The following is a 72,089-nucleotide window of genomic DNA, read 5'->3' on the forward strand; positions in this document are numbered from 1 at the left end:
ATTCTCTCTCCCCACTAAGACTGCCAAAGCGACTTGAAAGGTGGAAGCTTATTTTACATAAACTTTTTATCATTAACCAGCTGGCACATGCCTGTTGAAGGATTGATTGATCCAGGTTAGGTGACTTGAAATCCCTGAGGGCCATTCATTACCTTCCTGACATATAATTCCTTAATAATGTTTTTTTTTTTTGGAGGGGGGTCTTATTTGATGTGAAGGTCATTTTCTTGGGGGAGGGGAGGGTGCAAAGCACACAGCAGGTACTTAATATATTTGATAATTTGTTAAATATTTCTAAGATGGCTCAAAAGTCATCTCCAAGGACTCTATTGATCTTATCTAATTCTCCCTACCCCAATCAGCTCTCCACTGTCCCACCCATCATCTATCTTATCCATCCATCCATCCATCCATCTTTGTTCACAAAATTTCACTGAAATGAGACCTCAGAAGTGATTCTTCAGTCCACACCTGAAAATGAATTCCTCCCTATGAGTGACAAAGTGTTATTCAATCTTTGTTTAAAGACCTCCCAATGGTAGAGGGAATACATTATCTCCTCTGATAGGACATTCCATTTCTGGATAATTCTAACTGCTATTAGTGATTCTTTACATCAAATGTAAATTTTTGCTCTTTTGGAACTTCAACACATTGCTTCTAGTTTTGTCCTCTTAGGGTCAAGCAGATAAATAATCTCCTTTCAAATGCTTGTCCACAATGATCATAATCCCTCTTTTTTCCAGGCTAATTATCTGATTTCCAAATTATCCTCCTATGGTATCAACTCAAGGGATTTTAAAATTGTGTCTGCTATCCAACTTATCAATATCCTTTCTACAATATGGTACCTGGAACTGAATATAATATTCCAGGTGTGGTCTGGCCAGGTCCATAGAATGGTAGGACTATCACCTCCTTATTCTTGGAAGCTGTCTTTCAATGGAACTGAATATCCCATTAGGTTTTTATGGCTTCCTTAACCCAATTTGGGTTCATATTGGGTTTGCAGTCCACTTTAAATGCTCAGTCGTTTCTCACCCCCCAAGAGGACCTGATGTTGAACTCTGCCTCTCCAGTCTTATGAACGTGAAGTCACTTTCTTAAAACATAAAGTCTAGCTTTATTTCTATCATTAAACTATTAGATTAAACCCTAATGTTCTAATCTGTCAAGGATGTTTTAGAATTCTGTCATCCCATGTCATCTATCACCCACAACTTTATGTCTGCAAAATTCTTAAGCATGACAAACATACCTCTATCTCAATCATTAATAAAAATGTTAAATAGTGCGCAGACCCCAAGAGTACTCAGCTAGAAATCTTCCAAGTTAGTATCAAACCATTAATGACTATTTGGGTCTAATTACTTAACCAGTTCTGAATGCCTTGGTGAAATGGATTGTTTCTTCTGTCATAATAAATAACACATCAGCTCCTACTACTAGGTTGTCTACTCCTTGGGTGGGAGACAGGGATCTGATCATTCATTTTTATTTCCCTTACAGCATTTGGCACAGAGCCTTATGCCTAGCAGAAGCTACATATACACCTACATGTACATGTAGGTGTGTAGCCACGCATATAATTTTTGAGCCAGAAGAGACATTCCGGTAGATGCAGAGTAGAGAGAAGGGAAAAACTAGATGCAGGCGCTAGAAATGAAGGAAGACAAGCAAAGAGCCAGGTTTAATCATCATTATTATTAACAACTCATTGAATGCATGGATGCTTAACATTTAGTGACAGTCAGCAACAAAGCAGGCATTGTGCGATTTAACAGGAGAAATATCGATCAATAGTGCCACTGGGATGGCCTGAACAAGGTCTAGACTATGAATTTAATTAAAAGAATAGTTAATGCTTTAAAGGACTGAATTGTCGTTCATAGAATCATCATTTTATAGCTGTCAAGTCATTTCAGGCAGGTTGACCCCCTTAGTTGAGACCTGGAGAGGCTGTGATGTGCCTAGTTAACAAAGCAAATGAGTGATAGGACTAAAAGCCAAGTCTTCTGCAGGATCTTCTTTTTATTACACCAAATTCTATAAATGCAGTGTAACAAATCTAATCATAGACTCAAGTCTGAAGGCAATGTAGTCTAGTATCCTTTCCAGTACATCAATTAAGTGAATACACAGTGCAAAAAAATCTCATCACAGATTTTAAGTTTGAAGGCAATATAATCCAAACCCTTCACTTTTACAGATGTGGAAATTGAGGCCCAGAGACAAGTGACTTTAGTCACATAACTTTGAACTGTGGAGATTGTTAATAATAATGATCACAGCTCTTAGAGCCAGAGGAGACCTCATGTGATCATCTTGTCCATTCTCCTGCCCACGGGCAGGCAAGGAAAGCATTAACCCCACTTTCTGGATCCCAATAATTAATAAGTGGAGTTATCAAATCAATCTTTACAATAAATGACCACCTTTGATTGAATGCTGAGCAAACACGGAAACATGGTTATTTCATAAGTCTGTCAGTATGATAGCATTCTATTTTATTAAAGCACAAAACCACTGTACAGAAAGAGAGGTTTCTATTTGATTTCCATTAGAATACAAATCTCCATTTTCAGAAAAAAAATAGTTTACATCACAGTGACTGTCAAATCATCATCTGACCAAAGCTATCATGCAGGTTCCCACAGAGTGGATGAAAGGGAGGGAGAGCCCCACGGGGAGAAATTGATCGTTGTTATTGACTTCACCAAAGATGGAACACACTACACAGGAGATGATCTCTGGGACGATAACCCAACAAGTAACTACTATCTTAACCAATAAGCACCAAAGTATGGTCACTCACAGCAACAACAGACGGACAGAAAAGACACGAGCCATCCCAGCACACAGACGCTTAGCGTAAGGAGGGGGCCAAGAACCTTTTGGGGTAAGGAATTATAGAATCTCAGAGCAGAGACTTCTCGTGCCCCAAAACACGTGTCTCCTTGAATCTCTGGAATGCATAAAGCCAGTCTAAACCCCCCGTTCTAGAGCCAATTTGGCATGATTTTGTTGGAACAATGTTGGCAAAGATCTAAACTTATAGACTCAAGATGAGCAGTCTACACGGCGGGATGAAAGGTGGTATTTTTCTTTCGCTCTTTCACCTTAAATTGGACTTGGAGAAGAATCCTTTTTGGGGATGCAGTGCTGAGAAGTTCACTCCCTCTGAGGGCAGATTATTGCACTTTATTTGGAAAGTTCTAATGATTAAGAATTATTCCTTAGATCAAGCCAGAATCTGTCTCCTGTTCTCTTCATCCACTGAATCTTCTGCCTTGTCTAGAATGAAATGGAAAATGACCAGGAAGGGCACTCAAGAGATTTGGACAGCTTGTGCAAATCCAGGAGCTGCAATAGTTCTAAATTAGCTCTAGAACCCTTCATTTGACAGGTGCACCAGCTCCCATCACACAAGTCTACAAGGTCCCCCCCCTTTTCCTTGAACTTGACAACCTTCTCTGGCACAATGTTGGATGAAGGACCTGAATTAGACTTGGGTTTCCGAGCCAGAAGGACCCTACCAGAGTCTGAGTCTCCTTCACAGAATCTAGCATCTGTCCAAAGGAGATGAATAGCAGAGCTGGAGGTAAATCCACTTTTCCAGTGGTGTCTTTTGGCTCCAACAGCCCCAAGGCAACTGCTCTTTCCTTGGTTAATTAAGAGTTTTGTGAAGGAAGTCACCAGAGGAATGTGTATATCTGGGGGAGGGACAGATAATACCTAACAAGACCATACAGAACACACTGAGCAAGTGAGGCAGGATTTAAGACCCAGGGAGAAAGAGCTAGATAAGACAAGCAAGAGCAATCAGATGTGACAAGTCCATGACTGTAAGTTGTGGGGGGAGGGGGAGAGAGAGAGAGAGAGAGAGAGAGAGAGAGAGAGAGAAGGGGAAACTCACTATTGGGGAGGGATAAAATGGTCTGGGATGGAGGGAGGAATCATCTTGTCCCAATATAGGGGTAGCACCCAGGGGTGGGGAGGGGACTGTCCTGCCTCTCAAGTCCTAAAAGTGTCCCTTGAAAAATGGGAAGAACCACTGACCTTTTCGCCAGCCCCTCACAAGGATGCTGTGAGTGAGGGTGGTAGAATGGGCATTCTAACTTGCCATTTAGCAAAGGGAGGCTATGAGGCATCATGGAGAGTTTGGATTTAGTAGGAAGACCTTGGTTCAAGTCCTACCTTGGATATTTAACTAGTCCTTTGGCCCTGGGGGAATCACTTATGCTTAGCCTCAGTTTCCTCATCTGTAAAATGAGAAATGGTCTCAATGGCCCCAAAGATCTTTTCCGGTTCAAAATCTAGGAGCCATTTAGCAACTTGCCCAGTTGCCTGGCTAGATACACTAGGATTTACAACTAGATAGGAACTCCTACCTCAATTTCTTTTCTTTTACACAGCAGGAAGGGAAAAAAAAACAGAAATCCAGGGTTGCTGATATGTAATATGGCAGGTAATAGATTTCTTGAAAAGCTGTGATAAATTCCCTTTGCTGTGTTCTTATGCCTTAAAAAACAAACAAAAAACCTCCAGCCTGGCAATAGACCATGAACCTATTTTTAAAAATAAATCTGTATTAAGTCATAGATTCCTCTTCAAAACTTGACGAGAGCTTTGCCTTTTCACAAGATGGCAGGGCTGTGCCACACATACCACACGGGCACCTATCCTGGGTAGTGCTCTGCCAGGCTCTTAAGAGCAATTTACCTGCTAGGCAATACAGACCAGTGATCTAATTATCCAGCAAGGACAGGAGTGAAAGAAGCTGAATTAGCAGCAGAGGGAGCTCATTGCTCTCTGAGGAACAGGAAAGTGCTGAGGCTAGGGATGACCAAGGCTATTTTCAGGAATGTGAACCTCTTGTCCCCATGATATTGAAAACATTAAATAAAGACACAGCATTCCTTTCAGGCGTGTCCTTCAAAAAAGAAGGGTAGAGAGGCTTTCAAAGAGACAGAAATGCCTTTTTTCCTTCTGTATGTAGACACAAAATAAAATAAATGCAAAAAATATAATGGTTAAATAATCTCTCCTTTACACCTTAATGTTTTTCCTTAAAAATATAATGGGTGGGTGGGTGAGCTATGGGAGCCAGGCCTAAGAAGGTCCTGGGTTCAAATGAGGCCTCAGACATTTCCTAGCTGTGTGATCCTGGGCAAGTCAATTAATCCCCATTGCCAAAGACTTACTATTCTGCCTTGGAACCAATGGTTAGAAGATAAAGGTTTAAAAAAGAAAAGTCTCCTTCTCTCTCTTGTCTTGGGGCCAAGATATCCTGAGTCTAAGCCCAGCATCCTTTCTTTTATCAGACTCCAACTGCTCTAAAATATGGGGAGGATAAAAGATCATCTCTAAGTCTTTTTCAGCTCTCTCATTCTTATGTTCTATGACTCTAGGAGCCTCAATTTTCCCATTTTCAGAGTTTAAATTAAAGTATTACAAGAGACTATTTGGAAAAAGGGGATGGTGGTGAAGTGGGCAACAAGCAATTGAAATTTCTTGGTGATAAAAGTATAAATATCTTCCATTTCATAAGAAACTAGATTCTCTCCCTTCTCTTCCCTACTTCTTTTTTGGGTAGGGAGCAGGATGGGATGTTACTACAGGACAAATCTTTCTCTTAAAAGATCTGGGGGGCAGCTGTGTAGCTCAGTGGATTGAGAGCCAGGCCTAGAGACGGAAGGTCCTAGGTTCAAATCTAGCCTCAGACACTTCCCAGCTGTGTGACCCTGGGCAAGTCACTTGACCCCCATTGCCTAGCCCTTACCACTCTTCTGCCTTGGAGCCAATACACAGTATTGACTCCAAGACAGAAGGTAAGGGTTTAAAAACAAATCATCTGGTCCCATTCATTTAATAATGAGATGCCACCAAATTCAGCGGCTGAAAAAGATTCATTGCTCCAAATCCAGGTTCTGCCTTTTAACCATCTGGGACAGGGAACATGGAATAATGGAAAAGAATGAAGGGAGTTGGAAAAACCAGAGTCAAATACTCCCCTCTGATACTCATTAGCTATGACCCTGGAAGGCAATTCACTGAACTTTGTATTTTCATCTTTAAACAAGGATAGTAACTATTCCACCTAGTTGACAAGGGATTTGGGAAGGACCAACGAGATTAAAGTGCTACATAGTTAAAACCATTTTCTTTATAATAAAGTCATTGATTGGCCTTACAAAATGACAGCTACAAGGAACTTTAAGACATCTAGTTCAACCTCTCATTTTGCAGATGAGGGAATTGGGTCAACCAGCTCCTTAGTATCAGAGGCATGACTAGAACTCAAGTCTCCAGGGCTACTTCTGGTCCTTCAATCTGCAATATTCTTACTAGCAACATGTATGTTTTAAGAAAGTCCCAGGCCCATCCCTCCACTGTTGCCATGACATAAAGCTAACAACCCATGGTGCAGAAAAAGATTCATTTTCTCATTCATTCCAAAGATCCTGGTCTTAGCTCAAACTCTGTCCCACCAACTGCAGGAATTCATTCACATCTCACATAGTATTTCTTACATAATTAAAAAAATTTAAATAAAATCCCAAGTCATGGTGCTTTATACTTACTTTAATTTCTGCACTGAAAAGGAAAAAAAAAGGTGAAAATTACCATAGATTAGCTTACAGTGATTTCATCTTTGCCCTTAAAGAAAAAGGCAAAGAAAAGACATTGAAATGAGGACCAACACATTGCCCAGTCCAAAAGATAACAACAAAGGTTTCTAAAGGTCCAAAGATCATTAACAGGCAACCATTTCAGAAACAGGGGGAAAACCCATGTTTGCATCTTTAAAATGAAGCACAAAACCTGATATATTGAAATACATAAAACATTTATTAACGTAAATACATTTATTTACGTAGGTACCCCATCTGCGAAGGAGGGAGGAAATTTGAGGCAACGGTTAGGTGCAGACTACCTCAGCCGTAGTTAGCACCCTGGCCAAGTCTGGATCACAAATACTCACGAGGAGAGTTAGTACAGAAATGTTCTGTAAATCGGGGGCAGAAGTAGGAGGAGGCCTGCTCTCGTGGAGTCAGATGGCCAGCAGGTCTGCCTAGATGGGAAGTTAAAAAGCACTGGATAGGAGTGCTCCCCTTTTAAAAACTAGGCCTCACTAGGCGGTTTTGTTCCTTCTGGAATGTTCAGCACAATAAGGTTTGGGGTTTTTGTTTTTATTTTTCCCCCCAAGCTCCAGATATAATTTAAGTGCTTCTTCTTCTTTTTATTTTTTTTTAATGTGCAAACTGTTACTGGCTAAAGCTTTCGAAATACATTAACAGATATGAACACCCTGTAAAGATAGAAGGATAATGATTAATTCATATCACCCCTCCCCTTCCTCCTCTCCCACATTTAGGGAGAAATGAGAGGTGGAGGTGGGAGGGAGGGAGCGTTACAGAAATAAAGGACATGTCCCGCTGCAGTAATTCTAAGTCCCTGATTCGGTCCTTCCAAAGAGAGGGCTGGCTTGGCGAGTGGGGGTCCCTAGTAGGAGATTGTCCACTCTTTGACAGAGGCGTCGTGGGAGGTTGTGACCAGCGTGTGTTCGTCCAGCCAGGCCAAACTGCTGACGTGATGTAACCTATGGGCATCTAGGAAAAGGAGAACTTGTTTTAGGGAAGGAAGAGCAGATGAGGGCCAACGGCGGGCCAAGCCCGTCCCAATTTCTTTCAGGGATAAAGGTGGTTCTCATTTTTCTGGGTTTATATTCACATATCCTCAATTTTCTCATAGAAAACTTGGGAGGCCACAGGATCATTTATTACCCCTGAAAAATGGGGGTTTTAATAAATGAGGTGAAGGGTATTTGCGGTGAGAATTCAAATTATTTCTAAAGTGCCTTTGACAAACCTTACAGTACTAGCTATCTAGATGCCAGATTATTATGAAAGGATATCTCTTGGCTTTCACACATATTAAGTGAGATTGTAGTTAATATTTGAGAATCTGGGATTTCACTGGTCTTTTCCCCTGGGCACAGATTGCAACTCATCTCTTTGAGAATGGTCTTGGGTTAAATAACTTGATCATGGACTCATAGGGATCAGATGGAAGCTGAACCCAGATCTTACTGATTAGAGGTTCAGAACTCTTACTTACCAAGTTATACAGTATTATATCCTTATAATTTCTATGAAAAGAAATCTTGGTAATGGAACAAGATGTAGGAATCTTGGTCCCACTTACTAATTCTGTGGCTGAACTTACCTTACCTCTTTGTCTCAATTCTGTTCCTCTATAAAGCCAGCCTTCCTATAAATCACTGTTCTATCTTTACATCAAGAAGGCCTGGTACTTCTAATACCACTAGTTATTCAATCAAGGGAGAAAATCTTATCCTGATTTTCACCAGAAGGAATCAGATAGCTTCATCCTACATTTTGCCTACAGAGTGCTTTTTTAAAAATCTGTTTTCCCTACAACCCCCCATAACTCATAAGAAGTCTAGTAAGGACCTTTGGCTTGCTGAGAAGACGAAGACTCCTTTTATTGGTTACTGTTCCCCTTCAATAAACCAAACATGCTTGGAACTTTGTTGCCTCCATGTGTCTTAATTTTTTTTTTTCATGTATCTTAATTTTAAGCACTACAATTGGTAAACCAGCCAAGAGTCAAGAGGGGACATTGGCCCTGGGGTTGATCTCTCTAAGGAAATGTCTCCTCTATGGATTTCTTTGCAAGCAGCTGCCTTGAGGGCTGGACTCCTTCTTGGCCTTAAATCTACCCAAACCAAAGTGATCTCCTATGCTGTTGGAGAAGCCGCAGCTTTGTTTGTGTGAATACTCTATGTTTAATGTGACTATCTGGCTAAAATCAACAACCACACAACCTGGAATATATGCCTAAAAGATTATTAAATGTCCACTTCAGGGCAAGGAGGAGTTGAGGAAATGCATTCGCCTGGACAGATATCTAACTGATAATAAGTTTTATCTCATGTTTTAAATATATATTATGTGGGTCATTGTGCTTCTAAACTTTCTTACATTGTGACTTTACTGTTAAGAAAATAAATTCTCTCATTGGAAAATTTAACTCCCTTTGACATGGATTCTACAAAATTATTAAGTCATTAGATTCTTATTGTTCCGATGTTGAAAACCTGTGATGTATTTAATTGGGTATACTGTGAAAGGGAAGAATAAGAATTATTGTGTGGGAAAAAGTACAAAGGAAAAACCTTGCCAGATTCCTTAGGACCATCTACTTGGACAAAGCCATATAATCTTATCAGCCTTTTGAAAAGAACTTGCTAAATGTGAAATTCTAAAAACAATGAATTGTTTACTGAGAAAATGGGATCCCCTTTCTTCCTTCATAAACAACTTTTGCCAAGGGTATGAAGAACTTAGAAGTGATGTGATGATTATAAAAATTTAATTACCCTTGGGATACTAGATATTGAAATTATATCTTGAACCAACTTAATCTTAAACGGACTTGTCTTAAGATTTATCTTTGCTTTAAAGTGTTAATAGACAATATTAGTCAATCCCCCCCCCCCCCCATGCTTTAAAAGTGACTTATCTTTTTGCTATGTGGAACTACAAAATGTAATTACTTTTTAAATTTCTAATGATTTTTTCATACCAAAATTTTAACTCGAGAAGAAAAGGATATGGAATGATTTTTTTAAAGGCCTAGCAAACTTTTTTTTTGCCATTATTGCAATAACAGGAAAGAAATAATAAACTTTCTAGCCCTAAGTTACGATTAACGAAGCTTGCTATATCTAGGGTAAAAATTTCTTGGGACTATCATCTGATAACATTTTGAAACTGTGAATTCAGGTATGAATGTCTGAATTATCATTAAATCAGTAATCCTAGAGAAATGCCATGATATGCACAAAAGGAATGTGATCTGACACTGTTTCAGGTGCATTTCTGGGAAAGTTGAGATGATCTTGGCATGGCTGAAGGTAGGAGCCTCTTGACTTAGTTTCCCCGGCCTTTTTGAATAAGACTCTTTCCTAGCTAATTTTGAGTCTGACTATTACACTTTGTGAATAAGGTGGAACTCTGCCTTAAGACTGGCTGTCCCAAATAGCAACTACTCTTAGCAGAAATCAAACAAAAGTAAGATACTTTATCCTATTATACCTCAGTCGAGTCATTCCCTGCCTTTATGCTTAGGCCTAGAAGACAAATCTTGATGTTGTTCTAACCATGATGCTACTTTTTCCACTTATAGCAAATCTTCCTAATCTTGGCAGGTAAAGTTTTAATTTTAAAAATCTAATCAACCTCATTGTTGCAATATTCCAGCACATCTACATTTCTCTAATAGGATGAAAATATGAAAGATCCTACTGTTTGCAATCTAAATTGGTAGGCAATGTTGTATCTTAAGTAACTAAATAAATTAGTTCTTAGATTTTCCACTCCTTCACTATTAGTCATATGAGGACAATAAGAAATTAAGTCAAAGATGAACAAATTTTCTAATAAGACAAAGATCTAAAAGCTTTAAGAAAAAAATTAAAATGGAGTAATCAATTGAGAAAACTGTAAGACCAGACTGTTTTCTCTAAGAACTAGAATATAAAAATGCATTTAACTGTTTACCAAATGTTTCTAATGGGGTAATAAGTTTTTAAAAAATTGGATTAAGGATTCTGCATAAAAAAATGCACTGTTGATTGTGAAGAGGGTGAAATTATTTTCCTATTTGAAGTATCTGCTCGATAATTTTAAGTCAGAAGGGCCCATTTTATAAGGCCCTCAAAGATTCCTTTTACGATTCTTCTTTCAACCTATTGTTGGCAGTATCTACATCTGGTACCAGATTTAGGTAATGTGAGAAATTGCAAAGTTGTAAGGTAAACAACTAAAATTTGTTGAAACTTTCTTTAGGTGATTATGGGCTCTTAATCTAATCTTCTTATAACTCTCCTGTTAATAAAATCAGAACCATGACCTTTGAGCTGGGTTTCATCACGTAGTTATTAGAAAAGCGAATTAAGGAAATTGTATTTAATTATATTGAGTCTTGTTATTAGCAAATAGTTAATACTGATGATCATTATTGAATTACTTTGGCTTGTTTCATGGTGTTTCATGGCTTAGTTTCCCTGGTTACCGCGGGGACACATAAATCTTTCTCAAATTAGTCCTTAGTGAGACTTTCTAAGTAGTTTGAATCTGTTACTTGAAACTGAGAAGCTGGCTTAGGCCACAAGTGAGCTAGCTCATCTCCTCCCTCCAGAACGAGGTAGATTCTTGTTAACTCAAATGGCTTTGCAAAATAGCATGGTTTTAGATATTATGACTGTAACTCGGGGAAGGGCTTGTGCCATGATTAATCAGGTTTATTCTTAATATAACCAGTCAGGACAAATTATGATAAACCTACATAAGCTATAGCAGAAAAACAAACACTTCCCTCAGGGACACAGATGGAATCCTTTCTCCGTGGTTCACTTGGCCACAGGGAAATGGCCATTTGGTAAATGGGCTCTTACTGCCTATTGTGTTATTCTTTTTAGACTTTGCCTTCATTATTATGTTCTAGCCCCAGGAGAGCATATGTTAATATGCACTGGTGATAATGTCTATATTAAAAGTCTTATAACTGCTTAAGTCATATTTCTTTGTCTCTTGAGTTAAATTCAGAAGTTCAGTCTTCTCTTAAATCACTGTTCTAACCTTTATATCAAGGAGAGCTATTTTCTCTGTACCAACAATTCTCCTTGCAAGGATGAAAGTAGACACAACCAATTAGCTTTCCCTAGGGTCAAAAAAGAAAATCTCATCCCTTCCACTAATAGAAGCCAGATGAATGAATCCTATGTCCTGCCTAAATGCTGTTGTGATCAGTTTACATTAATTTCAATTGCTACATCACAAATGAGGTATTGAAGGGTGACTTCACAGTAACTGAACACTTCCTATAGAATAAGAGTCCATCTAGCTCATCACTCTCTAGATCACCTTATATAGCTTTTAGCTTAAGAATTACCAAACTCAAGGATGTTAGTAGAGTCGATTTGTTATTGATGTGAAATTTGATTATTAAAATTTTCAGTGTGAGCATTTATATCTCAGAACTAAGCAGTGCTCAACTTCAATATTTTGCTGACTATAATACAGATATAAGAAATAAGAAAAAAAGACTAAGAAAGTGATGAAGAAAATGTTAATAATGAAGAGTAAACTAAAAGTGTCATGTGTATTTTTTTTTCCTTTGGAGAGTTGATTGTTAAATATTTGTCAGCATAGCCCCACCCACACTACATTTGAAATTCCAATGTTGGGTATCTCCCTTGACTGTACACTAGTTACCTTGGATCTTGACTCTAGTTTCTGGGTCACTCAAGGTCCAAACATAGACCATCATGTCCATGCCGCCTGAAGCAAAATGTTCATTGTCTGGTGACCATGCGATGCAGACAATTTTTGCGTGATGTCCATAAAAAACGTTGTATTCCTATGCAAAACAAGAAAACATCATGTGTGTAGGTATCAAGAGTGTTTTTTCCCTGTTTTTCCCATAAGGGTCTTACACGTTTTAAACATATATAACACCTAAACACATAAGAAATTTATGTCCTTCTCTAAGTAGCCTCCAAAGAGAAATTGATATTTTAAAAAATATTTATTTCATTAAATATTTCTCAACAATACACAAAAATGTTAACTTTTTTTTTTTTTAATTCTGAGTTCCAAATTCTCCCCCACCTATTGAGAAGTCAAAGCGTGACAAATTTTAAGAAGCTTAGCAACTGCCAGACAGGCTGAAGGTGTCTCAAAGACAGTCTGGTCACTGCTGAGATAATAGCCTGTAGAAGGGACCATCAAGATCACGTATGTAGTTCAGGCTCCCTATTCTATAAAGTAGCCGCAACTCACAGAAAGTTAGTACCTGCCCACAAAAGCCAGGCTTCTTTAAATGATGTGACATTGTGTTTTGTACAGATAAAGTAGTGAAAAGATTCATGACAAGGGCTACCATCTCTTAGCAATAGGGGAAAGAACTCAGAAAGCCATGAACAATGGTTTGGTCAAGTCCTAGAATACCTCAAGACCCATAACTGAATGGAATTGGAATACACCACAGCTTGGATACAGGATCTTGGTAGCCATATCCATTTGGTTCAACCTTTGCCAAGGGTATGAAGGACTTAGAAGTGATTTGATAAATTATAAAAAATTAGTTACCCTTGGGATACTAGATATTGAGATTATATCTTGAACCAACTTAAGTCTTAAACAGACTTGCCTTAAGATTTATCTTTGCTTTAAAGTGTTAAGAGACAGTACCTTAAGGGATTGATATTTGTTGGATTGGGGATTTATAGTAATTAGTCACTGTTTTTTCCCCCCAACCTTTAAAAATTACTTATTTTGCTATATGGAACTCCAAAATGTAATTATTTTTTGAATTTCTAATGATGTTTTCATAGCAGAATTTTAACTTGAGAAGAAAAGGATGGGTGGAGTGATTTTTTCCAAAGGCCTAGCAAACTTATTCTTATTGTTATTATTACAATAGCAGGAAAGAAATGATAAACTGTTTCTAGCTCTAAGTTATGATTAATGAAATTTGCTATCTAAGGTAAAAATTTCTTGGGACTATCATCTAATAACATTTTCTTTTTTTAACCCTTACCTTCCTTTGAACCTAGGACTTCTAATCTCTAGGCCTGGCTCTCAATCCACTTAGCTACCCAGCTGCCCCCCTAATAACATTTTGAACTGTTAGGGTTTTGTTTTTTTTTTAGTTCCCAAAGAATTAAAAGTCAAAAAATCCTGTCATTTCAACCAAAACAGTTTGGGCATCAGCTACCATGGGGTAGCCAGAAAAATTGGATTTGGAGTGAAAACATTGCTCTGTCACAGATAGGACCAAGTGCAAGTAAGTTATCACCCCTTTGGGCCTAGTTTTACTTTATGTATAAAATAAGGGGGTTGAACTAGATGACCTCTAAAGATCTCTTCCAACTTTAACATTCTAAGAAGGATCTTGCCTATTATTCACCACTGATATCATTAGGATATCAAATACTATTGTTGTAGTGCTAGAATATAGAACTTGTTAAAAAGTTAAATCCCTCCTAAAATTAAATGTCCCCTTTTGGCATACAAAAGACATGCTGTCTAACTGTACAGCCTGACGCTAATCCTTCAGTGACCATCATGGACATTTGTAAGGGAGATGACCCTAGGAGGCCCTTTTTGTCTAAACCAAAATTCAGCAATGGCTTTTCCAACAAGTAATAAAGAATTTAAACAATCCTCTTGGAAAATCTAGTCGTGACCTCCCTTCATTTTGCAGACATGAAACTAAAGTTATACAGTATCAAAAACAAGGTTATGCTTTTTTCTAGTTTAGGACCTTTTCAAGTAATTCCCCTATTTTTATCCTGCCCCCCACTCCCATTTCTGTTTCACAAGTATAAATTTTATCTCTTTGTTCCTATTTCTGCAACACATTCATTTATTCAACCACCAGATAACGAAGAGTCTTCTACAAGCAAGGCACTAAGAGATAAATAAGAAACAGTTTCTAAAATCCAAGGGTGATTTAGTAGGAAGCGGGTACATTCACTCAAGTAGTTACTAAAGGCTTAATTTGTACAGAACATAGGGCAAGATGCTATGGGAAAGTGGAAGGCGAATAAAATATATTGGAGGCAAGTAGGTGGCACAGTAAATAAAGTGTTGGGCTTGGAATTGTAGTTAGCTTGGGTTCAAATGTGACTTGAGACACTAATTAGCTGTGTGACCTTGAGGCAAATCATTTTACCCTATGTCCTAGCTCTTGCCCCTTCTGTCTTGGAGTTAATAACAGAAAATAAGAGTTAAAAAAATAAAGATATATTCTCTATACTCTTAGAGCTTAAGATCTAGTGTGTGTGTCTGTGAGAATTTAATCATTTAAAAAACATTTGTTAAAGGTCTCCTCTGTGCAGGGAACTAGGCTTTGTAGGGGGAAACAAAACCTGATCAAGTGAGCTCCAGGGGGAGGTAAGCAATGTATATATGTCAATATAATGGCAATAAGGCATACAAAGTGCTAAGAATGGATTCAACAGAAAAGATGCTATGTAATTGCCAAATTCACTAGATTGTGGCAGGGGAACAGAGCAAAGCCTTCTGGCCAAAGGAGAACTAGACCCATTTCCCTGGCCTCATTCAAACTAACCCTTGGCTGGCAGAGGCATGAATCCATAACCTGAAGTTTCACTGCATTTGTGTGCCTGCACTGTAAGAGCAGCCAATGCCATCCATTCTCACTATTTGGGAAGAGAGAACTGAAAGGTCGTCCTCGTTCACTGGCTCTTACCGAGTAGCCGTCGGCCACGCTGAACACCGTGACCACTTTGCTGGCATCGCAGACAGCAAGGAAAGCACCATCGTGGGAGTAGGCCAGATCCGTCACTGGGCCCTTGGCTTCCAGGAGCTTCTCTTCATGTTTCAACGTCGTTCCTTGGATTGAGTACAGACGGACATTCCCATCCTAAAGATGAGTTAAAAGAAAGCAGGGTATGAGCAAAGCACGAAGAGAAAGTGATTGTCTATTCTGGATTCTGATGGCAGTGAGGGTGGAGGAAATGGGGCAAAGACAATAGAGGCAGGAAAAAAAAGAAGGGAGCAAAGGGTTGGCAAATCACAATCCGAAGTAGGTGATGAGCCCACTGGGTCAGCAAATAGTTCAAGAGGTTTTTAAGACCCCCCCCCCCAAAAAGTGAGGGAGCTGCTACAGGGTTCACTGGAGAGCCAGGTCTGCAGATACGAGGTTTGGGGTTCAAAGCTGACCCTGGGTGAGTCACTTAATCTCAAGTGCCTAGCCCCTACTGCTCTTCTGTCTTGAAACTGATTCTGAGAATCAATTCTAAGGGGGGGGAGGGAGAAGAGGGAAGGGAAGAATTTAAGACAGATAGGGTAAAGAGTAAATAAAAGGTCAGCCTCATAAGTTGCTGTGAAGTGAAAGTATAAAAAACCCACGAATTTGGGTTTAAGCCAATTCTCATTACTCCATAAACCAGAGGCTAATTTAGTTCTGCTGGGCACCATTGATGAGATAAGCAAGATGGCCAGGGGTGGGGGTGGGGGGAAGGAGGGGTGGTCTGACCAGTTTATAACTACTATACTTAAAAAAAAGAACTATTCTTTCTTTAAAGCATGAGCAGTTGGCCTGTTAGTATGAGTGCAAAGAATGCTTCTCTGTTCATTAATATTGACTTGAGCACAAGTCCCCAGCATCTCATTAGTATTTCATGCTGGAAATAAAATGGCAATTCTTTATTCAGTTTAAATTCCTCCAACCAATTTAATCGGATGGATGGTGGAATTATCCTGCCTTTCTCTAACATGAGCTGTCCCCACCCCAATTCTTCATTGTTGCTCTAGCAGGTCCTACATGAAGCTGGAGAGGCCCCAGAGAGAGAGATGCCCAAAGGCCTCCTTAAGTTGAGAGAGGCTGACCAAAGGATGGCTGGGCGGTGGATATGAGGTAAGGGAATTCTGGCCATGAACTGCCAAGGTTTGGGAGGTGTGAGATCTATATCCTTATCACACAAAGGAAATCACAGCTCCCTAAAGTACAGAGAACTTGGAGGTGAAGCTGGCCTCATTTTATTGGTGAGTGATGATGTGCCTGACTGAACAGGAGAATCTGGGGGGCTATGGGATGGGAGAGGAAGTAGGTAGGTACTCTGGCACAAAATAGCCTAGAAAATATAAAGGACAGATTCATGTAGTAGATTTGGTGGCAGAAGATGAAGGTTCAAATTCCACTAGATTTCTCTAGGGACTCTGTTTCATCTGTAAACTCAACACAGCAGATGAGATAAGGCAAAGGGCATGATGAACCACGAATAGTCTTGAAATAAAAATATGAGAGAAGGAGTTCCTCTGGCTCAAGTCTATCACCAAATGAAAAGAGGCCTCAGAGAGGGGCAGCTAGGAGGTACAAGGGACAGAGTGGAGTTAGGAGGACTCTAGTTCAAATATGGCCTCAAACACTTCCTAGCTCAGTGACCCTGGGAAGCCACTTCACTGTCTGCCTCAGTTTCCTAATCTGTAAAATGAGGGTAACAACGGAACCTACCTCCCACGGCTTGGCACATGGTAAATGTTATATGAGTTAGTATTACCTATTAGCATCTTTCTGAAATGCTGCCTCACCAGAGGTTAGTCAGACAGCTAACAAGTACTGACTAGGCATTTGTGATGTGCCAAGGCACCATGCTAAGGACAAAAGATGGTGAAAGGAAAAGACAGGCAAAGGGAAACAAAAGACACCTACTGCTCCTCCCACAGCTGCGGTTCCTCCTGATGGATGCACAGCGACGACTTCAGGTTCGTAGCCAGGATCATCGATAGTGAAGCACTTCTTCTGATTCTTCATTAAGACAATCTATAGGAAAACCAAATAATAATAAAATAGTAATCATTTTTAATTTAATTCAAAATTAAAATTTAAAACAATTAGTTCTGAGTTCTATGCAAGTTCCAACAAACCTTAGCCAGAAAACCTAAATCACCCTTACAAATTTATGTCAAGAAGGGCAAATAGGTAGCTCACCTCAGTACATGGAGAGCCAGGTCTAGAGGTGGGAGGTCCTAGGCTCACTCAGACACATGATCTTAGGTGAGTCACTTACCTCCAACTGCCTAGTCCTTACTACCTTTCTACCTTAGAACTAATTCTTCATTCAAATTTAGGACAGAAGGTAAGGATTTAAAAAAAAAAAACAATCCCAACACTTTTTGTTTTCCTAAAAGAGGGGATGTTCTAGAACCCAGGTGTCCTGATTCTAAAATCCAGTTATTCGGTTCCCCTCAACTGCCTTTTAAGTGAGAAGACTTATTCTTAATATTGTATTTTTATTTCTAAATAATACTCTGACTACATCTGATTTCTAATAGGGCTCAGTAAGCTTTTTCAAGCCTTCTTCCTCATTCTTTTGTCCTTACTATTTTAAGAATTACTCTCACATTTCCTATACTAGAGCAGATTCTAAAATTGTGATAAAATTGAGAATAAAAGCTCCATATTATCTAGTAAATAGAAACTAGTTATGCCAAGTATGAGTGGGGAGCAGCATGGCAATATCCCCGAGTCTCCCATTGGGATGGATGGGGAAAAGTCAATCCTAAACCAAGTATAATATGATTTCTTCATCTAGGTCAGCAAGATTACTGGAATCCATGATTTCCCCTATCTTCATTAGGCAATTACATTTTGCTTATACACACACACATTATGATATGTTCCATTCTGAAGGAAGCTAAAAGCAACCCTGGATTAAGACTCTCATGAGTATTTACCTGTCCAATACATACAACTACTGCATAGCCTCCAGGCCCAACGGCTACACATTTGGGTTGAATATCCAGTTTTATTACACTCTGTCCGCTGTGAAAAACAGGAAGGAGGAAACAGTTATGTGCTGCCATTTTAAAACCACTAGGCACTACCACTTAAATTTTATTAATTATTCTAGTTATTATATATTAAGTTATTCCAAGTCCATACTATGAAAATCTAAAGAAAAGATTACACCAAGTCTTCATTATTAAGTAAAAAATAGGGGAGAATTTTAGTTTAATTAGATTGACTAAAATTACTCTAAAAAGCAAAAGCATGAATGATAAAAGCAGGGAACACCAAGAGAAAATCATCACCAAGACTTAATTTTTCAGCAGAACTGTGCAGTGACAGTAATGTGCTTGGAAATTGCCTTGGGTCATTCTGTCAAGCAGAGGCAAGTCCTCACATAGGGAGGTAGCTAATTTGATGTGCTAGGGACTTAGAAGTGTTTTCTTTCCCTTCTGGCTCAAATTCCTATTTTTTAAAAAATCTAACTTGCCTTTAAGATAATTAGAGGTATTGACCCAAGCACAAATCAAAAGGACACAGAGTTAAAGAAACACACACACAAAAACCTGATTCCTTTTCATGAAGCTAAAATACAAAGAGCTATTCCAAAAATTCCTAGGGGCCTGGGTCATGAACTACCTTTTCTTATAAATATTCTTAAAAAAAAAAAACAACTACTCTGAACACTCATTTCTTTTTATCTCTGCCCATGCTATTTCCTTTACGTCAGGAAGATGTGGCCCTGCTTGTTGTGAAGGTCAGTCCTCCATGTGCCCAGTCCTAACAGCTTGTTCCATCTGTATTCCCCACTCCCATTTTCAAAGTATCTCTGCATGCCAGCTCCTTCTCTACTGACTCTAACCATGTTTGTGTTTTAGGGAGTTGAAAAAAGCTTAACACTCTTTTTTTTTAAAAGTGTAAACCTACTTTTAGCCATCCAATTGTTTTCCCTATAGAAAGGTTAAAATCTGTCTCTTTTCAAAGGAGTTTTTACATGATATTCTTTTTAAAAAATTGGAAGGTGGTTACGATGTCTCTTCCCCATAATCTTTTCTCTTGATTAAATAATCTACCTTTTCTTCATCAGCTCATCACATCATATGTTCACCAGCCCCTTTACTATCCTGCTTATCTTCCTTAAAATGCAGCACCCAATTTGATTTGGGGGTTTGACTTTTAAAAGATTACTCCATTACAAAAATGAATAGTATAGAAAGAGGTTTTGAATGATAATACACGTCTAACCCAATGGAACTGCTTATTAGCTTCAGGAGTGGGGAGGGGAGAGAACATGAATCATGGAACTTTGGAAAAAATATTTTAAAAAATTAACTGCACTCTACAATATAGTGGAATTACTTTGTCCCTCACTCAGGAGATAATACCTTTGTTTTTTTTTTCTGGATCTGTGATTTTTTAAAAATTAACTTTATTTATTTAATTTAGATATTTTTCCATGGTTACAAGATTCATATTCTTTGCCTCCCCTCCTCCCACCTCTCCTCCTGTAGCCAATGAGCAATTTTACTGGGTTTTACATGTGTCACTGATCAAGACCTTTTCCATATTATTAATATTTGCACTAGGGTGATCGTTTAGAGTCTATGTCACCATCAAATAGATTTGTGATCTTATTGACGTAGGGAGTTCCCATAGCAAGACTTCCTTTACCAATGCAGTTAAACATCATTTTTTGCAGTTTAGTTTGTGAGAACTGCCTGGTGTGCTTAGAAGTGAAGTGACTTGTCCTGGGTCACACAGCCAACATGGAGCAGATATATGGCTGCTTGTACTACCTCCAAGGCCAATTCTACCCTCTCAACTGCACATCTCATATTTATCTCCTACCATGTTCTCTTCTCCTATTGCTGGGTCAACAATCACAAGGGTCAGCAAATGATGGCCTGCAATTCTACCTGCTTTTGCATAAACTGCAAATGAACAATACCATTTTCAGATTTTTTTTTTGCCTTTTACAATAAAATTTTAATGTAAAAATTCTTAGCTCATTGGATATTAAAAAGTAGGCAGTAAGCTAGATTTGGCTCTCCGGTCATCGTTTGCTGATCCTTAAGTCAATGGGCATTGATCTATTTGTGATTACATCTGTTTTTCTCATCATTCAACCAATCATTACATAAATTACAGATATTATTAAACCTTTCTTTTGCTAATGTTCCAAACCTTTATTTTTTCTTGCATTACACATGTGTATCCTACTATAGGGATGTATCCATCTACACCTGTATATTTTTGTATGTATGTAAACATGTGTGTGTACATATACATGTGTGTTGTATCTTCCCCCAATAGAATAAAAATCCATCAGAGCAGGGGCCATTCTATTCTATCTTGACCCTCCCCTCCAGTTGGCAGAGACCCTTATACACAGTTCTAGATGCCAAAGAGACCCACACACCTGTAGTCCCTCTGGATAAGATTGGTATAACGCACTGTATCGTCCATGCTGCAGCTGACCAGTTGATCAGTCTCATCCACAGTCATCCTGGATACCTGATTGGTGTGTCCTTTCCCAGCAAAGGAATCGTTCTCCCCAGTCTCAGAATCCCAATAATGTGAAAAGTACGATTAAGGGGAAAAAGGTTAAACCATTGATTTGGGTGGGGAATGTCCAAAAATTCATTCCACTGACTTAATTTTGGGGCTCTTTCCTGGGCAGTGGCTGGTGAGCAGCATATTCCATCTTACAAGTGGATACCTGACCCAAAGATAATGGCAAGACATACAATCATGATAAATGTGAACCCTGCTACAGGTTATTCACTGAAACTATACTCCATAGGAGGTAAAGTATTAGTAATCAATCTACAAATCTATTCCCCCTTAACTACCAATTTCTAATGATGGTATTAACATGGAAGAAAACCTGAGAAGGGAAATTTCTGGCACACTAAGGGGGAGTGGGTAATTTTAGCTTTGCAACCCTCACCCCTGCTTTATAGAACAAACTGAGGAGAGAGGCAGGAAGGGGTTCAATGACTTCCAAGGTGATTCAACTATAACTGAAGCTGAAACCAAGCTCTGATTCCAGGTCTATAGCCTGTCTCATTATATCACATAACAACTGACTAGAAAACCTGGCAAGCTGCTGTCTCCTCATCACTCTGGGGAAACGAAATTCCTTTAATGCAGACAAAAGAGTAGGAGTGTTAGGGCTCAAGAAATTAGTTCATCTTTAAAAGGATATTAATGTGTCCATCGTGGCTCCCAGAATAGATGTATGATTTACCATCATTTTTATGAACCGTCAAACACTGGATTGATTTACTGTGGCCCTGTAGGGGAAAAAAATAGGAACAGAGAGCTGAGCTGTGAACATTGTTGGCTAGTCTCTCTCTCTCTCTCTCTCTTAATTATTTTTTGGCAGGGGGAGGAGGAGGGAATGGATATATCCCAGGTTAAGTAGTTTCTCCTGAACATGCTCCAAAAACCTCCTCCAAAAACTGCCTTACTCTCGGCATTTTATACACAAGTCTCTAATGTCAATGGCTTAAAGGCACCCTGAGAAGGCAATCCTACAATGGAGCCCTGTTAGATTACAAGAGACTACAAACTTGAGTGGTTATTTGGCCAGAGAATTGACCAGATGTGTCAATTCAGGTTTTTATCAGGTCTACTACTTTACTCAGACAAAACCATTAAGTCACTTAATTCCTATTTACATTACTGAGTCTGCTCAGTGTTAGAATTCAATTTACTTTTGTGTTGGTAATGGAGTTCTATGAAGATCTAAACTTTTTTGGGGGGTGGGGGTGGGAGGAGGAAGAAACTGTCATGTATATAGAAGTACCCTACATGCCTAGAATCAATCAACTTACAACAACACAAGAGTAAAAAACTGGGACATTAATTTCTAGTTTACTAAACTCTGACCTAGAAAAAAAAGGATACCAGTCATTCAACTTTTAGCCTTGAGCATTCTGGTCTAAGGCTCAATGAATAATAAACAAAATTGCATTCAGATCATCTGAGCCATTCTTTTTAAACTGAGCAGAAGCATGCTGTCTGGGAGACCCACTTGTCCTTAACATGATAGCAATTTTCCTGTGAGGCCACTCAATTGTATTAGTCTGGCAACATTGCCAGCAGAATGGTGTCCAACAGCCAGGGTCAGCAAACATCTGGCATATGGGGATTTCTTGAGGAGTTTCAGCCTTATTTGCAAATCACATGGCTTTTTAATTTTTTTTAAACCCTTACCTTCTGTCTTAGAATCAATACTGTGTATTAGTTCCAAGATAGAAAAGTGGTAGCGGTTAATCAATTTGGGGGGGGGGGGGGGAGGTCATATAGCTAGGAACTGTCTGAGGCCAGATTTTAGCCCAGGACCTCCCTTCTCTAGGTCTGGCTCTCAATCTACTGAACCACTTAGCTACCTCCAACATTTAATGCTTACTGAAATTGAATGAAAGATTGGCAGGCCCAGAATGATTCACAATAAAGTTTAGTCAGAAAAAAAAAAGGGGGGGGCACATCTAAAAAAGTCCCAGGACCCAGAAAGTTTTGGGCTCAAGAAGTCAAAAATGTATATGACTTCAATCCAGTGAAGAAAACTCTCAGCTCAAGATTAATTTTACTTGATTGCTTTTGGTGAGATCTTCCAATTTTTCCCAAAAGGTTTTGGCTAAAATGATGAGTCACTAAAGCAATGACTCATCTCTAGATTGTTCACTCAATTCTACTAAACCAATCATTGCCTTTCAAGAATCTAAAAGAACCAGTCAGCCAATAAACATTTTTTAAGTGCCTACTATGAGCCAGGCAGTGGGCTAAGCTCTGGGGATATAAAGAGGCAAAAGATATTCCATGCCCTCAAAGGACTATTTGGGTAGAAAATAAGGCAACAAACACATACAAACTATGAAGGATAAAAAGGAAATAATTAAAGAGAGGCAAATTGTAGAGCCTGAACTGATAGACAAGCTCCAATATTCTTAGCTCCGAGGCTACATGTATATGGAAGTCCAGGTTCTCTTGGGGGTGGAATGGGAGGACAAAGGAATTTCCCTCCATTTATGGATTTCACCTTCATCAGGCTGCTTCAAATGCTGCCCTCCCAAAGCATCTGCTTTACCTTGATAACTCGGAGTGGCTTATTAGGGTTGTTTTTGTCCAGGTAATTGATATATCCCGAGAGGGAAACACTTATCAAGTGGTCCTTCTGCCACAAGCATCCCAGCTGCTGATCCAACACATTTGGGCCCATGTTAAATGTATTAACCACAGAGTTAGCACCAACGTCCCAAACTTTAGCAGTTTTGTCTCCAGAAGCAGAAAGCAAATGGCTGCTGTCGGGGCTCCAGCTAATCTACAAAGTCAAGAAGGAACATCTTTATTGGTCTTAAAATATTTTTAATTTTTTTCAGTTGTAATTCTAAAAACCTAAAATGAGATGGAGGTCATTTTAGAAGCCATTTTGTTCAACTTGGGACCGAATAGTCTGAAGAACTCTTTCTAATATCCAAATGATTATCCAGCCTCTGCATGAGGATCACCCAATCCCAATTCCACTGTGCTTCCACCTACTCTAACACATCTTCACTCTGAACACATTTAAAAGTTAAGAATGATTCCTAACTAGCTTTTATTTTTGTGGGTCATATCTACTAATATTCAGCATATTAGAAATTAAAATGCTTTATTAGTATGAAATTAGATTTAACCTTGAGGACCCCTTGAATTTATTTACATTTTAAGAACAGCTAGAATAGACTGGCTTAGGAGAAAGAATTTGAAGCCGAAACCAGTGAATGATAAACTGAACTTGGTGTTCTTTAGGGTCATTTCAGACTCTTTGGACCCCCACCAGGCATTTTCTTGGCAAAGACACTGGAGTGGTTTGCCATTTCCTTCTCCAGCTTTTTACAAATGAGGAAACTGAGGCAAACAGTGTTAAGTGACTTTCCCAAGGTCACACAGTTAGTGTGAGGCCAAATTTGAAGTTAGGAAAAGGAGGCTTCCTGACTTCTCCGATGTACCCTCCTAGTTCCCAGTGAGATCCCAGATAATTAGGGGTAGAGCTGGGATTAGAATTCAGGCTTCCTAGTCCTCAGTTCAGCCATCTTTCCACACCAGTTAATTCTCCCAAAGTTGTAGTCTATTTTCAAAAATACAGATACTGGAGTCTTTTAAAATATAAAACTGAGAAAAGGAGATACTTACAGCATAAATTCCTCCATCATGAGCCTTGCTTCCTCCTAATGCACAAACTTTCTCTCCTGTTTTTCCATCATAGATATAAATCTTGGAAAAATCACATTAACAATTATTAGGGATCTAAAATGAGATTTATGCTACTCAAATCTCTTCCTGATCATTCAAGCTACAATAATGCTCTTGTGTTCCATGACCTTTGCCCTAAGAAGAACCAACTCCCCCAAATATGTGCATCACTTAAGAATCTGAATTCCACATGATGAAAAACACAACAAATATTTATGTCTTAAGTATCTTACTTTCACTGAGATGATAGCATCTCTTTTCAGTGTCATCTCCCAGCAGGCAAGAAAGAAATAAGTTTAAAAACAAAACTCTTGCCTTCTATCTTAAAATCAATATTGTATATTGGTTCCAGGGCAGAAGAACAGTGAGGGATAGGCAATGGAGGTTAAATGACTTGTCTAAGGTCCCACAGTCAGGAACTATCTATGGTCATATTTGAACCCAGGATCTCTCCCATCTCTGGGCCTGACTCTCAATCTTCTAAATCACCTACCTGACCCCAATACATTCATATTTAAATTCCTCCATCAAGGAGGACAATCAGAATTTTTTTCCCTTACCCTACACAGCTTCATGAAAGTAATTACCATTTTTAAAAAGCAAGCTATATTCCTTCAAAGTAAAAAAGCAAGGTAGCTAGTTACCTGGCCATCTGCACTTGCTGTGGCAAATTTATTCCCATCTGGAGAGAACCTCACACAGTTGACAAATCTGCTGTGATCCTGCAGAAAACATTCAAAGTTAGCCATCTTAAAAACAAGTTAAAACATAAAAAAGTTTTCAATTTGACAGCATTTCTGAAAAAAGTTATGGGGCCATCAAGTTTCAATCAGAAAAGTTTGGAGAGTTAATCGAATGATTGATGGTTAGAAAAGAACTTAATTAAATCATAAGAGTTTTACAAGGGTCCTCTAGACCCAAATAGAACTGAAGGGCCTCCAGGGAGAATCCAATCCAAGCCTCTTGTTACCTAGGTGAGAAAACTGAGATGTCAGAGATGATGCTAATGCACTGCCAGTATCACAGAGCAGGTCAGTAACAGAGATGGCCTATCTCTTGGCTCTAGATGCTGCTTTTCAACTAAGTCTCCAAAAACTGTTACCTCAAGAAGCATTTTCCCTAGTTAAGGAGCACAATTTGGTTATTGTTTTATCCTGTCCTTTAAGGTATCTTCTTGGTCATTTAATTGGTATAACATTAAAGTATAAATTAACAACAAAAAAGCACGTTTCCTAAGAGACCATTCCCCCAAGTCCATCTCACAGTTCACCTCTCAAGTTGGCAAAGTTCTGTTAATAACCAAAGGTTGGCTGATGCTGGGTGTTTTTTTGGCCCAAACTTTAGCAATCTTCCTCCTTCATATCTTTACCACCAAAAGTCAGTGGTTAAATGCAACTATAATTGGGGAAGAAAGAAGATGGAAGGCTTGTTTGAAGTGTTTGCGTGATTCCTTTTAAATATGTTTTAGAGAATACATTTCCCAACAGGTACTGAGTTACCAGTAGTTGGACAGTCCCAAGCTATTCCACAGAGATATTTAACTTTCCATCATTTACTACTGTGTATTGGTTTCAAGGCAGAAGAGTGGTAAGGGCTAGGTAATGGGGGTTAAGTGACTTGCCCAGGGTCACACAGCTGGGAAGTGTCTGAGACCATATTTGAACCCAGGACTTGGGTCTCTAGGCATGGCTAATTTACTGAGCCATCTAGTTATGTCCACAAAGAGATATTCTAGCAACAGTAGACTGGAACTACACACACACACACACACACACATAAAGTTATGATGGTGAAAAAGGTTTTTTGTGAACTAGCATGGGAATCAAATTACTAAGTGATGATTGTGGTAAAGTGTATACTCTGTGTTCCAGGGAACTGAAACAATTTTTTTTAAGATGAGAAAGTTGGAGGAACTAGACATGAATAAGATATTTATATAGAACTACAAAGAACTTTACCTATCACATTTGAATCTGGAAATGACCTTATAAGATAAAATGACCTTATAAGATAAACTGTAGGTTTTATTTATCATCATTAACAGGCTTAGAGTTCTGCCCATATTTCTACAAATTTAATTTTAATTTAACAAATTAAATATTAAATATTTCTACAAAATAAATGCTACAGGCAGCACTAGAATACATATATCTCCTAAGCCTAAGGCTTTTCTGACTACACTAAATGGTTTCACCAAGTACTTGTCAAGGCTAGAAGTGAGAGGGAAGACTTAGAAAACTTTTCCTTATATTATGCCTAACAATTAGAGCTATTTAAAAATTAAATGCACTTCACTTTAGCAAATGACAAGTTCTTTACTCATTGCCAGCAAGTCCCCTGTCCCTGGAGATCTTTGGATCACTTGTTGGGGATGCCAATAATGGATTCATGTTGTATGTTGAGCTGGGGTTTCTGCCATCTTGAAAATTCTATGACTTGCAAGAAAGCTTTCAATTTCTGTATCTCAGTCATTTCCCCAATGCAAATAAAACCTTGAACCCTTGTAATAAAGAAAAACTAGGCAAAATTAAGAATAACTTTGACAACTTCTGTACTGTTCTCTCCCAGTACTCCCCTACCTCTCTGTTGTAAGGGAGAAATCATTTATCTCTTCTTCAGCACCCTCCACTGGTTTTTCCCAATACTCAGGAATTCTAAGTTCAAATCTAGCCTCAAACAGGAACTAGTGATGTGGCCCTTGGGTATGTTCTTTTCCTTCACTAGATTATCAGTTTTGAAGGTATGGGGCACAAATACCACAACCATCTCAAATCCAAAAGTGGCCTTAGAGGTAAGGTGAGATACAGGTTGAACAGGTAATTCTGCTAAATTATAGATCTCTGTATAATTTTATCTCATACTTCCATGTTTTCCCACAGACATTTCTTCCCACTCTCAAAACACACAAACACACTTGGGATGTGCCTCTCATAGAATTCCTATCTTTCTTCAAATTATTTCTACAAAGAGTTTTCTCTCCCTGCCCTCCCCCCAACGAATGGGAACTTAAGTCTTCTTTTGACATTGAATTATTTAAATTTTTCTATTTTGTTATATTACTTGGGATATTTTATATTTTTTAAGTATTCATCTACTTCATTTTAAATGTCAGTTTTGAGGAGTGTATAATTAGGTGAAATTGCTCCTAATAATTCCCTTTATTTCACTCATTTGTTAGAAATTTTTTTATACTGGCATTTAATTTTCTTCTTTTTCTCATATCATTAGCTCATGGTTTTATCTGTTTTATTGTAGGGTTTTTTTCCTTAAAAGCTCCCAGTTTTATATCAGTTAAATGCCACCCCGTTCCATTTTTTCCCCTTGTTTCTGCCTTTCTTCAAAGCACAGATGGGGTGGCACTCACAAAAGAGGTTTTTCTTGACTGCCACCCCGCACCCTAGCAATATAAACTCCTTCCTGGCAAAGATTGGCTTGCTTTTGCTGCTGAATTGAACCATGTCTCTAATTGTGTCCCCATGCTTAGCACAGGCTGGAACCCAACTACAGTTGGGATTTGCTAAATGTTTGTTGATGATGCTGGACCCCTGAGAAGAATAGAAAAACACCTGGCTCCCCAAGTAGCCCCCAAAGACCCCAGATCAATTGTGAAGGAATGACAAATAGTAAAAAGGCATAGGATAGAAATACAGCCATGGTGGTAGAGATAGGAAGGAAAGGGGGAAGATTCTTTATTAAGCAATGCAATGGTAGATTATTTACTAACTGATAAAAAAAAAACCAAGCAATTTTTATAGCAAACTAATAAAGAAAATACACAAACTCTTGTATAAATGAAACTATAGCTAAAAAACTGTGAATTAAAAAAAAATACTTGCGTCCAAAAACAGAGATGAATCTGATATCCAAGAAAAGATTCTAAGTCGGAGATGTAGTTTTTACTATCCTATGTCATTTCATTTCTTGGTGACTTAGGCAACCCCTCAAAGACTAACTGCAAACCTGTCTTAACCTTCCCCAACAAGAATTAGACACAAATGTAATTGGAAATGTTGAATAAAACAAATCAGAATATAGCGCAATATAGGTAAATGTTAATTTGTGGTTTTCTAAGTCACTATGAATTCATATCTCACACAAATTATTTCATAGATTTACATCAGAAAGGAACAAAAAACTTTATAAGAAACCCAAGACCAGTAAGGAATTGACATATAGAAAATACTAAATAAAAAATACAAATAAAAAAGAATTTCTCCAATATAAAACTGTCAAAGGATGCCAAGTTTTTCAAAAGAAATGCTAACTATACAAATGACCATATAAAACCACCACACTCAAAATATCACAAATATTAGGAGAAATACAGGTTTTAGTAACTCTTGGATTTCATTTCACTCTATTTAAGTAGTCAAGTATAGTTTACTGTTGGTAAAGATGTGAACTGGACTAACCATTGTAGGTATCACTTTAGCTCTGGGATCCCATGATTGGGGTTGTATCCCAAGGAAGTCAAAGAAAGAAACAAAGGTCTATTATAACCCCAGATATTAATAGTAGCCCTATGTGGTGCCAAAGAATTAGATCCAAATCTAAAGTTGAAAGGAACTTTGATGGGTTTAATTTAAGCCAGCCCCTCTTATTTCACAGATGAACAATTCTCAAGATTGTCCAAGATTGTACAGATGGTATCAGAGGTGGGATTTAAATCCAGGTTCTGAGTCTAGAAGTACCATTCTTTCCACCATATACCTCACCTGCTTCCCCTATTTTTTGAGAACTAAAAAAAAAAAAAAAATAGTACATGAATGTGATATTCTCACCATAGGAACTTTGAGAAGGTAGAAAGACTGACATACATCGATTTAGAGAGAAACAGAAGCAGAAAATAGACCATAATGACCACAACAATGCAAATGAAAGGATCACAAATAGCAAATTCTGAGCCACTGGAAAAAAACAATAAAGGTACCAAAAGAAAAGAAACAAAATCTCCTGTCAATTCTGGGAGTAACAGGAAAAAGAATTGTCAGTTGAGATCACCAAATTAAGTGCTTATTCGTTTTTTTTCCTTTGTCATAAGGAGGGATTCTAAATGTAGAAAGGATAAGGGGTTTTTCCTCCCCACCAAAAAATGATGGATACAAAGATAAAAGACATCAATAAAACACTGTGCAAAAAAAGAAATGATTTGGCATCTCAAGAGTGCTTTAAAAGTCTACCCTACTGTATATTGAAAGTGCTGTGGATATTGGGGGAAATTTTTATTGCTGTGGTTAAAAGAGCTCCCTAGACATCTATTGGGGGTAAAAAAATATAGTGTAGAATGTAGAGGTAGGGAAGGGCCAGTTGTGTTCATCTCCTTCACCCATCCCTTATTTGACAAAGAATCTGTTTCCTTGTTATAAAATGAAGATGGCTCACTGTGCTTAATATCTAGGATTGTAATAAGGAATAAATGAAACAGAATTTCTGAAACCTGAAGCACTCAACAAAATTAAGGCAGCTGCATGAAGAGAAAAGGCATTTGTTATTCTTTTGGTGTAGAAAAGGCCAGACTTCAAATCAAAGGCCACGGTACTATACTGCAAAGATAAGTAAGGGAAATTGACACAAAAGGAGATTTTGTTAAAATATGAAAAGATAATCAAGAGCTAGAGAACTATCTGAAGGCTTTTTCCTTAAAAAGTTATGAATGCTGGGAGATTTAATCAGCTCAGAATGCTAGAAGTCAGATTCCTGATTGCCTAGGCCCCCAAAAAAGCCCCCTACTCTTTTCCAAGTTTCTGAGAAATCCCCTGATGCTTCCTGATGATCTTTTCTCTGCTCTAAATATCAATTCCTACAGCTAATAAATAATTCTGTTAACTGTCAGGTATGTTAGGAATGGGTCATTTAGTTCTAATTTTGAATTATCAGACCAGTCCAAGTCAGGTCTGGCCTACTACACACAAAGTTATAATAAACATCCACCAAAGTGAGGAAAGCCTAGGAATAATTAGGCTTACATGTCAGACACCAATAATCATCACCAAAGAAATGATTGCAGAATCCACCTAGATTAAGAACTGCTGTTGTCTGAATACAGATTTAAGCATATATTAAATTTTTTTTCCCCTTGGGGGTCTTGGGTCTGTTATGGATCTTGCATGACTACACATGTATAATCTAAATTGCTTGCCTGCTCAAGGAAGAAGGAGAAAGGGGAAGGAGAGAATTTGGAACTAAGAATTTTTAAAAACATTAAAATTGATTATTACACATAATAGGAAAAGAATGAAATATAAAAATTTTCAATAAAAAGAAGTTATAGATAACAGTAATAATAACAATGAAGATAATAACTAGCATTTATGTAGCCTTACATGTGGTCTCATTTGATCCTTGCAGTAGTAGTCTTATGTATATTATAATGATCCCCATTTTACTGATGAGGAAATTGAGGGTTGAGAGTTAAGAAACTTGCCCAGGATCATAAATAAGTGTTTAAAGGCAAGATTCAAACTCAGGACTCCCAAGTCTAGCATGTTCTCCACTATGCCATTTAGTTCTGATTTCTACTTATAGGGTACTTCATGATTACCAAATGCCCTCCATTCATTATCTGGTATCCTCATGGCTACCTCTGAGCTAGGCCAAGGATCACCTACCTCATTGTACACAAGGGAACCCATTCAGACAAGCTATCCAAGGTTATGCTGCAAATGGGCTACTGACTGATGGGCAGACCTCAAATAGCTTTCATAGAGAGCTTTCAGATTTACAAAGTTTTTCCAGGTGAAGAAGAAGAGGGTTTCATGTTCGTTTTACATTTTAAAATTACAAAGGTTTTTAACACTTCCATATTTGTCAGGGGCGTCCAGCTACATCTTTCTTTTAAATCAATGTAAGATTATTTTATTATATCATAGTATAGCATTATAATATATTAATTAATATAAGAATGCAAATAATTTAATTAATAAAATGAAAGTATCAAACAAATTAAAGTAAGTCCAAACTCTTAGATTTTTTAAAGCCCTTACTTTCTGTCTTAGAATCAATACTAAGTTAAGTATTGGTTCCAAGGCAGAACAGTAAGGTAGAGGGAACTGGGGTTGACTTGCCCAGGGTCAGATCACTAAGTGTCTGAGACCAAATTTGAACCCAGGACCTCCTGTCACTAGGCCTGGCTCTTAATCCACTGAGCCACTTAGCCGCCACCATGAGAAACTACTTTCCATTACATTAAACAACCATCTCATTTTACAGAAGTCCAGAAAAGCAAACTGCCCAGAAAAATGAGCCAAGAAGAATTTTAAAAAAGGAAGACCCAAGAAGCTAGTCTCTGATGGATTTCCTAATATAGTCCTTATTCCTGGTCATCTTAATCTGAGATGGAACAGTCAGCCCCATCCATCCCCAGAAGGCCCACATGGCAGCCATATAACTCTTGGGATTTGCATTATTTTTGACCTAGCTTTGAGGGAGAAGAAATCCATTTGCTTCACTTTCCCTTTAAGGCAAACTGGAAACTTGGACCACAATGGAGGGGCTTGCTCCAAAAAGGTACAAAAAAGGAGACCGAGCAACATTTTTTCCTGCGTATAGTCATCATACTGAAGGGAACACCTTCTTGGCAAAATAAATAAACACTATCTAACATATGTATAACCCAGGAGAATTTCTTGTCAAACTCTGGGAGAGGGAAGGGAAACAAGAGTCAAGTAACCATGGAAAAATTAATTAAAAAAAAAATCACTAAGGAGAGGCTTTAAGTTCAGATCCTAAAGTAAGAGAAAAAAAGCAAATGGAATTTATTCCCATTTCTTACCCACATCCCTACACCCAAGAAACAGACAACAAATTTAATTATGAAGTCAATAAGCCATCATGCTATAGGATAGGGGGAAGGAAATATCAAAAGTAGTAGCATCATTAAGACCCACATTCAAATCTGACCTCAGACACCGTTAGCCAGGGGACCCCAAGCAAAATCACTTCACTTCTGTCTGTGCAAAATAAAAAGAGGAGGAGGGATTTGTATTGGAGCCTCTTCTTTCGTCTTTCAGGCTTGATATCTATGATTCCCCCCCTGAAACACAAACCTCCAAATAAATCCAAGCTTCCTACCATGAAAACAGACACCAGAGGTTTAGGTGACACCGGATAGGAAGCATCCACTTCACAGCCATTGAGGCTGCTCTCAAGGCACCTTCCTCCTGGCATCTCCTTCCAGGAAATGCTCCCCTAAGCCCAGGGCACAGCTAGTACTCATTTTCCAAATGCACACAAGACTGATGAGAGTGTCCTCCAAATAGCTGACAGCAGAGCAGAATAAATAACCAGACCCTGATCACCAAAAAAAAGCAAATGCTAAAAATAGATCAATTCCACCAGACACTTTGAGTAGGCAGAACCAGAGGCAGGATCTGTTTCCAAAGGGCTACTCTACTCTTGATGGCCAATGAGGCCACCCAGTTAGCTCCCTGTTTGCTGGTGGACACAGCTCTTCCATCTACAATTTTCTCTGATTCTGACACTTTATTTTCTATCACTTTTTGGTAGGCCCTGATACTATTTTATAACCCACAATCTGAATCTCACAGGACAACACCACTCAGATTAGATTGTATTCTAAGATGGATGGTACGGGTTGAAAAGAAATTAGATTTTATTTTAAAGTATGAATGAAAAGAAATCAGTTTGTCAAGGTCATACATTTAGAACCAGAAGGGATCTTAAAAGTTCTTTTTTTGCTCATTTTACAGATGAGGGATCAGGTTCAGAGAGGTGAAAGGACTTGCTTAAGAGGCCACACAAGCACTAAGCAATAGAACCAGGCCCTCTGCCTCTAAAACTAGGGCCCCCCACTATTCACCCAGTTATTAGCATCAATGTAGGACTTGTGCATAAATATAATTTTATATTATTGTTTTATATTACTGTTTTGGCTTAAACACATCACGTTATATTTATATATTATATAATAATATACAATATTTTACATTATTGTTTTGTGTTACTGTTTTGGCTTAAATATATCATATAATAATGATACAATCACAATATAATAATATACTTTATATAAAGGCTTTTGAGATTGCTTAAAAAAAAAACCATAAAATAAACTCCTTTTTTCAAAATAATGGGATTACCCCTTGCTACTACTGCCCAAAATAAAAACAACTCTGGGCTTGACTGAAAAGCTTGAGTTTAGGTTGTTTATATAGGAAGGTTACACCTCTAATAATACCCAAGACAGATTTCTGCCTACTTTTGTAAACTGTGACTACACCACATTCCAAAGGACTAGGCAGAACAGTGGAAATCCCACATTTAGAGAAAGCTGCTATCTTAAGCCTTCCTCCAGCATTACTCATCAGTTACAAGGGAGTCAGAGTGTGAATTTGCAGAATCCAAACAGTGCCAATTTATGAGTCAAATTAAATCAACTGCTACCCCCTCAAGTCATGGCAGAGAATATCCCAGATAGGGAAGAAGACTTCATTTATGTGAGAAACTTAGGTTTGTGCCCTTCAGTACGTAGCATGTAAATCAATTCTGTTATCTCCTGATAAATATAACTGCTTTATTAGAGACAAACAGAAACAAGATAAACTCTTGTTGGGTACAAGCTCACAACAAGTGTGGGTCCCTTGAAACATTCTGGAGAAGATCACATCTCTAAACGAGCTGATCCCAGAAGGTGAAGGTTGGCTAATCCAGGGATGTTTAGCCTACAGAAAATTGCAGACTTAACTCAAAAAAAAAAAATTTTTTTTTTAATAAAGTTATTTTTTTTTGTATCTTGTTTTTACATCACCTTCATTTCTAAACTCATCCCTCCTCTCTCTCTCATAATCCACAAACTCTTAATAGGTCATTGTCTCCCCCCTCCCCCAACTCTTATTTGAACTCAAATTCTCCAGGACTGGTGCTCTATTAACTGTGCCACCTAGATGCCCCATGACTGTCTTTCAAAAATCTTTGGGGGGAAAAAATGAAAAAAAAACAGAAAAAACAACCAAATATACACCCCCCCCCCAATAAAATGAGCTTTTTTTCTTTATGGAAGAAAAATAAAGAGTAAAAAAGATATTTCAGCAAAACCAACTCATCACCACAATGACATATTGCAAGTATAAGCAATATTCTGAAACCTCAGGCACCAACTTCAATTAAGAAGAGAAGAAGGTGAATTTTCTTAATTCTTTTGCAAGGCTAAATATCATGATGATCCTCTGCTGACTGGGAGCACTTTAATTCCCTTTTTGGAATTTCATCTCCACTTCTAAAATGAAGCAGACTATGCATATCGAAGAGTGGCTAAAAGCCAGTGTACAGCTTTTTTTTTTTGTACTCGAGATTTAGATAAAGTTTATCTCCTGAACTCACTTTCCTTCTAGTCTAAAGAAAGAAGCTCCCCCAAAATAGCAGTCTGCCTGGCAAAAAGAAGACAACCCTGGACTGGAGATCAAGGGGTCTTGACTCGTATCCAACCCTTACTGTTCACATGGAATTCTTCACTCTCTCTATCCTCCTCTTTAAAATAAAAGATCTGTGGCTAATCCATCTCCAAAGATTCCATTCCACCCAACATCAACCATTAATAGAGAAATGAAAATTAAGATGGCGGACTCAAAGTTGCAATGGTTTTGTAAATTAATGTAGACAACTAAATAGCACTTTATCTCATCTAAGATCTAAGTTTTAGCTATGTTACAAAACAATGAAGAACTCTATAAAGTGATTTGCCTAAGATCAAATGTTTGGATTTGAATCTGGGTCTTCCTGACTCCAAACAGAGGCTTCTATCCACTCTTGCATATTCGTAGTTCTCTTCATTTTAGGGGTGAAGATGAAATCCCCATAAAAGAATCAAAGGGCACCAAGTCAGCAGAGGATTCAGGAGTCCAGGATCCCTTTTTCCAGCACATATATTAAGTTTTCTATGAACTAAAGAAAGTTGTTCAAGATAACCAAGAGGAGCTGATCACCAGAAAAGGATTTCTTAGGGAACAGAGATGGTGGTTCAATGGATTGAGAGCCAGGTCTAGAAAACAGGAGGTCCTTGGTTCAAATCTGGCCTCAGAAAACTTTCTAGTTGTGTGACCCAAGGCAATTCACTTAACCCAATTGCCTATCCCTTACCACTCTTCTGCCTTAGAACCAATACATAGTATTGATTCCAAGATGGAAGGCAAGGGAGAAAAGGAAAGAAAGAGAATTTCTTTCAATTAAGATTCAAACCTAGCTCAGCCCACGACTCCCAGACTATTGCTACACTTTCTCTCTGGCCTGCTCTTCAGCTTTTTATATGTTGTTCTCCCTGCCCCTCTGCCCCCATTAAAATGGAAGCTTCTTGAGGGCTAGGACTATCTTTTTGCTTGTGTTTGTATTCTCAGCACTAACTGTAGTGGCAGGCACACAATAAGTGCTTATTAATAAATGCTTTAATCTGTTTTTTAGATCTAAAAAGTCTTGCCTGTAGTCTAAAAATCAACCTCAATTTGGAGGATGCACAGGCTGGGCTGGGAGAGACTGGTGATAAAAGAGACTCAAAAGATTTGAATCTAAAGCAAACCAACCTTGGTAAAGTATCCAATAGAGCCTGTCCTAAGCAGATACATTTAACAGGAGTTTGCACAACTCTTATCAGTGGGCTAAGGGCTTGGGTTCCTCCGATTACTGACACAGAGTCCTAAAGTTACATTTAGAACTCTGGAGCCTAGACAGAGAAAAAAAGACAATCAGTTTGGACAAGGTAAACTAGGACTCTAATCACCAGAGGGGCAACTATTCTTGCCAAAGGTCCTACATTCAGGGCCAGTTTTGTAACTTGAAACCAAAAATATGTGAAAATTGGGGAGTGAGGCAGGGAGAGGGGGGGAAAGAAAAAGAAAAATGCTAAGAAGAAAACTTCCTTTTTAACTTCAGGAAAAGCTACGAGGTAAGAAATAAAGACTGAATTTTCTTTCCCTTCAATGCCTCTACATTTGTGCCTGGGAAATCTTTACCAAAAACTCGGCAAACTTAACTCATTTTCACAGCGAGCACCCTAAATGCCCTGCTCAGCAGCCCACCATCACACTGTGATTTCCAGTACAACCAATGAATGTCATTTGAATTCATGAAAGTTTGCAGGGGTACAGGGTTATTCCATAAATCTCTTTTTTAAAGCAGTTCTTTTACTCCAAAAGCTCCTTCACAGGACCAGATTAGAAGCCAGAAGGGATCTTGGAAACCACTTAGAAAAAATTTTACAAGAGGAAAGGAAGGACTAAAAGAGATGAAGGTCCTGCCTGAGAATCACACAGCTCAATGGCAGAGTTTATTTCTGATTAAATCAATTGATAAAACTCAACCAATAAATATTTAAGTGCCTACTATGTACCAGTACTTTGATAACTGCTAGGATAACTGCCAAGTCTCTGCTTTTATGGAGTTCAGTCAAAAGAAGGAGCCAGAGTGCCCCCCCCCCAAAAAAAACCACTCTGTGAGACATACAAGAAGAATTGGAGATAATGCATGGATAGAAAGTGCAGGCATTATAAGGAATTTTGGAAAAGGTGGGATTTATAGCTGGGTTGTGAGGTAGGCCAAGAGGGGGAGAATTCCAGAGGACAGGGAGCTTTGCTGGATCTAGGGTCAGAAAAACTCATCTTCTGAGTTTAAATCTGGCCTCAGATAATAGCTATGCAGGTCTAGGCTAGTCCTGTAATACTGTCTGCCTCAGTTTCTTTATCTGTAAAATGAACTGCAGAAAGAAATGGCAAACCACTCCAATATCTTCGCTGAACAAACTCCTAATGGGATCATGAAGAGTCAGACAAGACTGAAAAACAACTAAACAACTAGATTCTAGCACAATTTTGTGTCTATTAAATATCTGATGGTACAGACTGACAGAATTTTCCATGATTTCTGAAGACATCTAATCTAATTTGTGCTTAAGCAGGAATCCCCACTAAAATATTCGGCTGACTACTTAGACAGCCAGTGAGCTCCAGAGCTCCCAAAAAGGAAAACAAAATTTTTAATTTACAAATTCTTTCTTCCAAGCACATCCTTCATTTTGGAAGGAGGAAAACATGGGTAGAATAAACAGTCTGAACTTTTTACACAGTTGTATAAAGGGAAGAACCAGCAGACAGCCTTGAGTTCCTCTGGAAACCTATAATTTCCCTCCCTTTGTGGGTTCAGATCAGTGGACTTAATTACTATACTCAGTTGTGATAAAAAAAAAAACAACAAGGAAAAAGGATCTATCGCTCTACAACCCCTCTACATATAGAACAAAAGGGTGACCTTTAACAACAGTGCTCCCAAAATAACCAGTATTCCACATGCCAATTAACCAATAGCCACAGGAGATGGTCCAGCAGAGCTACAGAACGCATTAGAGGTCACCTCGAGTCTGATTTACTCAATACAGGGACTTCCCTCCCTCAAAAAATTCCCCACTGGTCACACAGCTTCTGTAAGAACACTCTCTGAAAAAGGGGAACTCATTATTTCTAAGGCAATCCATTCCATTTTAGAACAGCTAAAATTAGCATCTTTTTCCTTAAATGGAACCAAAAATCTAACTGAGATTTTAAGTCCAGCATTCTACTTTATACCATTCTTCTCACAAGCAAATGACAATTTGTAAAAACACATGAAAGAAATGGCCTATTTTATATTCTATTCATTACTATATATTATATAGTAGGTTTATTATAATATTTATGCATTATAATGATAAACATGTAATACAATATATTACAATATCTATAACAGAATTGTAATGTAGTCATCCTAATATATTAATCATTATCATTACTATAATAATAAATGTTATATTGCATATGATATACAATACGAAAGGAATTAATACTCTAAGAGATCCAGGGAGAACCCCAGTTTTGCTACTTTACTAGCTTGGTGTGATTCTAAAAAATTAACTTAGCAGCTCTGTGCCTCAGTTTGTTTCCATATAAAATGAGAGGCTAGTCAAATGAGTTTTAAAATGCCACTCTGAGTCCTCTGATCTTGAAATTATCTAATCTAACTCCTCATAAAAAAACAAAAACAACTCTTACCTTCAGTCTTATAATACTAACTATAGGTTCCATGGCAGAAGAGCGCTAGGTGCTGGGCAATTGGAGTTTGACTTGTTCAGGGTCACATAGGTAGGAAGTATCTGAGGTCACATTTGACCCCAGGACCTCCTCCCGTCTCCAGGCCTGGCTCTGTCCACTGAGCCATCTAGCTGCCCCCTCAACCCCTCATATTTTTATAGAGAAGGGAATGGAAGCCAAGAGATAGCACAGAAATGGGATTTGAACCTGGGTCATTCTAATTCAGGGCTCTTTCCATAAGACGTCACTGCTTTTTCAAGCATTCCTTCTTTCATATGACTTCCCTAATTTCTGTCCAAAATAGGGTTATTGTGAACGCCAAAGTTCAATATAGCCATCCACAAAGGAAAAAGCCAACTTACGCCAATTGTGAATTTGAACTTGAATGGTGGTCCCTCAAAGAAGGCTGCACAGTTGTCATCGCTGGCTGTTGCGAGCCGGTAAGGCCTGGTTTGTTTAATATCGACGCTATTGATCACTTTGTTATGTCCTGTTACCTCCCCAACTGAAGAGCCAGTATCCCACAGAAAGACCGCTCCAAACCTTAAAAGATTAAAACACACCATCAAAAAAAAAAAAACACCACAGGAGAACCAGACACAGGGGAAATATGTTAAGACCACTTTGCACAATTTGTCAACTTGGCCCTGACAAGCTAATCCAGCCTCTTTGTTTAACAGAGGGTAACTTGCTGACTTTCTGTTTCTGCTACCCTCCCATTGTCCTGGCTGAAGTTGGAAATCCATCCTTAAAATAACACTTTATCATTTCAGTTCAACATAAGGGAATATTTGTCCCAAGGCGGAAAGGTTTCATGCTTATTTCTGGTAGTTAAAAAAAATTAAGATTATGTATACTAGAGCTCTGTTGAACTCCCAATTTGTGTTGAAATAAAAGGAAGGCTAGTGGTGGAAGGGCCTGGATTCTGATATTTCCTAGCTGGGTGACCCTAGGCAAGTCACTTCACTCCCATTGCTTAGCCTTTACTGCTGAGTATTGATTCAAAGATGGAAGGGGAAGGTTTTTTAAAATAATAATTAAAAATTTAACTGGGAAACGCTGAACAAAAAAAAATAAAAATATGATACAATAGAAATTATATTAACTTGTGGCTTTTTTAAGTCAATTAAGAGGCTGTAAGAATTCCTTTCTATTTGAATTTGATGTAAGCTACTGTTACTTAAGGAGAGTGGAGGTATTAGATTAGGATTCTAGGCCCTAGGGTTTCAATTCTGCTTCTGGCATAGACTGAGGCTGGTTCCTTGGCCTCAGCTGATCTGATAACCACAAGGGTCTCCTCCAACTCTTAACATTCAGCGATTCTGTGTCTTGGATTTCATCATCACTACCCATCAGTAATACTCTCTAGACAGAACATGGCTCTATGCAGAAAGTGAAAATGTATCTGAAGAAGTATTGTGCCATGAATCTTTATGTTGCTATAGGACAAAAAAAAGTGAAACCTGACTGCAGAGTGAATTAAATTAAATTAAAGCAAAAGTGGTGTGGAAAGAGGCATAGGTCAAACCTGGAAATTGATGGGCAAGTCACTTACTTGCTCTTACTGTAAATTTTACTTTTTTTCAAAAACTGATCAAGAAAAAAAGATTACATTTCTCAGATAAAATCTCTAAGTATCCCTCTTCTAGTACTCAAATTCTATGGTTCTCTATAAGGATAAAACCTTCCAATTCTCCAAGGGCTTACTCCATGCAGGTACAGAGCAAAGATCCTGTAAGATACACCAAAGAAGGTCCCTGCCCTCTAAGTATCAGCACCAAAACTTTTTATTTAATAAGTCTTAAGAATAAAATCTATACACTGGAGAGAACAAGGTAAGGAGGGCTTATACAACCAGTCACTCACTTCTCTCTTCCTTCTCCAACAACTGCGATCCTCTTGCTATCTTCAGTCCAGGCAATGTCCTTAATCTTGCCAGCAAAAGGCTGATATTCATACTTGAGAAGATGCTCCTTCTGTGTGGTATCCCAGATCCTAAGCTTTCCAGAGACATCTGCCAAGGATGAAGGGATAGGAGAGTAAGAATAATCAGCATGGCAGCAGGGATTAGCTCCACCGTCTGTCCCAGGCACTAGGGGGCATCCTGGAAACTAGTTTAAGAATGGTCTATGTACAAAGGGTTTTTGCACAAAATGACTGGTTTAAATGGCAGGGACCCATTTACTACAGAAAAAAGGGCTTCTCTTTTGAAATACAATTTCTTCAACTTAACCTTTGGGCAATAAGATAAGATGCTCTTGACAGCAAATGGTGAGGCCTAGGTGGGAGGTACTAACTCTTATTTATATCCATTGCAAAGGGCTTTACCTAGTAGTATAGGTAGTTGGAACCTGACACTAAATATAGAAGGCAGGCAGTACAATTATTACCATTTTACCAACAGAGAAAGTTACTCGATTAGTCCATCCAAGGACATTCATCACCTGAGAAAGGGTTTAGATTCAGGATCCCTGATTCCAAGTCCCTCTAGCATCGAATCCCCTCCTCTAGCACTGAACTATTCGGACTCAGAAAGATGAAAAAAAATGATTCCGTCACCAAAAAAAGTGAAAGTGACTATGGGCTGTGCAAAGAAAGAAGAAGCAATAGAATTTAACACCAAAGTACCAGTCAACTTGCTTGTTTAGAAATTTACCAAAAAATCTAAATTTATTCTCTGAATTTAAGCTTTTGTCCTGGTGGAAAGACAAGAGCGTCATATTTGAAGTCAGTTCAGGGTTTGAATCTCAAACTACCCATGTAATTATCTTTCCTTCTGCCGTAAAAAATGGAAGAAGTTTCTATTAGATGAGTAGCATTTATTGGGACAGCTATGTGATATCAGAATGCCATGTGTAGAATCAAAAGATTCAATTTTAAGAGTTCAAAAACCTGGCTTCAGATTACTAGCTGTGTGACCTTGCATAAGTCACTTATCCCTGTTTGCCTCAGTTTCCTCATCTGTAAAATAAGCTGGAAAAGGAAATGGTAAACCACTCTGCCATGAAAACCTCAAATGGAGTCTCACAGACATACACAACTGAAAAATGACTGAACAACAAAAAGCATTTATTAAGCAAGTAGCAAGCATTGGGTTTATAAATAAAGGTAAGAGACAATCACCAGTCTCAAAGAGTTCATCAGCTAATGAAGGAGACAATATGCAGAGGACTCTATAAAAAGTGGAGATATTGTCAGAGGGAAGGAAGGATCCTTGCAGAAGGAGAGAATTTAGTTGGGACTTGAAGGAGGGGCAGACAATGGAAATGCAGAGTTGAGAGATAAAGAGAATCCTGTGTGAGTTAGCAATAAGGAGACCAGTGGTCTGGGTTTCCAAAAAGTATGGGCGGATGGAGGGGGTTTGGCGGTGGAGGGAGAAGACTGGGAAGATAGGAAGGTGAGGAAGGGCTCTAAAAGCCAAAAAGGCTTAAGAGACCTGATTCGAGAGGTAATAAAGAACTGCTGGAATTTAGCAAACAGGGGAATGATCAGATCCTAAAATAGTCTCTGGGGTTCCTCCCAGTTCTAACATTATTCATTCCAAGCTTCCCCCTTTGAGCACTGAAATCCTGCTCCCTTAAGTCTCTTCCAAAAGACTGTAAAACCAAGAATAAATGTGACCCTCAAGTGGGTTCTTTTGTGAGACAGAAAAATGTGGAAAGGTATATCACAGCCATTGTTTTATACAGATCCACCCCCTCCCCCCCCAAGGGCTGCATTTTCAACTTAACAGATTGTAGAAGAAAAACCATAGGCTTCTCTCCTCCCTCCCTGCCAGAATCCTGTCAGCAAGTATCAGCTACCAAGAGTACCCTCTTCACAAATTAGCATGGTGACTGACAGCAGAGGGGAGCATGGGGATTGGAGAACCCCATTTTTTTCATTTTTAATTAAAGAAAATGCATTTCTTTATGCATTGTTAGTTGCAAGGAAATTGTGAAAGTGCCTAAAAGGTGGTCCTTTTCTTGGCCACAATTAAAGCTTCCACCAATATAAGGTCAAGCACTGGATGTCTTTTGTTACTTCCATTGCTTCACCTCAAGCCATATCCATGACAAGGGTCTGACTTCCACAGCTGGAGGGTACTTCTGAAAGAAGTTCCCCATAGAGCACAGCCCCAAGTTCAAATCTAGCTTCAGATAACTACTATCTGGGTGTGTTCCTGGGCAAGCCACCTGCCTCAGTTTCCTCAACTGTAAAACAGGGATCATAATGACTTCCAAAGGTTGTTGAGATCCGTAAAGCAGTTTCCAAATTTCAAAGGGCTATAAAACTGCTAGCTATTATTAAGGGCAAATCACTATTAGAAGATATTCTTTGTCTTCCAAGAAAAATATGTACATGATTAAGTGAAATACATCTGTAAAGATCAGATTTATTTGGCAATTAGAGAGGGTAAGGCATCCTACCTTATACTATGTTATGAAAGATAATAGGCATATATGTAGTATTTTTTTAAAGGTTTTTTAAAACAAATTTCAAGAACCTGAGTCACTAAAGAATTCCCTATTTGGCAAAAACTGCTGGGCATATTGGAAAAGAGCATGGGGAAAATTAGGTTGAGATCAAGATAAACTCAAATTGGTTAAATGACTTAAATATAAAGAGTGAAATAATAAATCAGGTGATCATAGATTAATATACCTGTCAAATCTGTGGAAAAGGAAGGAATTTTAAGACCAAGCAAGAGATAAGAGAATATTGCAAAATGTAAAATGACTTTGATTATATCAAATTAAAACGGGTATTTTTTTGTACAAACAAAACAAATGCAACCAAAATTAGAAGGAAAGTAACAAACTGGGAGAACATTTTTATAACAAAACTTTGACAAAGGTTTAATTTCTCAAATATGTAAGAAACTAAGTCAAATCTACCAAAAAAATCAAACTATCCCCTAATCAATAGATGGTCAAGGGACACAGGAGTTTTCACAGGATAAAATCAAAACTATCAATAAGCACATGAAAAAGTGTTCTAAAGTAAACTGGAAAGACCTCCATGAATTGATGCAATGCAAAAGGAACATAACCAGGAGAACATTGTACTAAGAAACTGATACACTGTGGTACAATTGAATGTAATGGACTTCTCTGCTAGTAGCAATGCAATGACAATCCAGAGAAATGTAGAAGAAATAATGCTATCCACAACCAGAGAAAGAACTGTGGGAGTAGAAATACATTAGGAAAATACATGATCAACCACATAATGTGATAGGGAAGTGATTAGGGTTTTGATGTTAAAGGATTACTCTACTGCAAATATGAATAACATGGAAATAGGTTTTGAACACTGATACATGTATAACTCAATGGAACTACTTGTCAGCTTTGGGAGGGGGAGAAGAAAAAGTGGGAGGTGGGGGATCATGAATCATGTAACCACGCAAAAGTATTCTAAATTAAAAAAAAAAAAAAAAGAACCCGAGTTATTCAGAGAACAGCATTAGCTTTGGAAACAAAAGACCTGTATTTCAGTATTGAAATTCTACTTCTAACACTACCCGTGTGACATTGGACAAGTCCCTGACCTCCCCGGGTCTCTCTCTCTCTTTTTTTTTAAATCTGTAAAGTGAAAAGTGGCAGATTTCGCAACATCCTTGGTCATATCTAGCTATGCACCTACTGTGGGCTTCTTGGCATTTTTATGAGTAAGGAGATATTATCTCATCACCACATAAAATGCTAAGGAGCCCACATTAGATTGATGAGTAGGGAGCAAACAGATCCTCAGAAGACCAAAGGATGGAGCTGGGATCTTGTCCTAGACTGGCATTTGCCTCCTCAGGCCTGAGGGGTACAATTCCTGGGGAGTTGAATTGGCAGAAGACATGTACTAAAGGCAGTCCTGAAATGCATCCTTGGAGGCATCACTGAAAAAAGTGGAAACAAGGACATGGAAATATGTGCGTAGCAACAGTAGGCAGCTGGAGGGGGAAGCCCCGGTGTCTTCCTAAGGAGGACTCATCCCTTCACTTGCCTTGACAAAATTTGATCTTATTCTCACATCACCCAGGGGCTACCAACATCTCTCCCAAAAATGCATCATGCCAAGGCTTAGCCAAATTCTCTCCACCTATCGGTTTTGACCCTCTGGAAGGAAGCATTAAATAATGAAGTCTTACGAATGCAGAACACAAATACAGTTAGAAGGGGCCAGAAAAAAAGCCAAGGATCCAAATGGCCCTTTATATTCAGCTGCCAAAGAAGCTGCCACCTCCTTGGAAGACCAGCTCCAAAGGCAGCCTACTCTGTCAAATGTTGCACCACCTTCTTTTGTCTCCCTCATTACTCTGAGATCTGAACTATTTATAGACTAGTGGCCTGTACTAATCTCTAGAGCAACATTAAATCATTACCTTTTAAGATCTAAAACTCATTTCACACAAAAAAGAATTGCCATCTGGAAATGTAAACGTATGCCATACACTGGAAAATTCATACGTTTCTCCCTACCCCACTACCATTTATGGGAAAGCACAATAATTACAATTTATGGATCCCACTATTTTCTGTAAAATGCTGGTTCTGGGTTTCTAATATCTCCTGCATCCAATTTCAGTCACTGACCTTACTCTGGCAATTTAACAAAGCATATGGACCCCTTCTCAGAAGAAGTTTTTTAAACACAAATAAAACACATAGAATTACAAAGGAAACCAATTTTATTAAAATAATTATTTGGATATTTAAAAACAAAACAAAAAACAATTCATGGCCCTCTCTAGGAAAGAACTACTACTCCAATGAGTTTGAAGAATTGGGGAAGGTTACCAATATGGGCAGGAATCCATTTATTGCTGGGGATGCAGAGGAGTTATGAAGGGGACTACTACACAAATAACACTTTAAATAAGGTGTCACTGCTTCAAGACTAAACTTAAATGCCACTTATACACTAAATACAAGGGTTGTATGCATGTGAGGGTTGGGGAGGGAAATCTGAAAATGACAAGTACTTGAGAGAAGATGCAGAACTAATCCAACCATAAAACTCATTTCCTAGCAAGGGCTGACTACACTGTTGGAAAGGACCCTTTCTCCACATCTTTGCCTTTGAGACAACAGACTAAAAGGGGGTGAAAAAGGCACTGTGACACAAAACTGAAGAGTTACTAAAAATAAAAACCAAGTCTTATGGGTCAGGAAACTAGTTCAACTATTTCACAAGAGACACCCACAAAGGAGTATTATAGCCAGCTCCACAGAAAAAGCTGGTTCTTATCTATGGAAGGCATGCTAGCGGGTGCCTGCGATTGGAAACCAGCTGAAAGGTGGTCACCAGATGGCTGGGCACCCACTGAATAAGCTTTGGTTCTGGTGTCCTTTCAGCTTTTCTCAACCTGCCAATTTTATTCAAACCAAAGCTAATGAGATTGGTTCTCCCACCCCTCTAATTTCCCTCTACTACCCTACATCCAGGGTCAGTAAGTGCTCCTGCAATCATTCATTAATCCCCAGCCCAAGCCCCAGAGATGACGCATACATGCACAAGTGGGATATCCTACCTCCAGATGCGATGTAGAAGCCGCTAGGTGCATACTTGGCCACCACAACTTGATGGGCGTGTTCTGTGTAAATGTCTGCAATTGCTGGATTCTGCAGAATGGGGAACCCAAGAGGAGTTGGGGTCAGTATACATACAAGGGAAGGGAAGGAAAGAATCTGCTCATTTTCTAATGAAAGGATGCTGCACTAGGAGTCAAGAGACTGGAGTTCAAGTCTCAGCTGGTACTAATTAGTTCCATTTATAATGGACAAGTCAATTCCATTCTCTAGACCTTTATTTTGTCTGTAAAACTAAGAGGGTTAGACTAGATTATTTAAGGTCCTTTAGTATTCAAATATTATGACAATGTAATTCAATGATACCGGGTATCTCATCCTTTGCTTAATAATGCTAAACAGTGTAAATACATACTGTGCCAAGTTAGTCAAATTCCCTATACATACTGTTTTGACCAAAAATACTCAATATATAATATGTATATTATAGATATCTGTATATAAACAATATATAATACGAATATAATATATACAATACATACTACTTATATATTTATTGAGCAATTATATATTACATATATAAATATTATAAATAAATAAAGATCTGTATGGGCATTTTTTATGTCACTCAGAACCTAGTACAATGCTCTGCCCTTTAAAAATAGTTTGTTTCCTCAATGAAATGGGAAAGGAATATCACAGTTACCATCTACACACACCATGCCATAACACCAACTTTATCTTCTTGCATTACACCTTTGAAACAGGGCAATAAAGTCATCTGAACTGGCCAATCAGAGTACAGTTGGTAAGGAGTGGTGGCAAGGAGGGCTTTGTGTTCCCTATCTCACAGTAAATGAAGTCATTTAAACCATATTAAGCTGCTAAAAAACTGTCTCTTGTCCTCAAGGAGATTGCACTTTTTTTCCTTTCCCTCTTTTACCTAGCACAGTCTGATTTAATAAATGCTTTCTGAAAGAATAACATTCGAAGGGTGACCTCACTTTAAATAAAAGACAACATACATAAGACAGATACAAAGGAATATCTCCATTAGGTAACCAGGGAAGAGCCTTTCACATTAGGTAGCTGAATCTTGAAGGAAATTAGAGACTCAGCATCATGTGTGAGAAACAATTTGGCCAGTGGCGTGGAGGAACACAGAAGCAGATTGAACAGGTAGACCAAAGGCCAGGTTGAGGAGGGCTAATACTATTGTTGCTAGGTGAATTCTGAGGATGACTATTGATTCTGAAAGGCTTTTCCCAAGGAGAAAGGCTCAAACCTTTGGCTCTATAGAAAGAGAAGGGTTTGGGGAGGTGGGAAAGGACAATACAGGTTGGAGAAATTAGAAACGGAGTGTCTGAAAACGGCTCTTCCTCTGTGGAACACTATGGGTCATTTCTAATAAGAGTTTGACACCAGAGTAGAATACTCTGAACAAAACTGGGTCAGAGAGTATGCTCAGACGTTCCTAATTAAACCTGATGACTTATAGCTAAGTCAGTGAGACCCAGCGTGGCTGTTCAGAAATCCGGGCAGCAGAGAGTAGAGGAGCTGGAAGCCAAACACTCCTTGAGCCTCTGCTGGCTTTCAAGAGGCCTGCTAGCCACTTCCTCGGATGTTTCCATATGTACCCTGCCTCTGACATTTGCTGGGCATCCCAAGTCTAGAAAGTACTCCCTTTCTCACCTCTGGCTCAATTGATCCCCTAGCTTCTTTTAAAGTCTAATTTAGCTGCACAGGAGCTCTTCCACTAAAACGGGAGATCTTTCAGGGCATAGAATTTTTTTTGGCTTTCTTTGTTATTTCCCACCAATTAGCACAGTGCTGAGTAAGAGCTTAATAAAATGCTTGTTGACTTGACTTCAAGTGTTACCAACTACAAGAGCCTTTCTAAACAATGATCTCTCCTCTTCCTTATAATTGTCTCCTGCACCCCTCCCCCCAAAACCTTATCTTTTGTCTTAAGACTCAATACTGTGCATTGGTTCCAAGGCAGAAGTGTGGTAAAGGCCAGGCAATGGAGTTTGTTTAGTGACCTAAGGTCATACTGCTGGGAGGTATGAGGCCAGATTTGAACCTGCCTGACTCAATCCACCAAACCATCTAGCAGCCCCCTATTCTTTCTTCTTGGTGAAATTATTTTGTAATTAACTCACTAACAATCCTTTCCAAATATAAGTCAGGGAGGCAGAAATTGGTTCTTAACCTCAATGCTTTGCCCAGTGTCTGGACCAAAGTTAAAAAAAAAATAAAACGAAGCTCCATGACCCCCAGGGAAGTCTCTTGAGATTCTCTAGACCTCAGTTTACTCAGAAGTAACAAGGGGAAGATAATCATTTGTCCTGCCTGCCTGACAGGGCTATTGGGAGGTTCAAATTGGATCATGATGAAGTACTTTGTAGTCATAAATGCCCCAGAGGAAGACAAGCTGCTACTTTTTGGCTAGCTCCCTAATGCCAAGCTCATTATGCCAATCGAAGTCCCTACAAATGAGACTATTTCCTGTCTCCAATGTGTCACAGCATGTCAGGTTTATCACTGAGGAGGCACATGACAATTAGAGTACATTGTGGATAACAGCCTGTTCTCAGCAAAAAGGATCTAATAATACTCTTTTTTCATGCTGGGCTCTTTGCTTGTGAAATAGGTCAGAAAATTCAGGAGAAAACATTAGAGATGAAAGCTGAAGAACTGTGAAGCTAACAAAATCACCCAAGCCCCAAAGCCCAGAGAGGAGCAGTGTTCTACTGGGACACAAACAGCTGGCGGCCAAATAGCCATCAGAAGGCATGGGGACAGAGGCATTCTCCAGGACATTATGGGCTCTATATTCCCACCCCCAAACAGACAAGAGAGTGGCCAACACAATATGGCAGCACTCCCTGCTTCCACTCTTGCTCTCATGTTGGACATGTGATGAGAGGAAATAGACAAAAGCTGGTGCTGTGATTTCATTAGGACACATCCCTGGCTCCCTTGCTCATGTGGGGAAGCAACCTGACCACTATTTATTAGAGAACATTGGCCTGGAGGCATGAAGACACTGCACAGGCTCACTTAGCTATAGCAAGTGTAAAGAAGAATATCTACAATATATACGTAATATATAAATATAGTAAATGTGCTAAAAGTAAGACTTTGAAGTCTGATCCTCCTGACTTCAAGGCAGACCTTCTATCCATTAGCAGTCTCAAGGGCTGGAATCCCATATTTGTCAGACTGCATCTGAAGATGACCACTAGCTTTCCTCTTGAAACCACACTCTGCCACTTAATGGGTTTATGTACTCAAGTTCCCAAGGTTCTCATTCTCCTGTGCCTTAAGGCACTCCACCATATCCAAGTTAAAAAAAAAAAATATATATATATATATACTTACATATATATACACACACCAGGTAAGGGGTAGCTAGAAAGCAAATAGAAAGGTAGGCTTGTAGTCAGGAGGATCTGGGTTCAAATCTACTCTCAGATAACCTTGGGCAAGTCACTCAATCCCAACTGCCTAGCCCTAGACACCCTTCTGACTTAGAATTGATACTAAGAAGGTAAGGGTTCAAAGAAAACAAACCAAAAAAAAAATTCTGAGGGTCATGGGACATAAGTCTTTACTGGTGAAAGAGTGCTTTTGAGGAAAGAGCATTTAAATTGAGTTAGCCGAGATCTGAGTTGGATTCCCAGATCTGAAACTTACTAGCCACATGGTTTTTGAGCCTCTATTTCCTTAACTGTCAAATGGGAATAATACATTCAATCCTTAAAGGCTCATGAAACTGCAACCAGACTTGGAGTAGAGAGTAAAGACATACTCTGCCCATTCATGTCTAATCTTCAAGACAATGAAAACCAAATACCCTGAAAAAGGAATGCAAATTCAGGGTTTTGAAGGAAGATTGAGAAGAGATTGTTGTATGAAGGTGTTCTATATTGGGGCAGGAGTTTGAATGGGATTACTAGTCTCTGATGCTTACTACCTAAGTGGCCTTGGATACAGAAATACTGGAATACTGGGTCTATAGGTGGAGAAATGGGATTTAATGATTTAGCCAGTCACACCAATAGAGCAACAAAGCTATGATTTAAAGAACCCAGGCCTTTTCATTTCAAATCTATTAGGCCATATGGTAAAGCAGGCCCAACTATAATCCAAAATGCATTTATTAAATGCCTAATGTGTAAAAAAAAAAAATAGATTCCATTCTACTCCTTAATCTACCAAAGAGTGAAACATCTAAAGATAAAAATTGAAAATATGAGGGCCCTCCGGCTCCATCTATCCAACTCTCCTTACTTCCCAGGTAAGGAAACTGGAACCTAGGGAAATTAAATGAACCCAGGTCTTCGGTCTTCAGAAGCACCTCCTCCCAGAATGGATTGCTTCCTTAATTTTTTCATTCAACATATTTAGTTTGCTAGATATTTCCTAAGGTCCATCCCCTGCCTCTAAAGTTCTAGGTTCAGTTCTCTCCTGACCTGCAATTTTTAAAAGCCAAGGGAAATGATATTCCCATGGTAGCCATGATTCTTTTAGGGAAATCAACTAGGCTCTTAATGAGTACTTCAAGACTCTTTTCTCTGCTTTCTTCTCTTCTGAGACTTTCCCACAGACTCTGGGAGGGCATAATAACACAATGTACCTTAGAGTTCTTTCTGGGCTAACAACCTCCCACTAACAAGCCATATTACCATGGGCAAATCACCTCATCTCCCAAGGCTCCTCTCTAAAATTATAGCTGATAACTCCTGGCCATTTATTACAAGATGCTGACACATGGAGCTCATGTGATCCTGATAATCCCATGAGGGAGGCAGTGGGAATAATATAGTTCCCATTTTACAGTAAGGAAGCTTGAGGCTCAAGAGTGGCAGGTGAAGAATATGGAGAACTTCTGCCTCCAAATGTGATGTTCTTTCCATGCTATCATCTGGTGTTGAACTGGATAGGCCAAGGTTCTTTCTGGTTCTAACAATTCCATTCTTGCTATGACTCCAGTTACTGTTCACTTTATATATTGTGATGTTACTTAGGGTGGATTTTGACTAAGGTGAACTTGACTAGTCCAAAAAACTCCTATTCAGAATTCGAATTTCAGAGAATAGGTTTTTGAACATTAATAGAGATGGAAGATCTCCCACTGGAAAGATCAAAGAGGTCATGGATCCAGGCTAACTCCTCATTTTACCAATTAGAGAACTCTGAGCACAGGGTTTTCAAGGTTATTTTGACTAGGTTATTTGGGTAGCAAAAAGCAGAGTCCAAACCACACCCAGATCCTCTGAATCCACATCTAATACTCTTTTCCACAATGAATTAGACTTCCTCCTCTCTACCTTGAGGCTGAGAGGTAGGAAAAACTTTAGTCCTCATTAGGAGCCACCATATATGAGTTCTCTGAGACTGGGTAAGTCTCAGGCAGGGTCTCTGGATTTTGATAAAATAAGGAGATTAGGGCAGATGGGAAATAACCTTTAGCAGCCTAGTGAAACCTATGGGCTTTCAGACTAAAGTCTGGTGTCTATATTTGTAATGGAAGGAAATGTTAAATCCTAGTTAGATCAAGGGGTTGCTTTTCACAGAAACTCTGAAACCTATTCATGGACCTCAGGGTTAAGAATTCCTGAACTAGAGGGCAACCAGGTGGCTCAGTGGATTGAAAGCCAGGCTTAGAGGTCACTTAACCCCCACTGCTTTCCTGCCTTAGAACCAATACACACTATTGATTCTAAGGCAGAAGGTAAGGGTCTTAAAAAATACCCAATCTAGCTCTAAGTGCCATGGAAGCACTCAATGCCAGCTCATCCCATTCCCCTCTCTACTTCTCAAAGGGCTGCTTCCTCTAGGAAGCACAGCACACTGCTATGGGTCCTAGAAACACTGACCTTTCAAAGTCAAGAATGCAGGGCCCCTGTCATCTGGACTCTGCAAGGAGCCCTTCCTAGTTTTGCTGGCTCTTTCCCAGTTCCACTGGGGAGGACAAGAGCCTTGAATATAAAATAGTGGCTACCTGTTACCTCTGCCATCAGCTTACACTCCAGACTTAAAACCCTGTGATCCATTGCCTTAGATGGAGCAGGCTCACTTTCCTGGACAAGATTTTCTGACAAAAAATCTTCTGTGCTCAGGAAAGTCAGTATGTCTAGACTCCAACAAAAAGCTAGGAGACAGGGGGCTTTTTACTATATAGACATCACACAATTCTGCATGTGGGTGGCTGATATTTGCATGGACTGTATGGGAAGGGAATTAAATTTTAAGCAAGAAAATCTGGGTTGATATGAGAGCTTCTCAAGAGCAGGGGCTTTTTTTAAAAACCCATACCTTCTTAGAATCAATACCATGTATTGGTTCCAAGGCAGAAGAGCAGTAAGGGCTAGGCAATGGGGATCAAGTGACTTGTCCAGGGTCACACAGCTAGGAAGGGTCTGAGGCCAGATTTGGACCTAGGCCTCCTGTCTCTAGGTCTGGCTCTTAATCCAATGAGTCACCCCCCCTTTTTTTTCTTTGCAAGTACTGGGTGGCACAATCGATAGAGCATATGAGTCATGGAGACCCCAGTTAAAATCCAACCTCAGACATTAGCTGTTTGACTCTGGACAGGTTTCCTCATTTGTAAAATGAAAGTAATAATAGCACCCACCTCCCAGACTTGAGAGAAAATGAGTTATTCATTATGTTTCATAATCCTTAAGGAGTTATATTAATGCTCTTTGTAGCTACATTTTGAACCCAGAACTCCATCTACAGGCCTGGCTCTCAATCCACTGAGCCACTTAGGTGCCCCTTAAGAATATAGTTTTACATATATTTATAAGAATATAGGATCTTTTGATCCTTAGAAGAAACCTCTGTGATTGGTCCTTCCAGCATGATACACATTTATAAAACAAGATCAAAATGACTTCAGCATTTGTCAGTAACAAGCCAATACTGACAAGCTCCAGGTATCTTGCTCTTGCCTGTGACAGGATGCTCCTGCCCATCAAGTCCTGTGCATCCTGTAAACAAGTTGTTCCCTGGTCCTGTCCATTCTGGATGCCTACAAATCTGGATTTCTATCTGGTTTTATCATCTCTTTTAGGTTGCTCTCCTCTCATGAAGGTTTTGAGAAACCAGAAAAAAAAAAAGCCCTGCCCCGAGCTCTAACAAAGAATGCTGTGTAAATTTGTAAAACTGTCAATGTGGCATTACCTCCCATTTTTAGCTTTAGGTAAGACTTTCCACTCACAGGGGCATGTGCCACTGGCTGGCAACTCAGGGCTTTGACTCACCTAGTGAATGAGGATTTGGGTTACTCATTTAAGATAGGATTTATGAGATGAATGGCTCAATGGATTGAGGGGCCAGACCTGGAGATGGGAGCTCCTGATGCTCAAACCTGGTTTCAGAAAATTCCTGTGTGACCACAGGCAACCAATACACAGGATCAATTTTTTTTTAACCCTTACCTTTTGGAATCAATACGGTGTATTGGTTCCAAGGCAAAAGAGTAGTTAAGAGCTAGGCAATGGGGGTCAAGTAACTTGTCCAGGGACACACAGCTGGGAAGTATCTGAGGTCATATTTGAACCTAGGACCTCCTGTCTCTAAATCCACTGAGCTACTCAGCTGCCCCCCCACAGCATCAATTCTAAGATAGAAGAGATTTTTTTTTTTTTTAGTGATATTAACCTGGGCTTTGGATACAGCTTTCACACAAACACCATGAGTTGAATATGAGTAGATAAGTTTTATCAAGGCTATTCTGGTATAAGTGTATTTAAAATAAGGCTCCCTGAATAAAAGCTTTCATAGGATGTCATAGAAAGGGACTTTTAGCTCATCTTGCCCAATAATTACATTTTACAGGAAAGGCTACTGAGGTTTGGATAAAGCTAGAAAGATTACAGAATGATCAAGAGCAGAATGCTGATCTTCTAATGTTCTTTCCACTCCAAATTGCTTCTCACATCCATCCCACTAGAGAATAAACTCAATCTCCTTGCCCTGGCATTCAAGGACCACTATCATGTTTCCAACCTAACTCTCCACTACTCTACACATCCAGGACCCATATAAAGGTATATGTATTAAATACAAGGAAGTCTGGAAAGGCAGGCACAGCAAAAAGGTCTCTGGCTCCAGGAGGGAAGTCCAATTCCTAAGGAAACCAGACTAAGGGAAGAGACAAGGGATTGCACAGGAATGGAGATGAGACAGTCTCTCACGTGAGGAACAGGCAGGCAACCCTGGTCTTAGTTCTAGCCAGACTCATTTATGGTCCCTGGAATATACCATGAGAAATCCTACTACATGAATGTTTTCAGACACTTCTATTTTTGACTTTTGCCTGGGGGAAATATTCCTTTTGAAGGGAGCCTTGTAAAAATACGGATAGAACACCAGACTTATGGAGTCAGGAAGGCCCAAGTGTGAATAATTTCTCAGCTATTCTAAGCAAAAACAAGCATTTATTAAGTGTTCTACTATGTCAAGTTCTAGGGTTGACTTAAATAGAAAGAATTAAAACAATGAGAAAATTGCTACTCTTAAGGAGTTTACATTCTAACGGGGAAGGCAAATATGTGTATATATGACATATATACACATTCAGAATATAAAGTAGTTTGGCAGGGAGGGTAGGCATTAGCATTTGGGGAAGGGGAGTCCAAAAAAAACTTCAAGAAAATGGTGCCTGGGCTTCATCTTGAAGGAAGAGAAGGATTCTGAGAGGCTTTGCCATTTGTTTTCCTCATGGATTTACATGGGGTAATAACATCAACCTCATGTGACTGCTTTGAGACTTAGAATAATGTATCCCAAACCCTATGAAACGTTTTTAATGTCTAATGTGAGATATTAATCTTCATCGTCTCATCTATGTAAAGAAAAAACAAAGAAAAAATAGAAAGACCTATTCCCTCAAGGCACAAAGAACCAATTCCTCCATAAAATTATTTTACACCAAATTTTAGTTTACAAATACCAATGTAGCACAAGGGATGCTGACTGATTATCCCTTGGCCTTAATACAAGGCCAGTCGACCCACTTTTTATTTTTAAAAATCCTCATGTTGTCTTAAAATCAATACTAAGTCTAATTATCAGTTCTAAAGCAGAAAAGCAATATGGGCTAGGCAATTGGGGTTAAGTGATTTGCCCTGTCACATTAGCTAGGAGGTATCAGAGGACAGATTTGAGCCCAGGACCTCTGGTCTCCACAGGCCTGGCTTTCTACCCACTCACCTAACTGCCCCCTCCCACTCCCTTTTTATAAATGAACCAAGTCTGAGACTAAGTAACTAGCCAAAAGTCACAACATTTAAACATTAGAACTTAAACCCTAAATTTATTTTTCTTTCCGCTACATTCTCTAAATTGACAGCATACCACACTGTGGTCCAGCAGTCCAACTGATGTTTACAATTTAGATCCTGAGTCACCAAGGAAAGGTTTTATATTCATTCAGTTCAGGGTCTTAGGTTTAAGGAGGCAGAAAGATTAGGAAGTTTCCCATCCAAAATGTTTTTTAAAAAATGATGGTGCTTAGGAGGGGTAATTTTCTCAGCTACCTCAACACTTGGAGAAGGTATCACTACTTGCTGTGATAATCAAATGAGATAACAGATAGGAAGGTGATTTTTGTCCTGTGAAGTAGGTGTAATAACCTCCTTCAGGAATCCTTAGTTTTGTCAATGAGGGTACCTCCGGTTCAGCACATACCTGCATGGGCTATTACCCAAGAATGTGGTCTCCAATAGTTATTGTGGCTAAAAATTCACCATCTGTGACTCAACTAGCAGGGGCCTTTCTGAACTTAGCAACAAAATAAGTATAATTCCCACCAGCTGGGATCACGCACAGGTTGATATGATTTAATTAGCACAGGGCTCAATAAATGTTTATTGAATTATCAGTCATCAATGGTTCACTCTTCCCCATTACAAAGCACCAAGTGTCTCATTTAAGCTCTAGTAACCCTGTGAAAAAAAGGTGACAGACCTGGTAGGCCTGGGCTCATTATTCAGTGTCATTTCAATCAAATGCTTGTGTGTGCCTCTCTTGTGAGAACAATCTTTTGGGAGACTCTTGTTGGTAAAAACATGATAAAACTTGTCAACTTCAGAAGGCTACTAGGAGCAAGGCCTTTTGTAAACTGCAAATCCAATAAATAAATGCTATCTGTGTATTTACTATTATTCTCATCTTCCTGTTACTAAAGAGCATTAGAGCTTTATACCATTCCACTCTAAGAGGCAAAAGCTGGAAACATCTCACTGATGGCTTAGTCAGAAATAATTCATGCAGACAGCTATATCTGTGGAGGCCTGAAAGCCAATTCAACTGAAGAGAAAAACATTAAGGAAGTAGAAAAATTTTAACATGCAGGTCTGGAGAAAGCTAGAGAAGAAATAATCTGCCTGTTATTTGAATAATTACAGAGGAATAACAATAATTTAGAAGCCTTTCCAATTAGTTGGCCCTGAAACTGCTTTTCATCCTGGGTACAGGATTCCTGTAGTGAGTGATTACTTGAAATAAATTCATTAGTGTTTCTGTGCTGTGACTCATAAAGGCTAAGGGCGGGCAGAAGAACACTTCATTTCCTCCTCCAGCTCAATTTTCAAGGGTCAGGAAAAAAAGATTCTTTAAAACGGAAAAACACCAAGGGACCCACCGAGGAACAGGGTGAAGGGAGGGATCATGCAATCTGAATTCTTGCTGTTACTAACTGGCCTTGTGGAGCCTCTGTTTCTCAGTTTCCCCAGCTGTAAAAACGGGGGAGTGGGGGGGGGGGCAGCCAGCAGGAGAATCTCCCAACTCCTTTTCCTGTTAGGATCTGGCCCGAATGGGGGGAAGGGAGGGAAGGGGTGTGGCCGCCAGCCTCACCTTTCCTCTCCCTCACTACTCAGCATCACCGCAGAGTCTGGGTGGGGAAAGAGGTAGACCATTAACTCCGGCCAAGGGAAAAAGGGAAACCGTGGGTAAGCAAGAGAACAAGGTTGAAAAGAGGAATACTTTACATCGATATTCCTTATGATGACGCATTTTCCGTTGGTGTAGAGAAAATTGTTGCCTTTCGGGTCTCCTCCAATGATTTTGGAAACCCCTCTTTCAACCTGTGGCAGGCTGGCAAACACTCTCTCTGCAGGGAGACAGAAAGGCACATAGGCAAACGCTGTATGCGTGTCCGCCTGATCGAACTTGGGGGTTCTGCGAAAAGGGGGGCAGGGTGGGGGAGGGGAAGGGTGAAAGACTAGAGGGTGAGCTAGGTTTCCTACCAGCCTCCATCCCCTTAGCACCTGTTGCTGTGAGCTATTAGTATGCCAGGCTCCCAACAACTCCGGAAGCAAGAAGGAAAGGACTGCCCATCCATTTTAAGGAAGGGCGTTGGAGGGGGAGGCCCAGAATGATTTTTCCTGTAGGGCTATCTTTTCCGAGGAGGGGTTCTTTTTTTTTTTTTAAATAAGGAGGGGGGAGAAAGCTGCTCCCCCACCTCACCTGGTAACCCCATGAGACTTTTGCATGTGCAGAAGTAGAGGAAAGGGCTGGCTACAGGGAGAGGTGGGGATGTATTTCCGCATTGCATGCTAGAGCGCCTTCCCATTCAAACCACCCCACCCCCAATGCCGGGGCAGCGCCCGGGCACTGCGCCCCTTCCTTCCTATCCCACCTTCCCATCCCCCCCAGGTCGGGAAGGCCAGATAGGGCAGTAGAGCTACCCATTTCAGAGCAGGCTCAAGAACCCGAGAGCTGGAGGGAGGGGAGTTCTCGCGCGGGAGGTAGGGAGTTGGCGGGGAGCGTCCCTGGGCTCCAGTGCCCAAGGAGCGGCTGCAAATACTTACTGATCTCGTAAGGCATCTTCGCCCACTTGTTACCACGGCCGCTTGCTCCCGGGGGTCCCCAATGCTCTAGCAAAGAGCCCAACACCACCCCCCAAACCGCGGAGCGTCCAGTGCACGAGTGGACACTGCTGCCTCTCCCACTCGGAGGCCGTTTCACTCCCGGTCTCGCAGCTCCAGCGGGTGCAGGCGGCGACCAAGCCTTCCCCAACCCGGAAGCGAGAGCCCAGCGAGCAGTCCTCACCGAGCTTTGACCATATATAGTCAACTGCACAGCTTCGAGCCTGCGCGGACCTGGGGCCCTTCCCCCGCGCGGCCCCTCCCCCTTTTATCCCTTCCCCCTGGTAGTGACGCGGCACCGCCGGCCTCCCGCTGAGCAGTGAAAAAGGCGAGGGGAGGAGGTGGGGTCAGAACGTTCCTGGGAGGGATTGGAACGCGGAGGGGCTGAGCTCGTGGGGTGGGAAGGGAAGGAAGGAGGAATACTGCTTCTACTTACTACTAGGCTTCTTTTCTCAACTCTTTTGCTGCTGAAGTTCTCAGACAGAAAAAGAATAAGCTAAATGATCTAAGAAGAGACTTCGTTGGGGTGGCGTGACTAGGTGGAGGGGTGGTGGCGCCAAACGCCAGCCTTCTGTCCCCCTTCTTCCTCCTCGTTGCTTAGCAGCAAGTTAGGGAGGAAATCTCTCCGCTTTTTCTGGGCTCTGGTTAGTGATGGGGCTCCCAGGTGAGCCTCCAAGAGCTTCTTTCCTCTATTCCTCTTTTTTACTGCTAAAGTTCTCAGACAGAAAAAAAATTAGCTAAATGACCCAAGAAGAGGCTTCGTTGGGGTGGTGGCTCCAAACGCCAGCCTTCTGTACCCCACTTCTCTCTCCCCGTTGCTTATCAGCAAGATGTAGGGAGGAAGTCTCAGCCTTCTTTGGGTTCTGATCAGTGATGGGGCTCCCCGGTGATCTGTCTGTGGTCTCCAAGAGATTGTAGATCTGTAGGCTTGTTTATTTTCTCTCTGCTCCCAGGTGAGCATACCCTATCATTTTGAATGACTGAAGAGCTGATAGGTTTATTGGTCCTCTGCTCTTCCCTCAGTTGAGTTTTCGTAGGCAGACTCAATTCAGGAAAGACAGACCTGGGGTGGGGGAGAGTTACCGCTAGAAATAAGTCACTCCATAAGGGCAACAACTCTGTTTAGCTGTTCTTCCTAAGAGGCAGCTCTTTACTAAATCACCAAAATTTACAGGATTCACAGAAAGATCAAACCAAAAGAAAGCAAACTACAATTTTATTAGTTTTTTTTTTTTAGGCTTACAAATGCTTCCCCTTGGTGAGGTGTATGACATTACTAATGGAATTCAGTGGGTTTTTGCCATATTAGGCAGTACATTTTAACTTCAGATGCAAATAAGACCTAAGAGCTTTTTACTCTTACAGTTAAGAATATTCCAGTGTCTGTCCACTCATACATTTCCATAGATAAGTTTCCTGACCTTGAATGGGAAAGTTACATTTTGATTTTTTTCTGTCAACTGAAATTCATTGCTTCCTATTTAAAAACAAGATTTTTTAGGGGGGAGGATGGGATCTGTAGACTTCCTAAACTGGCCAAGGGTCCTTTTGGGGGGGAGGGGTTAACTCCTGCATTAAAAAGATACAAATCATTCTTTAACAACGGAAAATAAAAGTACCTAACATGGGAATATGGGAAGAAAATGTCTTGTATAGCAGATTCTTGAGGATCAGTCTTTAGTCCTTGAAATAACTCCATGAGGTCAATATCACAGGTGGCATCCCAGTTTTACAAAGAATTAAATCAGGTGAAATAACTTGATTAAAGTATGCTCCCAAAGTAAATGGACAAGCTATAATTCAGAAATAGATATACTTTGCATATCTTGTGCTAAAAGGAGGAATCTAGTGATAAATGCTGGGATATTGACTTTACCACTGGCCCAAAATGAAAACCTCTGACTTCCAGTTATCTCCTAACTCTTAAAAAAAGAAACTAGGTGTTGCAGTGTACATAGTCTAGGTCTAGATTCAGGAAGACCTGAGGTCTAGTAAGGCTCAGAAAATTAACTTATAGATCCTGGACAAGGATGATGGCTGCCTCAGTTTCCTCAATTTTAAAATAAGCATAAAAGCTACCTCCCATGGTTGTTGGGGAGGATTAAATGAGGGATTTGTAAAGCACACAGTCCTTGCACAAAGGAACAGACTTAACAAACATTTGTTTCCTTCCTCTGAAGGCATAGCAGGGTTTCGTAAAACCTTTGCCCTTGCTCTCTCTGTGACTTGGGATAAGTAACCCGGCCTGAGATTTGAATTTCTCAACTAAAATGGAAAGGTGAGAAGACCATAGGTTACACTGGGCATTAAACCAGCCAGTTGAGGCCCAATTCTATTGTTGCACTGTGACAAACAAGTTTAAAGCAGACACACCTGGGAAGATTTAGTGAGAAAAAAGCTAAACTATTTTCATATTACTAAGATGTTTGCCTATTAAAATACTACTCCTTTTTTTGAACTACGTATCTGTAAGACTGGATTTTCTTCATCTACTTCAAAGTATACTTGGGTAATCTTCATATACTACCAAAAACAACAAATTGTAACAAATTCAATTCAAAAGTAGGTAGTCCAGCTGTCCTCTATTAAGCCAGGCATTAGACACTTAAAAAATTATGTAAAATACTGCTACTCTTCTCACTAAACTTTGTTTTAGAAAGGAATAATTTTTCGTAAAATGATTATTTATAATCAATAAGATCATTGTAATTTAAAAATGAATTAATATTTGAATTTTTTCAATAAAAGAAATGCTAATCAATATTATACATAAGTAAAAAGCTCTTTGAAGTCTTTAGTGTAAATGGGGGACCTACATCTAAAAACTTGAGGGAATGCCTTGCTTAACCTGCAATAAAGGGAATTACTGAAGGATTGAGTGATTCAATCTTATGAAAAGATTCTTTGTGAGGAGATGCCCTTTAATTAGGAATGAGTGAATAAGATTTGTAGTATATGATTGTATAGAATATGCTCTTGCTATGAGGATGCTATCAGAAAAATCTGGGAAGACTTACACAAACTGATGTCAAGTGATGTGAGCAGAACCATGAGAATATCATACACAGTAACAACAATATTGTACAGCAAACTGTGAATGACAGCTATTTTCAGCAATTCGGTGAACCAAGACAATCCCCAAAGATTCATGATTTTTAAAAAATGCCATCTGCCTCCAAAGAAAGAACATTGATGGAAGGGCAGCTAAGTAGTTCAGTGGAAAAGGATCCTGGACTTTGGAGATAGGAAATAGCTGATCAGATTTGACCTAGCATTGTGTCCCAGGGAAAATCACTTAACCCCAATTATCTAGCCTTTACTGCTTTCTGCCTCAGAAATAATGCTTAGTATCAATTCTAAGAAAGTAAGGGTTTAAAAAAAAGATGAAAATATTGACTTCAAAGAAAAGGATTAAAAAATAAAAATAAAAAAGATGGAGTCTGAATTGAGACCAAAGCATATGATATTTTGCATATTTATTCAAGCTTTCTTCCACAAAAGAACTAATGTGGAAAGATGTCTTAATGATTGTACTTTGCAATCTGTCAAATTGTTTACCTTCTTGTTGAGGGAGGAAAAAAGTTGACTCAATTTAAAAATTTAAAACTGTTTTTAGAGTTATTGGGGGAAAATCAAATACACGAGCAAAAGAACACACTTCATAGTTTTCCCCTTTCTTTACCAAACTGAGGTAGTAGCTAACTGAATATTAATTTTGAAAGAACAAATCAAATCACAAGTGTAGTCAGTCATCTTGTTATATAGTGCAAGAGAACCCTTTTATTTGTGGAGGGGAAAAAGTGATTAAGAATAAAAATCCAAGGTGTCTTTTAGTGGCATGAGAAACATGACTAAACCACTCATTATCAAGCAATGTGATGGAATGGATGCTATTTAATCTGAAATCTCTAGCTATCTTGGTCAAATGAGGAAGACAGCAGCTATGAGGAAATGTTAATGCTGAACCCTCTGTTGCCTTTTCCCAGACAAAGCTCAGATATCCCTAGGGACAGGCCAGTGAGGTATAGTGGTTCCTCATTACTTCCAGGAACAAATACAAAATGCTACTTTGCTGTTAAAACCCTTCCCAACTAGGCCCTCTTTTTCCCTTTCAATCTCACATGCCAATTTCAAGAAAGCAGTTGCAGTGACTTGCTCCTGACACTACAATCTTATATTCTGACTCTTATGCTATTGTTGTACAGACTGTTCCTTTTGTCTGGTACTCCTCTTCTCTACCTTGATTTCCTTGATCCTTCAAGGCTGATCAAATTGTACCAACTGCCAAAGACCTTTGGTCTACTTAGCAGGGCCACGAAGATAGTTAAATTCTTACTGCCTTGCTGTAAATGTTGCAGATGTCCAACACCTGTAATAACTAGGTGATTGATTATCAAGAATATCTGTGGGAATTCAGATTTAAATGTCTTAGAAGCTCTCTCAGCATAAGGATTAATATCTTTTAAAGGCCTTACATTTGGCATAAAACCTTTTTTTTTCCCCAATCATAATGCCATACCCTTTGATAGCCACAGAATTTTGGTCCAGTATCCAGAAGTTTCTTAAGGAAATTGAGAAGTTCCCACTGTCAAAACTGCAAAGTGATAAAATCCAACTGGTAGCATTAAAAGTCACTTTTCTTATGGTTTGGACAAGAAAGTAAAAGAACATGGTTTATCATCAACCTCTAGTCCTCCCTGGTAAGCACTGAGCAGCATATGAACTGAAAGCCCAAATGGAAAGAATCAACTAATTAAAAACTACTTTTGAATATGGTATGTGAAACTTGCCCCTTTGTAAGGTCATCACAATAGACAAATTTTGTCCTAAACTTCAAGGCTTAACATCTGAAGGCTAAACCCCCCACTAACTAGCTGTGTGATCCTGGGCAAGTCAATTAACTTTGCTTCTGTTTCCTCAACTTTAAAATGGAAATCATTAGCAACTTTTAAATGGAAATCTTAACTCCCCAGGTTGTTGTGAACATCAAATGAGATTGGGAAAAGCACTTAAATCCAGTACCTGGTATATAGCAGATGCCTGATGCATGCTTATTGTCTTCTTCATTCTTGGTGGAAGTGACTCTGGTAGAGGAGTGTGATGTGGTCTGCCTTTTTAAAGTGCTTTATTCTTTTGGCATGAAATAACTATATTGCACTTAAAGAACATCTTCCCTGATCTTTCAGCACTGCAACTTTTAGAAATATCTGTTGGCCTTAGAATTTATTGAATTCTACTAGGTCTATATCCCTAAGAAATTAAAGAAAAAAGGAAAAAGATCTGTTTAAACAAACATTTTAAACAAACATTTATAGCAGATTTTTTTTTTGTCAGAGTTGAAAATTGAGGTGAGGGGGTAGATAACTATCATTTAGAGTGGCTGCCCAAGTTATTGTGTAAGATTGTAATGGAATAATATTGTGCTATAAGAAATGATAAGCAGGGTGCTTTCAGAAAAACCTGGAAAGACTTCCCTGGACTGAAGTGAGCAGAACCCAGGAGAACATTATACACAGTAACAGCAATAATATATGATGAACGATTGAGTGACTTGGTTTTTCTCAGCAATACAGTGATCCAAGATGATCCCCAAGGACTCATGATAAAAACTATCATCTGCCTCCAGAGAAAGAACTGATGGTATTTGAATACAGATGGAAACATTTCACTGTTTCTTTTTTTTGGGGGGGGGGGTTGTAGTGAGGTTCTTAGAGTTCTCTCTCACAAAATAACTAATATGGAAAAATGTTCAAATGATGGCACTTTGTCAGCTTGCTTGCCATCCAAGGAGTTGAGAATGGGGAAATGAAGTAGAAAAACTGGAACTCAAAATTAAAAAAAAAATTTTTACATGTAATTGGGGGAAATGTTTAAATTTATGTGCTAAGGCATTGATGGAAAACTTGGATTTGATAGGATGAGAATCTCATTGTTCAGTTTGTCATAATTTCTACCCTAAACTACAAGTGGCTCTCCAAACCTAGGTTAGTGAGGAATTTTCCCCCCTAAATATTTGAAGAAACTTGGAAAAAAAATTTTTAAACACTCATTTTTCCTTCCAATAATACATCCATAGTTAAAAGGGAACTCAACCTTCTGGTTGCTGTAGAAGCCGTGGCATTCCATTATAACTAGGTTAATTAGCCTTACTCCTGAGCTCCAGTCCCATCATCTACAAACATTGAATAGTTGTAGTTAACTTCAGCTACTATAAAAAAATGACTAGTTCAATCCCTTTCCAGAAAAGGGAATGGACTTGCTTAAGTCCCATGACTCCAGTTCAATGATCATGCCAACGCTGTCTTCCTGATAGAGGTAAACAGCAAATGAAATGCTTTAGAACTAAAGAGTCTGGAAATAAGGGAATTTAGGATTGGTTAGCTCTTCAGTGCTGATAGAGGTCTGACTTTTTAACCTGCTTCAGATGACAAACCTCAGGGCTTAACAAAGTCTTTGCCCTATCCCTAATACATAATTCTAGTCATTTATCAGTGTTTAACCAAGAGCCTGGAATATAGTGGGTGGTATATGTTATTAATTTTTAGGTTTCACAGTTAAATGCCTAATAAAGGAGGAACTTAAACAATTTTCTTCTAAAGATTTTTCCCTATCGTGGTATCTTTCTTTAATATAACAACTCCAATAGGGAATGGGGAAGGACTTAAATAGAAATACTTTCACTTTATGTTCTTCTTAAAGGATTTAAGTGATATTGTGGTTTTATTTACCAAATATCAATAGGAAGGGTAGCTAAGTGGCTGAATGATTAGAAAGCCAGGTCTGAAGCTGGGAGGACCTCCGTTTAAATTTGGCCTCTAACTCTTTCTAGCTATATAGCCCTGGGTAAGTCACTTAACACCAACTGCCTCGCCTCTGCCTCTCTTCTGTCTTAGAATTACTATTAAGATAAAAAGTGTAAGGGTTTAAAAAAGAATTAGCCAGTGGCTTTTCCCTTTCTTGTGAAATAAAGAGATTGAGGGCAGGAAGGTCATCCTGATAATTATAGATGTATTTGTGCCTGATCAAATCTACCTTTGGTTAGGTAGAGTAGCACACCCATTGATTTATTTTAAACTGTGAGGATGAGTCCCTGCTTGCATTTCCATACAATGTTTTTCTGTTGTCAACTTTGTTTCCCCTCTCCCTGCTCTGGGTAAGTGGGGAGCACTTCACTTTCTCCAACACAGAAGTGAACTTGAGTTTAAGAGTAAAGCTTGCATGACTACCTCAAAGAAACTGCATATCTTCATAGATGACTGGGAAGAGGTCCTTAAGAAGGAGCTGATTATGCCCTTCTCTGAAATATTAAAAAAATTATTTTCTAGATCCTGTTAATACAATTTTAAATTGTTTTCTGACATTTGTGATCCATGTTTGTTCTTTCTTGTACCCTTTACCCCTTCCCAAGAAGGTAGATAATATATAGGTTGTGTACACATGTTATACAATACATATTTCCATGCCTCATGCTATAAAACACATTGCTTTCATTAGGGGAAAAAATCAGGAAATAAAATGAATAATGGTATGTTTCAAATTAGCATTTGGGCTCCATCTGATCTGACGGTGGATAGCCTGCTTTCATCATAGTTCCTTGGATCCTTCCCTTGTTGATCAGTTGTCACAACTGATCACTCACTATTGTCACCATGTACAACATTCTCCTGATTATGCTCATTTTACTTTGCGTCTGTTCATAGAAATCTTTTCAGATGCTCTTTCTGACACTTAAGAATGCTAGTTGTTTAATGGGTCCTAGCTGCCTCTAGCAATCTTGGCTAGAAAAACATAAGCCATCTCCAAACCTTGAAAGTCTCAAATTCAACTCAAGCCGTCAGAGGTTCCTTTGGGCAACTAATCCTGAGCACTGAGCTTGTTTGCCTCTGGCTCCTGGCTTAGCAACAGGTCCTTTGGTGGAAGAGGATGCTGTTCTGCAGATATCTTTAAGTATTCCCTGGCACTCTAAAAGTGGTCATTGCTAGCATCTAATCTTGGAGATGTTGGTCTACGAGATATGAGCCCAGATGTTCTAGGGGTTGGCCATGACACAACTGAAAAAATGCCATAGCACTCATTAAAACGTATGTTGGGACAGTGGCACCTACCAGAGGTTCTGGAGATGCAAATAAATTGCATCTCTTTCTCAAAGGATAAATTACCTCAAGCATGGAACTAGACTTCCCTCTGTTTTACTGTTCAGAGAAGCAGGTGTTATCATGACTATCTTCTTGTCACTTTCCAACCAGTGACATGATCAGAAACTCTTGTGCTACGTACCGGAGATGTGCGGGGTATCTTGCCAGCTTTTTCCTTAATAAAGGATCTATCAAGAGATTACACAGCAATATGACATGGAACAAACCTAATCTTGGTGAAAAAAAAAATGAGCAAAACACCGTTTGCCAGCCAAGCTCAGGCAGTTTGGTTTCCTCCATGTTTTATTGTCTTGATCAGCATGTTCTAGGTCCCTACATTACATGGTTGAGTTGCCATCTTAGATGAAGTGATGAAACCATCTTCACTTGCTGCCAGATTTCCCACCTTCTTTCCCTTGCAGAAGATTTTTTGCCTATTTCCCTGATAACTCCTTGGTGCTCAAGTTAATATTGTGGATTCTCCAGCAGATCTGCAATCTCATTAAAGTGGGTCCAGATGAATCCCCAAAATGATCCTTTGCTAGACAGTTTCCTAAGATTACAAGAACCGGCAGAGACCATAGAAGACCATAGAGACCATAGAAGTCTTGGTACTTGGTATATGGTTGTCCTTGCCAAGGTATACTACAGTTGTTCTGAGTGCTCTCATGTCAGGAATCTCCCTGCTATTTCATAGGGTTAATAGGTGAAGTTGGAAAGGGACCTTAAAGGACATCTAGTTGAACCTCTTTCAAGGAATCCCATGTTCTTTCCCCTGTAGTATCCTGTCTCTTAATTTAAGACACTAGGGAATTTCAAACTCTGACCTATTCCTGTATGTCAATGGAAGACTAGAAAAGAATTTGGAATAATCTAAGCTTAAACTGCTTCCAAAAGACGTACCTGAAAAACCATGTTCATGCTTGTCTTCATTGTATCTGGGTACATCTACGTTGACTGCAAGAGGGCAAGAGGGGCATGTAAGAGGTCAAGGAGAAAACTGCCTTTCTGGTTTTATCTCTAATACTATTAAATTTGAGGAAAATATTATGCTGTAATTAACAACTAGTATTCTGTGCTTGGCCCTTTCCCTCATTTTGAGACCCTACTTTTGAAGGATAGAAATTTCTAAAGGGTATGATGATGAACCAGCTTGGGCTGGGTTTTTTGCTTCTGTTTACCCAGTAAACACAGTCAGCTTGAGCTACACCCTCCTCTGGGAATGACTCTTGTATCTTAGCTTTTCCTATCAAAGTTAGAGGGGAACCTGGTCTATAGAGGCAGACCAAACCAGAGGGAGCCTGATTGAAATGGCATAAGTTTTTCTAGCGAAGATGCTAAAGGCATCTGCTCTCAACAAATAACAAGCATTCTCTAAGTGTTGGAGAAGGATGTAATTAGCCACATTGGAAGCCAGCTTCACATTAATCTTTTCACCTGAGAATTGGGGGGACAGAGGAGTAATAGAGAGGAGCAAAGAACTGTTAACCCACCTCCTAATTAAAATGATTGCCTTGCCTTTGCTAGGGTAAGTCCAAATAGTTTAATGTGAGGCTTATCTGAAGGAAAGACACACCTAGCTTTTACAGTCCTATCAACCTTTACTCCACTTTTTTTTTTTTTGGCCCAAAAGGAGTAAACCAGAGATACCTTTATTAACAGGTTCAGTGCCCTATTCAGTGATTATTTTGCCAGAATTATCTCAGTTTACCCATTTGTTAAATTTCACTCACAGCAACCTTGATAAATCAACTTAGTCTTTCTGAACCTGTTCGCAAATCCTATGTGCCACTTCTGTAGGACTCACCTCAGTGTGTGTCTGGGATCTCTTATGAATGTTGGCATGAGGGGGCAGCTGAGTGGCTCAGTGGCTTGAGAGCCAGGCCTACAGAGGAGAGGTACTGGGTTCAAGTCTGACCTCACACTTCCTAGCTGTGTGATCCTGGGCAAGTCACTTGACCCCCCTTACCACTCTTCTGCCTTGAAACCAATACACAGTACTGATTCCAAGATGGAAGGCAAGGATTTAAAAAAATGTTGAATTTCATTTTTTCATCTAGACTTTCTTTACCTCTCTTGTAGCCAGTATGTGCAAAATGGGAGCTCCAATTTTTTTTTTTAATAAACCAAAATCTCATTGTTGTGGATATCCCTCCTGTGGTAGAGAATAAAGTCTACTCTGTACATTTCTTGTCTGTCATCGCATAAGTTCATCGGGAACCATCTTTACTTTCTCCTGCCATTGCATGCACCAATGAAACACATGAGGTATTGTAAGATAAGAGAAGAGACATTCTACATTGAGGAGAGAACTAGCTGGCGAGTGAAGGAGGGGCAAAAAGAAAAAACTGGGAATTCTAAAGAAGAACCAGAAGCTAGGCGATCTAACTGGCAGCTCACTTCTGGCTTGGGGAAGGCAGAGGAGAGAGGTGGATTCCCTAAGCTGAGAAGAAGCCTATTTCTTTGGAGATCTACTGTCCCTTCTAAACCCCGAATACTTCCAATAAGTCTCAGTGACAGCAGTCTAAAGTCCTCAGTGGAATTGTGGGTTGGGACTTTTGAAGGGAGCCATCCACAGACCTTTTTCCTAGGATATCTCTCTCTCAGAGAAGTGACAAACGGTTGGCAAAAGGGAGAAGTCAAGGCTGAGAAGCCTGTGACCTCCAGACTCTGGAGGGGGAACAATCTGTAGGGTTCCCTGTTTACCCACTTTCCTACCTGATCCTTGCCACCCCTTCCCTGCTTGAACCTCAATAAATTATCTGACATTTAAGATTTTGTTTTGGGCCAGTCTCTAAACAACATAGTTAAGAGGATTGAAGATTTGGGGGAGGGTCACTCCTCTCCCCAAAAGAGGGTTGACTTCTATCTAGATCCCAGTGATTCAAGATTGCCTGACCCAAGGAACTGACATCTTCATTTGTCAGTTGAATAGCCCCAAGACCCTGAAAGGGGCTGACAGTTAATATCCCTGGGGGAAGCAGAGGCATAAGAAATCATCTTGCCTCAAGGACAGAATTGACTTCAGGAGCTCTGGATTCCTCTGAGGGGAGGCACCTTGCCAGTTCACTGAGACATTCCCTCTCTAGTCTCCTGTCTTCATCTCCCAGAAAACATCTCTGGGGAGATATCCTCCCTTTTTAAGGGGACAGGACTCAGCTTATCCCTCTCCCCCCAGAAAGAGGGGAGGAGAACAATCTCTTCACTCTCACTCCTATTTCCTCTTTCTCCCCATCCCCATCTTTTCTCCAATCCCTTCATTAGTGTCCACTGGTTCTCCTTGACTAGCCTCATGACCAGATGATCTTTTTTTGTATCACAAATGACATGTTTTACTGTCATAATTCATATACTATATACCCTGTTCACACATGTGCCTCATCAGCTGTCCTGTGATTCACACAACCACTGTTCACAAATTGATGTTAAAAGATGTCTATTTCAGCAAGAAATGGGTAGTATTTGAACGGATCTTTATTGTTTCCCAAAAGCAATCTAATTGCCTGTGTGTACAACTGAGATACACTTGGAGAAGAACTCTAAAGGATACCTTTTATATTATAATCTGGACAATTAGTATTTTCTAGCCACAAGCTCCCTTTTGTGAAAGCCTGGACCGGGCATGCAAGGGGCTACAGAGTTCATCTAGCAAATTCTTCAGTCTACTGAGGTTTAAGGTCAACTGTAAATGGCTACAACTTCTTAACATCACCATTTTCTGGGGAATTCCTCTTTGACTTGGACTCTCTTCCAGATGAACTCTACAACAGTGGTGAGAACTTTGGGCAAGCATCTCCCAGTCTTGTGCCTTGCCTAAAAGTAATCATCAGATCATTTGACTGCCTTGCTAAGAAGGAAGGTAGCCACAAAAGCAATGCAGATTTAGAATATTAACCTGTTTGTATAATCTTTCACAGATGGTAGAAGATGAATAAAACCACCTCAAAACATAAATGGCATAAATGAAATTTTAGACAGCTTGGAGAGACCTACATACAGCAGTTGAGAGGGAATTTTAGCATGAAAATGGAAGAGAGAACAGATGAAAGAATAGTTGATTTCACTTGGCTTATACATAATGAAAGGAGCATTCTGCAGCCTTGTACACAAACAGTAATCTTGAATATGCTTATATGTGGTAATGAAAAAAATGGCTTAAAACTGCTGAATTAGACCAAGCATATACACAAGAACTCCCTGGTGTGGGTAACAGATGACAGCTTAAGTCACAAAGGATCTGAAAGGAGGGACAATTCCTACAAATCAAAGAAGAAATGGAGTCACCTAGCCTGGGAAAATTTCCCCCTCTATGGAAGACTTGTTGTTTATTTTTTTTTTTGGTGTTGATTTGTGTAGTTCTGGTGCCCTCTGGTGGCTTTAGGTAACTCCTCAATACACTTCTTGGGGTTTTCCTAAGGGTCTTAAACCTAACCCCTACCTCCCCCAAAACAACACCAACAAACTAGTTTCAGTAATATCCACTGAGTCACTCCATAAATAACTTTGGTTTGCTAAGCGACTGAATACCCCTCCGGATTCTATGGCTTATATATCTAGGTATCTCTTACCTTAAATGGAAACAGCAGTCACATCTAAGCCAGAAGCAGTTGCAGCTGACATAACACTTAACCCTGCCAGGTTCCAGATTTATGACCGAGCTTCACACAGCTCACACTGGTGTTGGGGAGTACCTATGGAAACTTTGCCTCCCTTGGAATGGATTTTGCTATTTGTTTCCAGTTCTTGACCTTTAATGGGGAGCCAAAATGTTACTAAAGGGATGTCATGGCTGAAGAGCCACATTTGGCCCTTGAATCATTTTAAGAATAAATCCGAGCAAGTATTTTCTGAGTGGTTTATTGGTTGAAATGACTTGTTAGGGTGGTATAGGTTCTTGAGATTCTACTTTGGTGTGAGAGCTTAGATCCTATTGGGTCTTATAAAGACTTCATGGGGTAGGTAGGGTAAGTCTTTTAAATAAAACTTTTCAATTCTCAAAATTATAATTTTTCATGGTTACATAATTCATGTTCTTCCTCCCTCCCCCCAATAACTGACTCACAATTCCACTGGGTTTTTCTTGTTATTGATCAAGATCTATTTCCATATTATTGATATTTGCATTAGGATGATCATTTAGAGTCTACATCCCCAATCATATCCCCATCGACCCATGTGATCAAGCAGTTGTTTTTCTTCTATTTAGAGTAAGTTTTGGCTGTCTCTTCCACCAAGGAAATGGGCAAAGGTAGTTGGGACTACCTAAGAGATCATGCCATACTCTACTGGAGGGAATAATAGTCTTCAGCCCAAATAGACTAGGGTTTGTACAACTTCACTGTCTATTGGGACAATAAGTTCCTGGATGAGAAGGACAGAGTGGCTTAGTCTGACTTTTTGATGCTACAGCATTGAAGACTGTGAAGGAGCCTTGAGAGAATTTATCCTTTGCTTGCCGCTGTGGGATTGATTCTTCCCTGCATTCTCTAATCCAGATTAAGTCCCAGCCAACACCTCTTTAACTATATCGTCTGTCATTCTAATGTATTAACATGGATGAAAATCCAGAAACTCATTTCAGACAATTCAAATCTCTTTGCCCAAATAGCCTATTGGAGACTTTGTTGGAGAAATCATAGCTGTTGACAGCTGAGCCTATTTTTGGCTCATTTAGATAATTGTCATTGTTCAGCCTTGGAATTAAGGTACAATAGATATGCTAAGGGCAGAGAATAGAGTTTTGGTTCTCTCACTTCTAAACTACCTGGAACATTCCAAAATTTGTTTGCCTTCTAAATGGGCAGAAGGAAGGGAGAAAAATTGGACCTTTAAATGTAAACGAATGGTTACATAGAATTTTTTAATTCCCCTCAATACTTTCAGGTGTAAAGATGAAAATTTAGG

The 72,089-nt window shown here is 39.3% G+C and overlaps 1 protein-coding gene across 1 annotated transcript; it reads right to left on the reverse strand.

Moving 5' to 3' along the window:
- Nucleotides 1-6,831: 6,831 nt before the first annotated feature.
- On the reverse strand, nt 6,832-58,256 carry WDR1 (WD repeat domain 1). The gene is made up of 15 exons (XM_056802425.1): nt 57,994-58,256; nt 57,172-57,293; nt 46,168-46,258; nt 40,524-40,671; nt 39,020-39,200; nt 25,239-25,316; nt 24,535-24,615; nt 23,447-23,680; nt 21,558-21,647; nt 20,771-20,925; nt 18,300-18,387; nt 17,275-17,385; nt 15,310-15,483; nt 12,306-12,450; nt 6,832-7,613 (listed from the first exon to the last, which is right to left on the reverse strand). Exons 1-15 carry the CDS (start codon nt 58,007-58,009, stop codon nt 7,507-7,509), a joined length of 1,821 nt encoding a protein of 606 aa, XP_056658403.1. The 5' UTR covers nt 58,010-58,256; the 3' UTR covers nt 6,832-7,506.
- Nucleotides 58,257-72,089: the final 13,833 nt, after the last annotated feature.

The sequence above is a fragment of the Monodelphis domestica genome, chromosome 6, assembly GCF_027887165.1.
Source record: "Monodelphis domestica isolate mMonDom1 chromosome 6, mMonDom1.pri, whole genome shotgun sequence".
Taxonomy (NCBI): Eukaryota; Metazoa; Chordata; class Mammalia; order Didelphimorphia; family Didelphidae; genus Monodelphis; species Monodelphis domestica.

Bases quoted from the DNA above. Each gene is read 5' to 3' on its own strand.
- WDR1 (XM_056802425.1), bottom strand. The intron at 18,388-20,770 runs GTGTGTGGGTCT...TGTTTTTCACAG, and splicing joins CTTATCCAGAGGGACTACAG to CGGACAGAGTGTAATAAAAC. The intron at 17,386-18,299 runs GTAAATACTCAT...GTTTTCCTATAG, and splicing joins TAGTTGTATGTATTGGACAG to ATTGTCTTAATGAAGAATCA.